General features: G+C 33.3%; 4 protein-coding genes, 1 long non-coding RNA gene and 1 other non-coding gene across 6 annotated transcripts in view; 1 reads left to right on the top strand and 5 right to left on the bottom strand.

The window, feature by feature from the left end:
- Nucleotides 1-362, bottom strand: part of LOC112028073 (calcium-dependent protein kinase 1) — a 9955-nt gene extending 9593 nt beyond the window's left edge. Inside the window, exon 1 of the mRNA XM_024060733.2 lies at nucleotides 1-362. This exon is cut by the window's left edge and continues 443 nt beyond it. Within this exon, the coding sequence (XP_023916501.1) occupies nucleotides 1-242 (242 nt within the window). The 5' untranslated portion in view covers nucleotides 243-362.
- Nucleotides 363-22673: 22311 nt separating this feature from the next.
- LOC112028074 (uncharacterized) lies at nucleotides 22674-24540 on the bottom strand. Its single transcript, XR_002884587.2, has 2 exons — nucleotides 24065-24540; nucleotides 22674-23041 (listed from the first exon to the last, which is right to left on the bottom strand). It is a non-coding gene; the product is annotated as an uncharacterized LOC112028074 (long non-coding RNA).
- Nucleotides 24541-29237: 4697 nt separating this feature from the next.
- TRNAG-UCC (transfer RNA glycine (anticodon UCC)) lies at nucleotides 29238-29309 on the bottom strand. The gene has a single exon. It is a non-coding gene; the product is annotated as a tRNA-Gly (tRNA).
- Nucleotides 29310-33181: 3872 nt separating this feature from the next.
- Nucleotides 33182-39909, top strand: LOC112028089 (aluminum-activated malate transporter 9). The gene is made up of 6 exons (XM_024060746.2): nucleotides 33182-33695; nucleotides 34088-34228; nucleotides 34310-34579; nucleotides 35157-35296; nucleotides 35408-35554; nucleotides 39180-39909. The coding sequence occupies exons 1-6, from the start codon at nucleotides 33410-33412 to the stop codon at nucleotides 39816-39818; spliced, it is 1623 nt and encodes a 540-aa protein (XP_023916514.2). The 5' UTR covers nucleotides 33182-33409; the 3' UTR covers nucleotides 39819-39909.
- A 2247-nt stretch (nucleotides 39910-42156) lies between these two features.
- On the bottom strand, nucleotides 42157-46417 carry LOC112028086 (uncharacterized). Its single transcript, XM_024060742.2, is given in 3 exon segments — nucleotides 42157-42701; nucleotides 42703-44920; nucleotides 46244-46417. Coding segments are annotated over 2 exon segments (1983 nt in total). The 5' UTR covers nucleotides 44625-44920; nucleotides 46244-46417; the 3' UTR covers nucleotides 42157-42640.
- Nucleotides 46418-65179: 18762 nt separating this feature from the next.
- Nucleotides 65180-71876, bottom strand: LOC112028085 (GDT1-like protein 1, chloroplastic). The gene is made up of 12 exons (XM_024060741.2): nucleotides 71574-71876; nucleotides 71304-71373; nucleotides 70197-70499; nucleotides 69881-69934; nucleotides 69378-69439; nucleotides 68585-68653; nucleotides 67924-67975; nucleotides 67669-67743; nucleotides 67434-67563; nucleotides 66585-66655; nucleotides 66131-66178; nucleotides 65180-65473 (listed from the first exon to the last, which is right to left on the bottom strand). The coding sequence occupies exons 1-12, from the start codon at nucleotides 71738-71740 to the stop codon at nucleotides 65402-65404; spliced, it is 1173 nt and encodes a 390-aa protein (XP_023916509.2). The 5' UTR covers nucleotides 71741-71876; the 3' UTR covers nucleotides 65180-65401.
- Between the last annotated feature and the right edge of the window lie 213 nt (nucleotides 71877-72089).

Raw genomic sequence — 72089 nt, forward strand, 5'->3', positions numbered from 1 at the left:
CCGAGCTCGCGGCCGAATGTGTATGAAGACCGTACATCCTCCATGGGCCGGCCCAAGACCCGGCCCAGTGTTGGGGGAGTTTGGGAGGTGGTGGTGGGGGTGGGCGGGATGATGTTGATGTTGATGTTGCTGTTGGCGGCGGTGTTTTGGGCCCGGTGGTGGGTTGGGCCGTCGTGGTCGGTGGTGGTGGTGTCAGTGGGAAGTTGGGATTGGGCGGAGGGGTAGCCACTGCAGTTACCCATATTTTGTGTGTTTTGGTCAATGGGAGGGAGACTAGTGAGTTGAAGTGAAGGAGCTGTGTCTGTGAGAGTTTTGTGTTGACATTCGTGTTATGGATGTGCAGGCTGTAGACGTGGGGCCTGTCTAAATGGTTGCTTTAAATGACTTAAGGAGAAAGTTTCTTTGCAACCTGGGTTGAATAATTTCTCTTCAACTTGTGACGTGTCCCTCTCTAATAATGACCCCTCACCACTCACTAAGACCTAAATTCAACAGTTGAGGTAAATATAGTGCAGTCCATTAATGGAGAGTGGCTAACATGAGTTAATGGTTAAATTTGGGCCTTAGTGGGTGGAAGAGGTGTCATTATTAGAGAAGGACACGTCACATGTTAGAGAGAAATTTTTCAACTTAGATTGAAGAGAAACTTTTTCCATGACTTAAATGGGCATTGTATTTGTTAATGCGTTTAATAAAGCTGTTTTGCCTTTACCAAATGGGCAACCAATTATTAAATTTTTCTACGATTTTGTCAAAGAAATGTTTATTAAGCAATCGGATTTTGAGATTTTCACAACAAATTGGATTGTTACTAGTGGACAACAAATAATTTTAATGTTACGTTTAAATTAAAACTAGTTAATTCGTAAACATTAGTTGATACACATATTATATTATATTATTTATATATATATATATATACAATATATATATATATATATATATATATAATATATTAGGGTAGAGAAATTTGAACCATGGATGGCTATATTGGAAACATCCAAAGGTGTAAATCAAACTACATGTCACATTTTAAAAATAAAAAAGTTAGGTTAGGGCTGTCCATGGGTTATGTTTGTGCCCAACTCACAACCGACTCAATCAAATCGAGTGGGGAGTTTTCAAACCCACAGCCTACCTGTAAGACTATCGAGTTGGCAATTCAAGTGAATATCAAGTAGCAGTTGGTTTTGGGTAAAGCTGAAAAGCGCAAAAAATCGGCGAAATCTCTTCAAATCTAGGAAGATCTTGCAACATCCGTCCAAGATCTGAAGAGACCTAACCAGATCTAGCAGAGATCTTATTGGATCTGGAGAGATTTCTGCCAAATCATGCAAAGAACTCGTTGAATCTGGCGAATCTCCGCAAGATCTAGTTGGAAAAGTTGCCAAATCTAGCTGGAAAAGTCACTGGAAAGCTTAAAAATCGCTGAACTTGATGTTTTTTTGGTGGAGTTGTGTTTCATGAGTTTTGGAGAATGAGACACACAACTGACCTACCAACGTCGGGTTTTTTAAGGTCAGGACCCGCGTCCAATCGTCGGAGCAGTCGGGTCGGGTACAATCGAGTTGAGTGGGTGGGTTGGACACCCCTAGATTAGGTCATGCCATAATTACCATTGAACATTAATATTTTAGTGCATATGTGCATGATTGTCATGCTTTTTTTCTTTTTGGTTTGAGGTTCTTCTATCCTACCAAATAACGATGGCCATAAACATTTGTAGGTGTTTCCCATAAAATTAGAATAAATGCAAGTGATCAACCTTATTACAATGTATAAAAGTATAATACTTCCTCCATTCACTACAAAAAATACGGGTTTTCCCCATAGTTTCTACATTCGTTGCTGTAGATCATTTATTGCAGCGCTATTCCAAATTGTTAGATATATATTTTATTTTTAAAAATGTTCTAAAGTCCCACTTGAATTGGAAAATTGCAAAAGCTAATAAAATAAGATATTGCTAGTGCCTAAGTGCACTAGCATTGAGTTGCTATTTTACCATCAACACCCTTAAAATCATTCCACATCTGGGTATGTAAACTCAAATTTTTTTGCATCCTAGCTACAGTAAGGTTGCATATATGCAACCTTATTGTTCATGAGGATGGAAAGAAAATATATATATTTTTTAATCTCAAACACTCTTTCTCTTCCTCACCTCAGACTCCTCTCTCTTTTTCATTTCTTTTTTTCTTTTTTTCTTTTTTCTCATCTCTTTCTCTCACGCTCTCTCTCTCTCTCTCTCTCTCTCTCTCAAGACTGCATTGGGTGGGTGAACTTTAATTTGACGTTGGGTAGTGGTGATGTGGTTGGTCCTGGGTTCGTGGGGCCATGGGTAGCAACTTGCCATGGGTCTTGGGTTTGATGGGTAAAGGTTTCATGGCAGTGTTAGGTTTGTTGTGGTGATGCAACGGCAGTATTGGTTTCACTGTGGTGTTGGATTCATTTGATTTGGGTCAGAGGTATGGGTTTCACAGTGGTTTGTGTTTGGATTTAAGTTTTTGGCTAGGTTTAGATTTGGCTGTTGGCAGTGTTAGGTTTGTTGTGGTGGTGCGGCGGTGGCGTCGAGGTGGGTTTGATGGTTTTGGGTTCATCTAATTGGGTATTTTTTTGTTGTTTTGGGGTGATTTTAGTATGTGTCTATGTTTATTTTGGATTTGGATGCTTTGTTAAGGTTGGGTATGGATGGATTTAGTTTCTGGGCTTGTTGATTTTGGTATGGATGGGTTTGTTGCTAGGAGCACGGAGAGGAGAACAAGACTGAAAGCAAGACTTGGCAGGCAGTAGCATAATGGAAAAAGAAAAAAATAGAGATAAAGGAAGAGTGAGAAAGAATAAAAAATAGATAAAAGAGAAATGAGAATTAATTTGTTTATATTATTTGTTGGTATAGTTTATATTATTTTAATGAGTTGTATGTAAAAATAGAAATTGGGATGTTGGGTGAGTTGTAAAATGAGATGGTAAAATAGATAAAGTAGGTTTTTAGGGTGTAAAATAGAACTTTTTTGGCATCCCGAATACTAGTGTTCTAAGAGCATTCTCATTAAGAGTGTCAAATGCCAAATATTTGGCATTTGACACACCAAACTCTAAAAAACAACCTTTATCAAGAGTTTTAAATGCTATAATTTTTACAATTGATGAACAATGCAGTATCAAATTTGAGACCGCACTATTCACCAATTGTAAAACTTAAATTATTTTTTTTTAATTTAGGTGGGGCCATTTTCTTTTCTTCTTATTATTTGTCTTTCTCTTTCCTATCACTTCTCTCTTCCCTCTTCTCTCTTCTCTGTACAATGGTTCGGTGTGGTCCAATGGTCAGGGTCGTGGTTTGATGGGTTTAAGTTTGATTGGATGGTTCGATGGTCGTGGGTGGTGGTAGTGATGATTCGTGGGTCTGACGGTCCAATGGTCATGGTGGAGGTTTGGTGATGGAGGTTAAAAAAAAAAAAAAAAAAAAAAAAAAAAAAAAAAGTGGTTTATGGTCGTGGTTTTGGTTCGGCGTGGGTCGTGGGTCATCAATCTTGGGTTTATGTCTGTGTGATGGGTTTTGGTTCACCGATCTGATTTTGGTTCTTGTGGGTTTCGGTTTGGCGTGATGGTCTGCTAATGGGTTTGCTGGTTGTTTTTGTGGTAGTTGGGTGGTGGTTGGTTGTGATTTTGGTGGATGGCTGTGGTTATACTTTGGGTGGTGGGAATCCCAATTTACAGAGGTTGTGGGTGTCACCGATGATGGTGGCTATGGCTGTGCTATGGTGGGTTTATGGGTGATGGGTTTGTGGTGGTTGTTGGCTGCTGGGTGAGGTGGCTATTGGCTGTTGGGTGTGGTAGCTGTTAGGTTTTGTTATACCAGTGGTGGTGGTGGTGAGTGGATGTGGTAGTGTGTCGCCGGTGGTGCTGTGAGAAAGAGAGAGACAGAAGAGAGAGACAGAGGAGAGAGGAAAAATAAAAAATTATTGAAAAATAATAAAGAAACAATATTTAAATGAAATGGTAAAAAAAATAGAAGTTTTGATATAGGATGTATTGTAAAGTGGTGTGTTATATGTTATAAAATTGAGATTTGAGATGGTAGATGCTAAATTTTTTAGAATCCTTGATAAGGATGCTCTAAGGGCAATTGTTTTAAGGTGGAATTCTTAATGCTTTCAGTTAAGGTGGAATTCTTAATGCTTTCAGTTAAAAGGGTCCATTTTTTTAACTTTTTATTATTTTTGTTACTTCGAAATGTAGATGAGACTCATTTTATTCTCTTTAAGTGCTGTCCTTAAAGCCCTTAAGCATATTCCATAAAACAAATAATGACTTTAAATCAAAAGCAGATCAACTTTTTATAAAAACTCAGTAGAAAGTATTATAAAATTTATTTATTTTATAAGCATTATAAAATTTATTTTAATAGAGGAGGCACCTTTTAACATGACCATAACCAAATCATTTTAATTTGAAAGTTCACAATTCCATTCATCACTTAAACCAACAATTTCTCATCAAGGAAGGTTGAAGTAAGAGTAGTTCTAAGATTAAATTATTTCACAACTATTTTGACACAATTCTGATGTGACAGACTACGAGTAATTAATTATCACTTACATATAAACTCACTATTTTTTCTTCACCAATCATACTCCACCACGTAATAGTTATAAAAAATTTTGTGGTCTTGAGCTTTTTGTTGAAGTGATTCTAGAGTTGCCAACTTGCTATAAATAACCATGTGAAGACAACTTAATAGTTATAAACACAATTCACTATTCATTTTTTTGAGTTTTTTTTTTTTTTGGGTAGTTTGACTAATGTAAAAGGTTACAATTATTATGGGTCCTTGACTTCTATCAGATGTAAAATGTCATAGAAATCAATGATCTTTTTTTTGATGAACTAGAAATCAAATCAATGATCTTTTAAAAAGAGTTCAACTTAAAATAATGAATGACTAATTAAAATAATGAAACTCATGAAGGCACATGGTAATGAGTCTGATGACGTTATAGAAGTTAGTGCGCTGCAGTTTCCTGTTGTCTTCAGTTACATGGAGAGAGAGAGGTGGTAATATTTGAGAAAGTATCCTATGTGACACTCTCTCCATGTCAGCAACTTTTTTGGTGAGACTATCCACTAAAAATTGGACATGTGTAGCAAAATAAAAATACCATAATACCCTTAACATTTTCAATAACCTACCATTTTTTCCACTTTTTTGTCATTGAAACACCAAATGCATTTTTTGTTTTTTCAATATTCAGAAACACAACTCTCCCAAAAATAAGAAGTACACTCTCTATCACCTCTAGCCACTGACGGAAAATAACATCTTCCGTTGCCGGCAATCTTGCTCCACCTAGAAAAGTTCCACAACTGCTCCAGCCTAACGGCAACATCGTGAAACACCAAAGTAGAGGTTTTTGCGATTTAATGGCGGTGGACCGACTGTTTCAACCACCCACCTTACCTCTATTTCAATCCATCAAAAAAAAAAATGTGATTAGATATGGTGAGGATATTTTGAAGTCACATTTTTGGTTTTTTTTTGTTATTGTGTTGTATCATTTCTTTGCCAAAGTTCATCCACTTCTTTTATTTGTAGCTTTATTTATTTAAATTTTTTTTTTTCAGTTCGTCAAACGACCTCCTAAAAGGAACCCAGTTCCTTCATTTGTAATTAGGGCCTTATTGAACCATTAGTAAGTTTGTTAAGTGGCTATTCCATTTTTTATTCATTTTGAAAAATTTCATTAGTTGTTTTTTAATTTCTATATTGTTGCTATGCAGGACCTTTGTTTTTAATTGGAGGATTTGATTCTTGATCAATAGGTATGAATTACTAATTTTTAACAATTCATTCTCATTTGTAATATAAGTTTTGATGAAATATTACATTAAAAAAAAAGTATTTGAGGAAATACAGTAAATACTCTGTTAGTATTTGGGTTGGGTGGATTTTATAATATTTTAATTATAGGTATGATGCCTAGTTGAGTGTGTTGTGTGTTTATGGTTGAGATACAGGAGCATTGCCCCCTTCCTTTGTCTGGGCATCATAGTATTTACTGTGTGTTGTGTGTTTACTATCTATGATTTCAACAGAGTATATAAGCATTAGTATATGTGTGTTTACTATCTCTTTGTGTTTATGGCTAAGATACAAGAGCATTAGGTATATGTTTTTTTTTTTTCTTTTAATTTTTTAAAAGCTCCCCTCTGTCTTTTCTAATTGTTTATATGCAATGCTTATATTTTTTTTCTTGTTTGCGTTAGACTAATTCAATGGAGTTTCAAAGAAATGTTATTGATGTGGCTAAGAACAATGATGGAGAAAAAAAATGAGAATGTCATTGATGTGAATGGAGGCAATGATGAAGGAGAAAATATTGAGAATGTAACTTTTGTTGAAAGTGGTGAAATCAAAATAGGAATGCAAGTGAGTTTCGAAGAAGAAGCATATAACATGTATAATGAATACACTTTAAAGAAAGGGTCTAGCATTTGAAAAGCAGCTAGACGAACTGTAAATGGTGTTGTTAGGCATAGAGAATTTGTGTGTTCTAAACTAGGTTTTAAAGAATTTGAAGATGTTTTTGATGCAAAAAAAATACAATCATTTAGAGACAAGGACAAGTTGTTGTGCTAGGATTCAGTTTGATGTGAAGAATGATATTTGGACTGTGTCACATTTCAATGATATACATACTTATGAATTTGCAAGTCCTGAAGAAAGGTGTAATTTGCTATTAGGTAGAAAGGTCCATGGTAGACATGGGAATATGCTTAGCAATATGGTTTGTGTGGGTATAAAAGTGTTGATACCCATTTTTGTGACACATTTTCTACAAGCCCGATTCAACCAAGCCTAACTTCCTTGTGAGCTCAATTCATGTATTATATTTTATTTTTATTTTTTTAAGCATGGCCCAAGCCCATGTGACTTATTAGGGGAAATTGAGGAAGTGTGGTTTAGAAAATATGGGTTGGTTCCTTTCGAACCTTTTGCATGAGCCCAACACATATGTGCTACCAGGTGGGCAAGGGACACTGATAGCACCTTAGGCTCATGGAGGAGATCTTCTACCCAAAATTTCCACCCCAAAATAACTTTTAAGCTCTAGGTGACTGTGGCCCAACTTTTCTGCTATACCATTTTTTGCCTAAAACACAAAGACTGACCCTAAGTGGCTAGCCTGGTCTACTGCAATAACCAAATGCAATCTCCAAGGACCTGTCATGTCTAGGAAACATTAGCTCATGAATTTAGGCTATTTTATTTCCCAAATTATGCAAAAAGCAAGGCATCCCTTTTACCCAATTAAATCAAATCTGGCCATAACTTCTTTGATTCATACCTTAGGGTTCAAAGTCTCTTCTATTGACCAAAAATAGTCACTTAGAGCACCCAAAGTTCAATACAAAAGGCCCCAGTCAGATTCAAAATCAACTAACCACGTTCTACCTACATACCTGAAACTTTAGAGCAAAAGCTCATTCAGCCAATCAACAATCTCACAATTTCAAAGGTTGGGGGTGTAAATATGGGTACAGGAGAACCCTCCCTCTCTTCCTCACAACCTCTCTCAATTTTCTCTTCTCGTTGACTGTGGGTCAAAGTTTCAAACCTAATGAGTCGCATTTTCCCCATAGAGCTGAAACTTGAGAGCAAAAACCCACTGAAGCAGGAACATTCTCACAATTCTAAACCTTAAGGGTGGAAATATGGGTACAGGGGATCCTTTCTTCTCCTCCTCACAACCTCCCTCAATTTTCTCTTCTCGGTAATTGTGGGTTGAAGTTTCAAACCTGTTATGTTTTTATACTTTTTCTGCACTTTTATTATTAGCATTTTGATTTTCTTTTGTCAAAGCACCATTAGCCTTTTGTTCATTATACTTTTGGAATTTTGGGCTTGATTCTCCACAATAAACACTTCTAAAAAACCAATAGGGAGATTTAGGCCGTTCTCACATATTCAGCCCTTGTCGCAAAAACGTCCCCGACATTTTGGCGACTCTGCTAGTGAGTCAAGTAGCTGAAACAAAAAAAATCATGTATCCAAAGACGTGAAACTAGTAAAAAGATGGTGTTTCTCACACCAACTTGTTGTTCCTAGAGAAACCATATGATGCTTTGTCGTGCAAGAGGAGCATTGTGAAGTTGAGCTTAAAAAAGTTCTATCCTTAGCTCATTGAGCTACTGGAGATGATCCAAATCGTGCGATGAAATTGCTCCAACCTCCAGAAGCCATCCAAAAAGTGAAGGATGGAGGGAGAATCAACCTTTTTATTCAAGGGAAATAATTTTTTTTTTCATTCATCTATATTATTTTTTAGCTATCATTCTCATCGATGAATTATCCTACATCCCTTGTTTTATATAATATTTGTGAACATTTTTTTTTGTAGCTTGAAAATGCAAAAATGGTAAGACACAAGTCCAACTGCAAAGGGAATGACGGCTCCAACCAAGAACCCCAATGACAATAGCTAAAAGCTCATCCTCAACATCTTCTCAACACATGTGTCCTTTATTGTTGAGTTGGATTGTTGCTGAGTTACCGCCAAGCATATGGGGGGCTACCGCAAGTGATTAACTCATTTGGCACTACAATAATTGCCGTTGTTTGCAACCCTTCGTAGCTGAATATTTTTGGCATCACCGCTAAATGAAGTCTTCACCAAATAGCTAAAGGTCATAACTAAGCCCATTGCAAGGTGCTAGATATTCCGTACACCAAGCCTTGAGGTAGTAACATACCATACATCAAATTGTATTGTTGCTGAGTTAGCGCAAAGCATATGGGGGCTGCTGCGGGTGATTAACTCATTTTGACACAACACTAATTACCGTTGTTTGCAATCCTTTGTAGCTGAATATTCTTGGCATCACCGCTAAATGAACTCTTCACTAAATAGCTAAATGGCCCACCGCAAGATGCTAGATATTCCATACACCAAGCCTTAAGGTAGCAGCATACCATACATCAAGTTGTATTGTTGTTGAGTTAGCGCGAGCATATGGGAGCTGCTGTGGGTGATTAACTCATTTTGGCACAACAATAATTACTACCGTGTGCGACCTTTCACAGCTAAATATTTTTCGTCACCTCTAAATGAAGTCTTCACCAAATAACTAAAGGTCATAGCTAAGCCCACCGTAAGTCGCTAGATATTTGACACACCAAATCTTGAAGTCATACAAGTGATATGCTATTGTCAAAGCACACTCAAGCTAAGACTTTCAAGCTTTTTCTTTATTAATTCATCTTTTTTAATATATCACTTAAACCATTTCAATCTTTCAAGTTTTATATCAAATTTTTTTTTACACTTTGTTTATGCTATTGCTTAGCCATGACTATCGTTTACTAATATAAATCATAACTACACTAAAGGTCAAAGCGAAAACCTTCTCGAAGCATCCAACAAAGAAGGAAAGCCAGACTCGATTTCCTCTCATCGAAGCAGTGACACGTTTATGCACTCTAAGCCATGACAAGCTCATGCATCCAAAATCATGGTCGATCTACGCACGTTAAGCCATGACATGTTCATATATCTCAAGTCACAATAAGCGCATGTATTCCAAGCCATTCCAATGCCTTAATCATTCTTGAATTCAAGATTACGCTTGAAGAAGGAAGCGCCAATGTTGCCATCCTCAAGAAAATCATTATTGTCACTCAACTCTTGCAAATGAAATCCGCAACTAAGCCAACTAATAAGAAGGGTTTGCGCGTGCGCCTTTGAAGAATTCTTGGCTAGACCTTGGTCTAGATATTGAAGTCAAAACGCTCAAAAATCACATGCTAGTCGCTGGAAATCCATTCCAAAGATCTTCGAGTGGAATCTTAGTATAATGTGGAAGTTTGGAATAAACGACATAAAGGCAAACAAGTGAAATTGTTGTGCTAGGGACGCAATAACCCTACACCGACATCTTTAATGCTTAGCCCACCATTATCCTAAAGTTAGAAGTCAAGCAAGCCAAATATAAAGCCGCTAACTACGGTACTATTTGAATTCAACAAAGAGGTTAACTAAAGTGCAAGAGAGAAGCTGATGTGCTAGGATGAAACAACCCTATACCGACATCTCTGATGCTTAGCCTATCATTGTCCCAAAATTAGAAGTCAAGTCAGTGAAGTATGGAGCTGCTGTTTGCGGCACAACAAATCTTTGATAAAGAAGAATCACATTCTGCCCTCTATATAGAATATAGGAGAACCTCCATTTTTAGAAATTATCTTTGAGTCATATGGAGAATACTAAGGGAGAAAGAAATCCCACCAAAAAATCTTGGCATATCCTATAAATTTTCAAGACATGAATGTCCTAAAGCATTCCACACTTGGGGGCTTATCTCGCTGGACTTATCTGTCCACCCATGAATGGATGCATTCAAGTTTTTGCCACACTAAGTAATTCACTAAGTGGGTGAAAGCAATTCCACTCAATAAAAGCAATGGCAATGGTTGTAGCCAACTCCATCAAGGAGCATATCCGTTGTCACTTCAACATCTTGCACAAGATCATAAGTGACAACAATATATCTCGCTCATACCAATTTTCGGAGGAAAGCCCTATAAAATATTAGGAAGCCGACGAACTATCATATTATCCAAGCATGGTGAGACCCCTACATGCGTAGGTGCAATGCCTTTAATAAAGTAGGAAAAACCAATGCTTTCTCCTAATGCAAAGCCTTGTGAAGTGGCAAGAAAGCCAACAAATTAACCTTACGACAAAACCTCTAAATGCTAGGGTAAAAAAAAATAATAATAATAATACTCTCAATGAGGTGGGAAAAGCCAAAGCCAACGAGATTATGGCGATACCCTTACTTGTGAAGGCACAACTGGCTCTCAACAAGGTAGGAAAGCCAATACATCCTCAAAGGTAAATCCTATCGAATTATTAGGAAGTCGACAAGATGTCATATTATTCATATGTGGTAAGACCCTTTCTTGTGAGGATGCAACGCCCTTAACAAGGTAGGTAACACTAACATTTTCTTAATGGCAAGCCTCACAAAGCAGTAGGGAAGCCAACATAATATCTTAAAATTCAAGCATGGTGATTCGTTACACGCGAGGACATAGCCAGCCTTCAAAAGGTTGAGAAAGTCGATGCGTAAAAAATCGTAAAGCGGTAAGGAAGCCAATGAACCATTACCTCTTTGCCATATGGTAATTCACTTTATGCAAGGATAAAACTCCTCAAGAATATAGCAAAATTGCCATTCTATAAGTCGCTGTATGTAAGATATGTAAGCATGTGATATCCTCAAAAGATGAAAGCAATACAAGCTTTATCCAAGCCATTATTTGTGAGAACGCAATCAACCTCAATGAAATGGTGACAAGCAAATGCACCATGAGCTATAATTCATGAAAACACAGTCCATATGTGGGGGCTTCTTGAAATTAACGAAGTAGCGACCTAATATATGTCAAGTATAAGTCAACTACCAAGCGGTGAGCCAAGTTTCATTATACATGAGCCGCTATTTATAAACTGCTCATCAATAAAGCACTGAAAAATAGTGCACAGCTAGTGAGATATGTGCTTAGCCAAAGCTTGTCCACAAAGGCATGACAACCAAGCAACATGCCTACTGACTTGCCCTTGCAAAGGCAAAATCAAATTCACAATATATCCAATCAAGCACAAGTCATTCTCAAGAGATAAATGAGCCGCTATTTATAAATTGCTCATCAATAAAGCACTGAAAAATAGTGCACAGCTAGTGAGATGTGTGCTTAGCCAAAGCTTGTCCACAAAGGCATGACAACCAAGCAACATGCCTACTGACTTGCCCTTGCAAAGGCAAAATCAAATTCACAACATATCCAATCAAGCACAAGTCATTCTCAAGAGACTAAGTGCATACAATCTATCAAAGCTATGCTGCTCAACTACAAGGTATGCAAGGTCTTTTCAAGCAAGTTTTCCTTAACATATCTGATAGGCCAAAAACGTATTGACCCCTTGTGATTCAAATTTATTGATTAATTAGCCAAGTTATTAATTAATCAAATAAACATGCAAACGTGTAGTAACACAAACAAATTACCAATAAACTAATAATGCAACGAAAAATGAATGACACGGTGATTTGTTTACGAATGGGAAAAAACCTGACGGCAAAAATCCCACCGGGTGATTTTCAGGTCACCACTCCCGAAACTCTACTATTATCACAACAAGTGGTTACAAGTAAAAGAATCACAAGTATCTTACTAACCTACAGTTAAACCCTTACCCCAATACCCAATTGGACTTGTTCAGTGACAGTTTCCCCCTTTTGATGCACGGCTCCCAAGTACGTGACTAACCAATGTGCGGATCCCAGTACGAAACTTCAATCACCAACTAGAAAAAGTTGTTGGCTACAAAGTTCTTCAGTTCATCCACGATGAAGATCAAGAAGATGCTTGGTCACAAAACCCAAAGATGCACATACACAGTAACTTCTTCAGAAGAGATGAACTAGAGCAAAACTTTGTCTCCGGTTACAATTTGCTTAAACAGAGTTTGCTCAATGCTTGTGCAACTTGTGAACACTTTGATGGCCCTTAAAACAATCCTTTTATATGCCTAAGGTTAGAAGAAAAGAAGGCTAAAAGACATATCCATAGATCCCAAGAAATCATATCAGAATTTCTGATTTTAGTAAACCTCGACAAATAGAAGCTGTCAAGCAGCTATCGAGCAGGTGTTGAGCTTTAATGATTCAACACTTCTTCAACTTGTTTCTTGGACAGACTTGATGACTTCAACACTTGATCTTGAAACCTTGTTTCTTGAAGTACTAAAAACATTTAGAACTACCAAATTACAAGTTGAGTGTATTTTGTCAAAGGACTAGCCAATTACATAAAAGAATGACATATGTTCTTTAACAAGTGGACCACATATGTCCTAACAATATCAAAGCATTCATAACTGCATAAGGGCAATTTCACAACCTATCAAAGAAAAGTACAAAGTCATATGCATCCTTGAGGTACAAATCATATTTCATTCCAAATTACAAAATTTACATCCAAATGTCATATATGTTTACTTTGTACAAAATGCAAATTGTGTCTATTAACCATGACAATACAAACTCAAAGTGGCACCAATGCAACTAGATAGCTGCTCTACGCATAAGTGGGTTGTCCACAAGGGTGAAATACAAGAGAAATTACCTCCAAGGTAGCAGCCCATATTACAAAATTCAACTAGTTCAAAATTTCAAAGCTTGGGGCTCAATACAAGACAATCAAATAAAAAAACAAAAAAGAAAAAAAAAAAAAAAAGGAAAGCAAGAAAGGAGGCATAAGAAAAAGTTGAAGCAAAGTTGTAGTGTCCATCTAACATCGCCATCTTTGGGACCTTGGCTTGCAGTCACTCTCTTCTTTACTTCGAAGCTGCAAGTGAGAGATGGACCAAAATGGTTCAAAGTTACTAAAGACTGCCATGGTACCATCTATTGTAACTCTACGTTGCTGTCTGTAGTGGCTTCCATCTCAGAAAATGATACATTGGCAATAGGATTAGCCTCAGGAATGAAAGTGCCGACAATGGCATCATGATTGTCTATGACAAAGTCATTTTACAAGAAATTATGCTACAACACACTCAACAATCCCTATTGTCATGGAAAGGGGTTGGTAGTGAATTTTGACTTGCCACAACAAATTTTAACTTGCCAAAGAAATCGCAGCTTCATTCTCAAACAAACGGAATTGCTGTCTGTACATCGACAATTGCATAAAAGGAATAGTGGTTGTAACATTGCTACAAACATAAGCATCTCCATACTAGAAGGACAATGTCGTGATTAAACGATAGACACTCTATGAAATCACCAATCTCGACACCAACACTCTCTAGTAACAAAGCTATGGAATAGATTCTTTACTCAATGGTCTCAACATCTGATACTTTACAATTATCAAGCGGCCAAACAAGCAATCATAATACTCTAAACATAAATTTCTTGTATATGAGTAAGCCTATGATTTTTCAATACTCGACTACCTTCTTCACCTTTAAAAATGTCACGTCTTAATACGTAATGCTTGGAGCAAAGAGAGGGAATGCCACTAAGTGCGCCCCTCCAACCCTTTTATAGTCACCAATAACCTTGTCTTTTACATTGCATAATCAGTAACACCTTTGGTGTCTTAATGTTAATGCCCATCCCAATGGTGTCTCTACCAACATTTCCTCGTCATTACAACAAGCATGAAGCAACAACTTGTTGCCCTATCTTTTGCTTGCATTTGTCACAAGGACGCGATATAGTGGGCTACTAGTGCCAGCACATACAATAGCTATTTCACACCCCTATACTACATTGCCAAGTGATACCTTCACTCATTTCCATTTCAAATGAGTTGTCCCAAGGAGGCCAGCAGTATCACTCATGGCTACAACTTCATCGAAACCAATCTTGAACACAATCTTGCCAACTTGTGGCCCTATCTTCTGCTTGCATTTGTCACAAGGAAGCGATACAGTGGGCTACTAATGCCAGCACATACAACAACTATTTCACACCCTTATACTACATTGCCAAGTGATACCTTCACTTATTTCCATCTCAAATGAGTTGTCCCAAGGAGGCCACAGTATCACTCATGGCTACAACTTCATCGAAACTAATCTTGGCAAACACAATCTTGCCAAATTGACCAACAATCAAGCAACTCAAATATTGAAGCATCCCCAATGTGATCCAATTTGTATAGGGGCTCAAGATAGCCTCTCATTCATCATCATTTTCTTTTATAGACCCAAGTTAAAATTATAGTCAATTATCTACTCATTCTGCTTCTAACACGATGACCAACTCAAAGTCAAGTATAGCCGCATTGCAAACTAATTTCTATGCCTTACGTTTATCAGGATCAATGGGAATTGTCCTTGACATGAGCTTCGGCTTCAATGAGAGCCATGGCTCAACCTCATAAGTTTATACTTCTCAATGGGTCTATGATTTTCCAAAGAATATCCATCTTACACAATCAGTGACACATCCAAATACATCTGAGAGATTGGCAAAATATATACATATATATATATATATATATTAACTCACCAAGGTGAGTGTCACATTCTACTTTATCGGGTTTGCCGGGTTCGCACAAAGAACAGCTTCAACATCTCGTCACCGCATTTTGCATCAATCTCTTACAACAAAAACCTTGCTCCTTAGTGACGAAGGTTCATTCCTCTTTGCCAACAACATTGCTTAGCCAAAATCGGAACAAATAGGTCCTACAACCATGGGCGGTGAGCTACTACAAGCCCATTTAAACATTGTCGACCAAACAACCTTGCTACTCGTTGATGGGTTATCTCTCTCTTCTTCGACAACAACGCGTTATCCCATCTAGATCCTACAACAAGCATTTTTATACTTTTTTGAATATGGTGGTGGAACACCATCGCTCTTATCTCCTTCATTTTGCAACCAACATCTCACCTTCCTCCTTGGAGTTTGGCCTCATAGGTGCAAGATTGAAGGTGGATACAACAAGGCTTTGGAAAAATCTGATGAGCCTGAGTGATTTTAAAATATAAAAGATTTACAAGAGCCTGATTCTAAGAGTTTTGCGAAAAGGAATTCTGAAGCTCTTGGAGAAGTGATCTATGCCAAGAACCTGAAAAGTCAAAGAAAGAAGCAAAATTATAGTGATTATATCACAAAGTGAAGAAGACATGGAGGTGATATGAATGTCTTTGACATAAAGGCTATAGGAAGTGAAACCCCTTAGGCAACTCGTGCAATATTGTTACAAGAGAAGGAGGTGCGTTGGCTAAAGCAAAATTAATAAAAGAATGGAATGGTATGTTAGCTTTTATCTAAGTAGAAAGTGAAGCTTTTGGCCTAAAAGCTAAAAGCAAGTGGGTGGAGGAAATCTAATGCTACCTACAGGTGACTAAAGGAATGCAACTTGAAAAGAAAAGTCAAAGGCCATAATGTGGTAAAGCAAAAGTGGTGTGGGGCCTTTGCAAATATGAGGAATTCTCTACAATTTGATATTAAGGAGTTTTGTTTTTAAAAGTTGGCTACAGGAGGTGAAATTAGAGTAGTTGGCGTGGCATACTATCACAAGACAAAGCAGCTAGAAATTAAAAAAAAAACCAATTTTTATTGAAAGACAAGTTATAGGAATGCTAAGGGAATAAGCTTGAAGATTCCAAGGCCAAGTATGCATGTATGTTACAAAACAAGTGGTGTAAAGGCTTAAACCACCTAGTCATCCAAGGAAGAAATGTTGAAATTCCTCATGGTCGTATGAAGGCCACTTAGGCCATCCTATGAAGAGAAATTAAGTTACATGTGGGACATGAAAAGTAAGGACCATTTCGGGTTGGACCTATCACTTGGTGACTACTCGATTTTCTTGGACTTGTGACCATTAGGCCTGTCCACGGGTCGGTCCGGGTCGGGTTTGTGCCCAACCCGGAACCGACCCGACCAGATCGGGTCTTCCAAATTTTAACCCGCCGCCGACCGGAGGGTTGATCGGATCGGATGGGTCGGAGCTTCCACAGAGTTCGGGCGGATCGGTCGGGGTTGATTATTTGGAAAACGGCGAGAATCCGGCGAAAAAAAGATGAAAAACGGCAGAACTCCGGCGAATTTTTTTTGAAAAACTGTAGAAATCCGGCCGATCTCTCCATATCTAGCGAGATCTTGGTCATTTTCAGCAAGATCTTGGCTAGATCTAGCGAAATCTCGCCGGATCTAGCTTAAATCTTCCCAAAAAAATCTCAAATCTCGCCGGAAAAATGATAGGCGGTCGGATCGGGTTTCTCGGATTTGAGAGAAGGAGATCCGACCTCCGACCCGTTGATCTCGGATTTCGGAGAATCAAATCCGTCCCCGACCGCCGGAGCAGTCGGTTCGGTCGGCGGCGGGTCGGGTTCCGGTCGGCGGCACCGGATTGGTCGGTCCGGCGGGTCCTTGGACAGCCCTAGTGACCATAACATTTCAACAAATGGGTTTATTTAACCTGCGATTTTTCTTACAAGTGGGTGTCATGACACATGACATTTCTACAAGCGAGTTTCATCGACTCGTATCTTTTCAACAAAAAATAGAGTGTTTGGGTATGCTAATTCCCAAACCCGCAACATCTACAAGCAATGGGAAAAATCAACTACTACTCACACGCATGCTGTAAGCACCATGAGTGCTTGGGGGGCTAATGTTGATACCCATTTTTGCGACTCATTTTCTACAAGCTCGATTCAACCAAGCCCAACTTCATTGTGGGCTCAATTCATGTATTATATTTTATTTTTATTCTTTTAAGCATGGCCCAAGCCCATGTGACTTATTAGAAGAAATTGAGGAAGTGTGGTTTGAAGGAGATGGGCCGGTTCCTTTCGAACTTTTTGCATAAGCCCAACATATACGTGCTATTAAGTGGGCAAAGGATATTGGTAGCACCTTAGGCTCATAAAGGAAGTCTTGTACCCAAAATTTCCACCCCAAAATAGCTTTTATGCTCTAGGTGACTGTGTCCCAACTTTTCTACTATACCATTTTTTGCCTAAAACACATAGCTGACCCTAAATAGCTGGCCTGGTTTGCTAAAACAACTAAATGCAATCTCCAAGGAACTACCATGTCTAGGAAACATCAGCCCATGAATTTAGGCTACTTTATTTCCCAAATTAGGCAAAAAGCAAGGCATCCCTCTTATCCAATTAAATCAAATCTGACCATAGCTTCTTTGATTCATACCTTAGGGTTCAAAGCCTCTTCTATTAACCAAAAACAGTCACTTAAAGCACCCCAAGTTCAATACAAAAAGCCTCAATCAGATTCAAAATCAACTAACCACGTTCTACCCACATACCTAAAACTTCATATCAAAAGCCCATTCAGCCAGTCAACAATCTCACAATTCTGAAGTTTGGGGGTGGAAATGTGGGTATAGAGAAACTTTCCCTCTCTTCCTCACAACCTCTCTCAATTCCCTTTTCTCGCTGACTGTAGGTTGAAATTTCAGACTTGTTAAACCGCATTTTTCCCATAGAACTGAAACTTAAGAGCAAAAACCTACTAAACTAGGAAACATTCTCACAATTTTGAACCTTAGGGGAGGAAATATGGGTATAGGGGAACCTTTATTCTCTTCCTCACAACCTCTCTTAATTTCCTCTTCTTAGTGGCTGTGGGTTAAAGTTTCAAACCTGTTATGTTTTTATACTTTTTCTGCACTTTTGTTATTAGCATTTTGATTCTCTCTTATTAAAACACCATTAGCCTTTTGTTCATTATACATTTAGAATTTTGGGCTTAATTCTCCACAATAAACACTTCTAAAAGAACCCAAGGGGAGATTTAGACTGTTCTTGCATTTTCGGCCCTTGTCGCAAAACGTCCCCAACAAAAAGCAACGAAGTCACACTCCTTTTTAGCAAAGGAAGTTGGTGGTGCAAATAATCTTGGGTTCTTAAGGCAAGATTGTTACAACTTCTTGCAGGCAGTAAAAAAAGAAATAATTTAAGTTAGAGATGGACAAAGTATCATTAATCATTTCAAAAAAAGGCAAAGTGAAGATCTAATGTTCTTCTATTCAGTGCAAGTAGATCAAGATAATAGAATGTCAAATTTCTTTTGGAGAGATGGTAGGTCAAAATTAAATTATGACTCTTTTGGAGATGTTATTTTTTATACTACTTATCGAATCAATAAGTACAAATTAATATGTGCACCATTTGTAAGGATTAACCATCATTGGAACAATATTTTATTTGGTTGTGCATTTCTTGTAAATGAGATTATTGAGTCATTTATTTTGTTGTTTAGGACTTTTTACCGTGATGGGAGGTAAACAACCAATATCCATTTTTACAGATCAAGACCAAGCAATGGCAAATGCAATTAAGGAGGTTTTCCCTAACTCCCGACATCAACTTTGTTTATGGCATATTAGTCAAAATGACCAAAAAAAAAAACCCTTGATGGACTTTATAGTAATCATGATTTCCATGAAAGTTTCAATAAATGCTTATATGGAAATATGAATGTAATGGAGTTTAGGGCAACTTGGAGTGCGATGATTGAGAAGCATAAGCAACAAAATAATGATTGGCTTAATAGGTTATACCATGTTTGAGAAAAGTGGTGTCCAAGTTTTAATGTAGACATCTTTTTAGCAAAGATGAAGTTTACACAACGAAGTGAGAGCACAAATAGTTAAAATCATGAAAACTTCCTTGCCACTTATTCAAGTTATTGAATTTTATGAGGAAAAAGTGGCACAAATACGTCAAGAAGAAACAAATGAAGATTTTCATTGCAAGAATGGTGTACCTACAAAAGTTAACAGGTATGGAGGTATGTTGAAGCATGCTGCTAATGTTTATACTCTTGTTTTGTTTAAAATGTTTGAAGATGTGTTCTCTTTAGGTACAGGATTGAGTTGTGTTGAAACTAACCATCATGATGATGAATTTACTTTTTCACTAGTTGGTGGTGATAGTAACAGGGTGCCTATTGTGCATTTTAATCGATCTAATTTGACTATTTGTTGTGATTGCAAGTTATTTGAGACTTTGGAATTGTTATGTTGCCATGCTTTAAGGGTGTTTCTTGTGAATAATGTGAACATGATACCAAACAAATATATATCAAGTAGGATTATGCAAAAGGAAACTAGAACCAACCTTCCCGACTGGTGCCAACCTTCCTGCACCGCCTCTGCAACCGACTGATGTGGTTGACACCGGCGATCGGAACGTGAAGGGACATCCGTCACCGGTGTGGTGCAGTCATCGGAGCTACAATCCCTCACTAAAAAGGCACCGAATCGAACCGATATATGTGAAATCGTATATTAGTTTTTCAACTTTTGGATACAACATCATTTTATTGAGTATGGATTTTAATTCTTTCCTCCAAAATGATGTCGTATTGGGTATTATTATAAATTAAAACACACACACGCACACACATACACAACGGCACCGTTTGGTTCTAGGTTTTCAAATTTCCCTCACTATAAATACACTATTTCTCTCTCATAAGACTTAACTCTCTCTCTTTCTCGTTCTCGCCTCTCGCCGGACTGCTGCCTCGTTGCCTCTTGTTTGAGCTTGCACCCACTCATTGCGAGCAAGTGCCTATAGTCACCGGTAAGCCATCTTTGTGTCTTGGCCTCTTGGGTATCTTATTATTTTTTTGGTTGTTTGTAGTACAAACTGTACATGCTGCTGGGTTTGTGTTTCTTTGTGAATGTTTGCCTTACATCTACATGGGTTTGTCACTTTTGTGTTTCTATTTTCTTGTTATCTTTGTGTCCTGGCCCAGACTTTAGAGAACCAAGAATATAATGCAAAGGCAAAAGATTTGTTGGGTTTTGATTAGTTATTGGTCCACAGTGTTGTTGAGTGTTGACTCGTTTATCTTTTAATGACTTTGTGTTTCTGCCTTTCTAGTTATGCCATCTCATTGAAGTGGTGTGTTTACAATTTCATTTGTGTTGAAAATAAGAAAGAAGCACAGCTGTGCAAAACAGCATCACTTGAGTTGCAACTAAATGAAGCTTAACATACGACAACATTTTGTGTAAATGATAAACTATTGAACTTAATGTATACAGCGCCGTTTTGCTACTCCTTCCACAATGACTTGAATCACTTGATGCAAACGATGTCGTTTCACATAGTAGAATCTTTCCCTATTTTAGTTAATAATGGACATGTGTAAAGTGTTTATCCATTGACCAAACTAAATAGATGTCTCAGAACAATTTGTTAGTGGACACATGTTAGATAACTATTGTTCCAAGTCAGATAGCTGTTAGGAAGTTTATTATGTCAGTTTCATTATTTCTTGACAAGCTCTATTGCTGTATATACTAAACAAAGTACAAATTTTTTTTATGTGAACAGATATTTTTTATGTGAACAGATTTGTTGAATAGATTTTTTTAGGTGAACAGATTTGTTGTTAATGTTTCAAATCAAACCGACCAAACCGATTAAACTAAACGGATCAAACCGCACTGTTATAGGTCAAAATACCGACCCTAATCGGTATGCATCGGTTTTAATTATTACAAAACTGATCTCTACCAGTTCGGTAACAAATTTGAAAAAAAAAACCAAGCCGACCAAACCGCGCACACCCCTAAAATCAAGTAGATGGAGAAGAGATGCAAAGAAGAGTTTGACTTGTGCTAATTCATGTCAATTAAATGAGAAATCTTCTCATGCACTGTGAATGAGTGAGTTAAGTCATATGGGGTATAATCTTTTTGATAAAGTTGCTTCCTATAATGAGGTGCCCAAATTTGTCAAAAAGAAGTTGAGGGAAGTGACATGGGAGGCTAAATAGATGATTGTGGCTATGAATAAGTTTAAAAATGTTGGTAAAGAAAGTCATGAAGAAGATCTTACAAATGATGATGATTTACAAATTAGCTTAGTTGGTGATCCACCACATGTGAGAACGAAGGGAGTAACCAACAAAAGAATAAAAGGTTTGTTGGAAAAGGGAAAGAAAAAAAAAGGTTAAAGGTGCAACCACTTCTCAAGTTCCACAAGCTAGTTCTATAATGCATGGTAATTTTAGTTCTATTAATTCAAATATTGTTTTCCTTAGTTTTATCAATTAATTTTAACTTTGTTTCTATTCCTCTTTGTCTAGGAGAATCTACAACCTTGCTTTTTTCACCTGAGATGTGTTGTGATTGCCCTATGGTTAGCTCTACAAGAATGTTTTAAGAAAGTTTCTTTTTGCCACAATTGAATCAAGTACTTTCTATAACTAAAGTTCATCATATTCTTTTATTTACTATTATTTTTAATTATGATATTTTTTTATGTAGATCTCTAACACATCAAAGGATGACACAAGACTTTGAAGAATCTTGGATAGTTTTTATGACAACTTTTTGGACAATTTTTTGTGAAGCATGTTGGATAGTTTTTTTTTTTTCAAGAAAAACAACTTTTTGGATGACTTTATGCACAGTTTGTAGCCGCTTTTTGGATAGCTTTATGCACAGCTTCTAGCCGCTTTATTTAGATAGCATTATGCACAATTTGTAATAACTTTTTGGACAATATTTGTAGCTGGCTTATGAAACTATTCCAACTAATAGTTGCTAACTATACACTTATCATATATGTGAGAATGAATATTTCTTTCACTATAGTCTTTATGGTTTTATGGTTTTATTTGCCACTTTCTTTTCCTTCATGTGTAATTTGATTATAGCAGTTTTTCAAATAGTATTTGAGTATTTTTAATGGACTTGTGAACTATTCAAACAACTTAAAGGTTTAGCAATCAAAGTTCACAAGTTATGTTTATAACAAATCATTCTCAAAAATTTATTTAGCATTCCCTTGAATACTGATACTTATTGGCTGCCAAAACAGGATATATGAACAAAAGAATTTTAGTTATAACTACATTCTAGCTTTAAGATCATTTTTCAATTCATGTTTTTATCTTCACTGTCATTTTCAACGTTTTAATATGGTCAAATTTACATCCTTACACAAATATATTAGTATCAATTGTATTCATGTGGCTCTTTAAAATATAAAGAGGTGAAAATTGCTAAAGACGAAGGCCACAATTCGTTGGACATTATAGAAATCCAGTATAAGAAGTTAGAACATATAAAGTATAGACATCTCAAGTGATATTGCCCAAAAGCTGTCAAATTTATTCTTTACAAAATCCATTGGGCAGGGTGTATTACATATGAGAACCCATTTCACAAGTCTATACATGAATAACCATTATATGCTATAATAACAAATCATTTACTAACTCAAAAAAAAAAAAATTACAAAAGATTTGCCCTAACAAATCTAAAAGGGAAAAATTTTCCGAACAATTTCCTTCTTAATGTCTTCAAGCTATGTTAAACAAATAGACTTTAAACAATGATAGCTTCTAAGCAACTAGAGCTTTAGCCTTAGTCCATAAAATTGTAGTTTTGACAATAGTGCTGTCACAACATATAAGTCCATGTTTAAAGCTAGATGCCGATCTTGCAAGTATCCTAACAATAGTAGACAACATCAAAAGTTTAGCAACCAAAACAGAGAAATTTTCAAAATCCAAAAGTTCAAAACTATAAATGTTGGGAAAAGAAAAACTTTAGTGAGGCCAGTTTAGAGCAAAAATAAATCATGCTAAACTTCAACCACGATTTCAAGATTAAGTTCTTTCTATTAAGTTTAAGAGAGTACACACCGGTTCAACCCAAAATTGAAGGAAGAAATTAAATGTGATATTTATGTCTATAGTTTAGGATAAAAGGGTGATATATATGTATATAACCAATCAATTTGAAGGTGGCAATTCAGAGGAACCAAAGGCAAGCAATGGAAAACCAAATCCAAATCCTCCATGTCCAAATCCAAAAGCCCCTCTAAGATCTACTACCCCAAGTCAAAGACCAACCATTTCATCAATTCAATCAACAAAAACCACCAAAGTAACACCAATTGTAAACCAAAAACTAGCCACCAATATTAGTAGTAATAAGCAAACAAATGCAACTACCACTCCATCAAAATTCACAAACCAAAGGGAAATTCATAATAATAATCCAATTCAACAAAATTTAGAACCCAGACCAAAACCAAGGAAGCAATCATGTTCACCAAGTGTGACGAGGGGTCCAAAAGCAGAATTCAAGCAAGAGAATACAGAATCAAATTTTATACCTTATTCCATTTTCTCTTTATTATGAGTATGAAATTTGAATGAATTTGTAAGTAAACAACTTTGTGTTTCCCTTAAATTTTATGACATAGCAAAAGCTAGAAATAATATTGTAACCCAAATAACATCAAACGCCCACTAGTCACCGCCTCCGGCATTCACCAACCCAACTCACAAAATCCAGAAAAAAGAAGAAGAAAGAGTTGCCTCCAGCAACCTGCCTATCCTTGGTCATTGACACATGCACACCCAACTTGGGTTTCATACCCATTATCAAAAATCTTAAAATTTTCAACAATACTTTAATCAAAATCACGAAATGAAGCGAATTGAAAAAGAGATGGGATCAAATTACCTTTAGGTGAGCAAATCTGAGAAAAAACTTGTCGAAATCATCAGAGACCATGGTATTTGTAAAATAGCAGAGTAAAAGTGGAGAAGATGTAGGTTCTTTTTGCGGTTGTTGGATCGTCGCCACCTGGTGGATTACCATCGACTGGAACTGGAAGAGACAGATAATGAAATTTGAATTTTGAAAAACTCAGGATAAATAAAATTTAAAGAAGCTGGCCGGGCTATTGAAATTTGTGAGGGTATTTTATGACTTTAAGGTGTTACACGTTTCCTATTTTAATTGGAAAGGCTCACCAAATAAGGAGCTGACATGGAGAGAGTGATACTTTCTCTGTAATGTTTAGGTGAATACCGACTGAGGGGAGATTCCACACAAGATCGGTGCACTATTTCTATTTGCCTCTATATTCACAATTGAGTTTTGTTTTTATTTGCTTTTCTTAATGTCGTTGTTTAGATCCTAGTGACTTTCGAATCTGGGATAGTTTGAATATGTCCGGCTATAAAGTACTTAAATAAAAATATTTTTTTGTTTAGAACTTTGTAACTGACAAAGCTATCTAACATTCAAATCTCCCTTCTCCAATTATCATAAAAATATTTATGAGCTTCTTTTTCTCTTCTTTTTTCATAATTTTCTAACACTGATTTTTCAAGCCTTTTATCCCTAAAAAAAGGAAAAGAAAAAACACTAGATAATTCCATTAGATTGTAACAAGGACACAAGCCAATGTGATATATTTTTCTTATTCTACTGAATTTAAATTCAATTGTTCGATCAATAAAGTGATGTTCAATCATGGCTTTCTTATTTTTCTAGTCTTAATAAAATAAGTAGCAACTTCGTACAAAACTCTCTATCTAGAAGGTTAAGTATCATTAGATAATTAACAGGACCCATAGGCACATATTCACCCGAGGTCGCGATTTTTCACACCAGCTATTATGGGAGGTTATCATGGTAGGCCTACACGATATCATTTTATTTAGGTAAGGCTTGATGTGTAGAGCCACAGAGCTAGTGGTGACGACATCGGTTGCTGGGTGAAAACATAGCCAGAAATTAAGTAATGGTATTATTATTATTATTATTTGATTCAATAAAATTTTCAATGAATTGAGTAGTTTTGAACAGCTCTGATGGACTAGCTTGGTGTTTGATAATTGAAACAACCAACGTTGTAATTGCAATACGTCTTTTTTTTTTTTTTTTGGTTGGAATGAGGACATGGGGCAATCGAGAAGGTGGATGGAGCTTCAAGAGCAAATCTAATAGGAGGAATTGGTTGTTGAAATTTCTTTGTGTATATATCCTGTATCCATACCAAGAAATTGGTAAATAATGAAAATGTAAATCCCATATTTAAAAAAAAAAAATTATTGTGAAATTATCAATACATCACCCCCAAAAACAAGGTAAGATATTATAAAATAGCCAAAGTTTAGCTACAAAATTGGTTGTAACTTAAAGCTACAAACCCACTCAATAAAATAAATACTACAACATATTTTGAAAATCTAACCATTGAATTATATGTTCTTTACGTCCTTAATACACATGTTAAATTTTTTGTCAATCGGATATCATTTATTATATAATCTATAAGCTTATATTTTGTGCATAATTTTAAATTACAAAAACTTGCAATTTAAAAATTTTATTTATAACATAGCTATTGATATTTAATTTTCTTGAAATTTTGCAAATATGAAGGATATAAGAAGAAGATGTAATCCAATAGTGGATTTGTCAAAATTTATATCCAATAAAAAGATATTAAATAAGTTTGTAACCTAAAGCTACAACTAATTTTGTAGTTAAACTTTGTTCTTATAAGATTCCTATAATTTGGTAGAAACTTCAAAGAATTTATTTCCAAGAAAACAGAAAGAGAGAAACATGGAATGTATTGATTACAATGTCGTTGCATTATCTACAAGCAAATATCAAACCATGCTTAGGTTATTAAATCCAAATGAATTTGGCTGGTTTAGTGGATTTCAGTTTTTTTTTTTTTTTGGGTAGAAAATCAGGATCTTATTAACTTAATAGCACTTGAAGTTAGCTCTTTCAAAAGCCTTGTAAGTTGTAACTCAATTGACACTTACATTTAGAGTTCACATCTCCCCATTCACAATTATTGATGCATCAAAAAAAAAAAAAAAAATTATTATTATTATTATTTGATTCAATAAAATTTTCAATGAATTGAGTAGTTTTGAACAGCTCTGATGGACTAGCTTGGTGTTTGATAATTGAAACAACCAACGTTGTAATTGCAATACGTTTTTTTTTTTTTTTTTTGGTTGGAATGAGGACATGGGGCAATCGAGAAGGTGGATGGAGCTTCAAGAGCAAATCTAATAGGAGGAATTGGTTGTTGAAATTTCTTTGTGTATATATCCTGTATCCATACCAAGAAATTGGTAAATAATGAAAATGTAAATCCCATATTTAAAAAAAAAAAATTATTGTGAAATTATCAATACATCACCCCCAAAAACAAGGTAAGATATTATAAAATAGCCAAAGTTTAGCTACAAAATTGGTTGTAACTTAAAGCTACAAACCCACTCAATAAAATAAATACTACAACATATTTTGAAAATCTAACCATTGAATTGTATGTTCTTTACGTCCTTAATACACATGTTAAATTTTTTGTCAATCGGATATCATTTATTATATAATCTATAAGCTTATATTTTGTGCATAATTTTAAATTACAAAAACTTGCAATTTAAAAATTTTATTTATAACATAGCTATTGATATTTAATTTTCTTGAAATTTTGCAAATATGAAGGATATAAGAAGAAGATGTAATCCAATAGTGGATTTGTCAAAATTTATATCCAATAAAAAGATATTAAATAAGTTTGTAACCTAAAGCTACAACTAATTTTGTAGTTAAACTTTGTTCTTATAAGATTCCTATAATTTGGTAGAAACTTCAAAGAATTTATTTCCAAGAAAACAGAAAGAGAGAAACATGGAATGTATTGATTACAATGTCGTTGCATTATCTACAAGCAAATATCAAACCATGCTTAGGTTATTAAATCCAAATGAATTTGGCTGGTTTAGTGGATTTCAGTTTTTTTTTTTTTTTGGGTAGAAAATCAGGATCTTATTAACTTAATAGCACTTGAAGTTAGCTCTTTCAAAAGCCTTGTAAGTTGTAACTCAATTGACACTTACATTTAGAGTTCACATCTCCCCATTCACAATTATTGATGCATCAAAAAAAAAAAAAAAAAATAGCACTTGTGGGTTGTGGCTCTCCATATATAAAAGGCCTAGAGTTCAAAACTTCACATCCTCGTGGCAAGCTCCTCTTAACTTTTTGTAACAAAAAAGAATTCCAGTAGTAGATTTCTTCGATTATTATATATAATTGTAGGTTATAATATATATGAGTGATCTTACTTTGGAAGTAAAAGAATGAAAAGAGAATAAAATTAGGAAAAAGAATTTTAGTGATTATCTTGAGCGAAGCCACAATGCACACAGAAGTGCCATTTGGGAAACCCAATGCCCAGAACGGTAGAGAGTATGGTGATATCAAATGCTGATGGTCGCTCAAATGCTGCTTGAACGAGAACATGAAGCTTAATCAAGCGAGCCAGTTACATAATCTACTATTTTTGCTAAGTTCTGCAAAAAAAGAAGAAGGGGATATAAGGCATTTTTAGTCTCTAATGGCTAGAAATAACCAAATCATGTTTTTGAGAGCTTGTATCAACCAAAATGACTTTTCATTAGTGTCATTCCAAAAGTAACTCTTCATTTTTGTTTTTTGTTTTTTGTTTTTGTTTTTTTTTTTTTTTGGGGGGGAGTGGGGTGGTTTGCTCCTAATTTATAAACTATGAAGCAAAATACTCATATTTTGAAAGTAGTTAGCAAAATGCCCTTATTTTTTAGACTCGATTTTAACAAAATCGAGTTCTATGTAAAACTCAATTTTAAGTCCCTAAAATCGAGTTTTATGCATATCTTTAAGTAAAACTTGACATTAGCAATGTCGAGTTCCACTTAAATTTTCAAAAAAAAAATTTAAGTGACAAAATATGCATAGAACTCGACATTGCTAATGTCGAGATCTACCTATAACTCGATTTTATTAAAATTAAGTTTAAAAAACATTGGCATTTTGCTAAATAGTTTTAAAATTTGCTACATAGCTTGTACATTAGGGGCAAATGCCCATTTTGCCCCTTCTTGTGTGTAAATAAGGCTTTCATATTCTCCTTCTTTTTCTTTTTCTTTTTTCGTATTTGTTTCTTGAAGAATTCCTGTTTAATTGTATCTTGAACACAGATTTGCCTACAACCAATTAGCAAGGTCTTAATTGGGGGAAAATATTGTTTCAAAGACAACGATTCATTAGTGCCTCTAAACCTTTCAATTCTTGTGTTCTTTCTACTGTTTATCTCATATTCGCCAACACTGTTTACTGAACTGACATGTCAAAGTTAAGCATCAAAAACATTAACTTAATTGAGTATTTGAATAAGAGGTAGATTACTTTACTAAATACATTTCATCCGTTTTTTTTTTTTTTCTCCTAATTAATTACTTAAAAACACCCTATAAAAGTTCCTTTAGAATTAAGTATCTACACTTCATTAGTACAAAAATAAGGATCGTACAATAGGATTCTTCTTTCTAGTAACCATTGACCCATATTATTGAAAAAGGGGCAATACATTTGACCTGTGGAGTTGAGAGTCTATGACATACAGCGTCTCTCATCCTTCCTTCTCTCAAAGTAAAGGCTTTACTTAGTACTGAATTTCAAGCCTTTTTTTTTTTTTCCAGCATATAATAAGGCAACAAAATTTCATAATGCTCTTTCTCACATCTCACTTAATCTATGTCTAAAATGAAAGTAAGGAAGGGATGACCCATCACCCACAAACCTGTCAAGCCAGCAATGTGTCTAGGTATTCTGAAACAACAATTTGAATACAACTTGTTAAATTGTTGCTTACTAGTTTGAAGGTTAGTTTGTTTCTCAAGAAAAAAAAAGGGTTAGAAAGTCATTTTCGTTTGTCATTGTTCTTTCAGTTCAGTGAGTTCACCACCCATTCATTTAGGAAAACACATATGCATGAATGATGAATTGCAGTCTCACAGCCCTTGTAGGGCCAAAAGTATAAAACTGTAAAAATTGCGTTTGCCGGGAGTCGAACCCGGGTCTATTGCTTGGAAGGCAATTATCCTAACCGTTGGACTACAAACGCTGGGTGATGCTTGAGAGTTTCAAGCGTTTAATTATTATCGCTTCACATCCTAACTGTCTTTCCAATTCTTTTTATTTTTTATTTTTTATTTTTTATCTTTTAAATATTTTTCCGACCTGTTTCTTTTAGCAAGGAAGTCATGGAGTACCTGAGAGGCAGCATGGAACTACGCCCTTTTGATTTATTGATAATTTTCTAGCTTGCTATAGTTCAATAAGGATTTCATTTAATTCCTTCAATGTATTCTCAAAAAACAAAAATCCTTCAATGGACCATCAAGAAATGGTTGAGACCGTGAGGGGAAGCAACCAATAAGTTTTTCTTGTCATCTTTTATCACCCAGTTGATTTACATTATTGTTCTATATTTAGGAAAATTTTACTCAATTACCAAACAAATTCTATATGTTATAAGATATAAAACATGTGACATCTGCTGCTGCAAGTGTTAGAAAGAATTGTAAAAGTCACTACTTATAATATTTTCCATGTACCTAAATTGATGATGGTGAAGGTGGGAGGTGGACCATTTGCATCTCAACAAGTCTTGCAGTTTTTGGAGTTCAGAATCGTTGAGATTCAACTTTAGTCACTTGGGCATCCAATCGCACAGTTTGTTGATTATGGTTTTATAGCTTGTGATATTTCAAGCGCAAAAAAGTTTTATCCTAAAAGTTTGGAATTATTGGAGCCATTTTGGAATTATTAACTCGAGAAAATGTTACCTTAAGTACCCCTCACACATATTTGTTAAGGCGAAAATGAAACTTATTAAGTCGGAGTCAATTGCCTTAAAGAGTTGAAAATTCTGTTTTTCTTCCCTTTTTTTTACAATAAAAAACTAAGGACTTCATCCATTAGAAATTCTATCGAGTGAACTGAAGCATTGACTTGATTTGCGTTCTACAACAAGAGAATCATGATCCATATCTCACATTTTGCTTTTTCAGTAGCCAAAAGAAAATTACTATTACATATGTTATCCTTTCTAGTAGTACAGTGACCAACCATAACTCAACTTTTTTCTTTTTCTTTCTTTCTTTCTTTTTGAACATAAGAATGTGATTTCTTTATTTAATGGATTTGGTGTCTCGAGTGGATGGGGAAACCTAATACATAGAATCATCTTCATTTCAAGTGAACTGGACTTCATTTTCTGCCATAATTTGACGCAACTTCAAAAGCAAGAATAATTTTATTTTCACACATAAACATATATAGTAAAAAACAAATTGTAGTTTTCCACTAAAGGAATCATGCAATGAATGAAATATAGAGGTATTATGAAGAGTTTAAGATATATTGGTAAGGTAAGATGTATCCAAAAAGTTGTAAGAACATATTCTTTGGCAGACAGATTAATTTCTCTCTAGGGAAAGCTAGCCTCAGGTGGCAGAATCCGCTTCTTATTTCGTCCATATATAAAGTGATTTCCTACGGTTTCCTTTTTACTCTTTTAAATGATAGTATAATTGAAATGCATGTGTATTCATTTCAATGACTCAATTTTTTTTTTAAAAGTGCAATAATACAGAACCGTAGGAAAAAAAAGCTTTTTTTTTTTTTAAGCTTTTTTTTTTGTTGCTTAAAAAAAAAAAAAAACTCATGAGTACGGTCTCAAATTCATTTAAACCCTACTCATAAATAACGTGGAATCCACCTAATTAATCGCAGGATTTATCATAACTTGAAATCACAACACTAGACTTGCAAGAGATGATGATTACGAAGAATTCCTACCACTAGACTACGTACGTGCCTGGTCCATACAAAAAATAAAAGGGTTAGATGGAATCCTGACAAAAAAATGTTCAATTGAGCTCCACCACGAAATAACATTTTTAGCATCACCACTGATTTTGAAATTATTGAGACATGGTTTCCACTGGAAGCCATAAGCTAAGCACCACATAAGCATCACACTTGGTCAAAAGTTTTGTCCCTTATGTAATCACCACTTCTATTATAACTCATTCTCTTTTGGAAAAACACTCAATTTATCATCTCTTTTTCCCTCGAATATATTCCTCACCCAGTCACCCTGATCTCATGTTACTGTATAACAATCCTTCAAAAAAAAATATGTATATATATATATATATATATATTTTTTTTTAAATTCTTTCGGTCATACTAATGCTTATGAAAATGTAAAACAGAAAAAAAGAAAAAAAGAAAAAAAAAAAGAGAGAATATAAATGTGCAATCTATCAATCATTTATAAATGGGAAAATTGAAAATTCCGGGCATAAATGTGCATTCTATCAATCATTAATAAATGGGAAAATTCCGGGCATTTGTTCCTCTTCATATAAAGACCAAGCTAATCAAAATTAATACTTGCAATAATATAGTAAGAATAAGAATGTAACTACATGAGAATAATGTGATTATTTGAACATCTTTTAGGAATAGTAGTGTGTTTGGAAAAAGCATTTTTGTTTTATGTCTCGGTTCTCTTTTGTTAATAATCTAACTTTTAGTTTTTTTTTTTTTTTTTTGAAAATAAGCTAATTTTTAGCTTTTTGTCACACATTTAACATAAAAATTACAAAAAAATATATTTTTGTAAATAAACTACTACGAATAAGTTGTTCCTGAATGCACTCCTAGATGAGATCATAAAAGCATATAAATCATTATGTATAACATGTAACTTCCGTTTAGATATAGCTAAAAACTGAAAACTGAAAAATACTATAGCAAAATAATTTTTAAATATATAAATAGTACCGTGAGACCCATTTTTAATGAAAAAATTGTCGAAAAGTGAAATTTGTGGATCAGTAAACAGTGTACACTGTGTACCGTTTACGAAAAAAGTCATATATTTTGACTCAAAAAGTTAAAAAAAAAAAAAAGAAATGCGCTGAAACGCAAAACATGCGTTTGGGAAGCACAAACGCGCTTCCCAAATGCACACATAGATACCTTGGAATTTTGTATTAGAGAAAAGAGAGACCATGCATGATATGCTAAAATCATAGATGTGATATGGATAGATATTGGAGAACAGCCAAAAGAGAATTCTGATGATGACAAATTAAGAGAGAAGAATTCTTTAATGTGATTATTTAAACAACTTGTTCATCTCTTATAGACAACCAACGATGGAGGCAGAGAGCAGTCTTAGTCAAAATGAAATATTCCTAATTTTGAGGCTTTCCCTATCTAAGAAGTTCCATGCTTTACGTCCCAAAAATTCTTCTCTCTTTACCCATTGCCTTGTCTGGTTAATTTTAAGGTACTCTCTAACTAAAAATGAGAAATAATGCTGTAGCCAAATGGCTTGGATATGCTGATTAGTATAATAAATAAATCAAGTCTGAATGTCAATGGCATCAAATCATCAACTTGGAACCTCAATTCTAAAACAAGTAAGATAACTTTTGGGCTAATTTTAGTATTTTGTTTAAATAGTTCAACAATTACAAACATATTTGGCTTGACATAATTCTTGGCCACCCATCCGTATATTTTTCAGTCTTTCTTGTATGCTTCTTAGCAATAACCACGTAGATTTCTCATTTCTCCATAGTTTCATTAATTATTATCACTATCACAAAGCTTTCACTATTATTGCTGTTATTACCATGCACCATCAACATGCATGGTGAAAATATTTTGGAAGAGCAAACGTGACGATTGAAAATTGCATGATCAAAGCAGATTTAGCTAGATTCTAATTCTCTATCCCAGCTGCATTATTGAGGTTAAGCATCTTCTTATCCTGAGGGTTTAGCTTCATTTTCTCTTCTATTATTGTCGTATTATTCTATTTCTCTACATATCATATCCTGACTAGACATACTTTTCTTCCCCTAGTTGCACCAACAACTTAGTTCCAACCTCACCTTTAAATCATTCCCTCAATCTTGGAACATTCACACCCCAAATCAGCTACCATACACTTCACTTTACCACAACCCTCTAGCTCCAATCACCCTCATCTGATTTAACTCTCACTTGCTTTAATATGTTTACTTATTTTGTGGAGTAAGTACTATTGGTCTTTCAGTGCTATTTAAGAACCTTGACAATACGGAGAATTTGAAGCAAGGGGCTTTAGTAGAGTTGGAAAAGGTATTATCTCACTGGAGAATGAATGGGAAAAGGGGGAATTGCTGCATTGAGATCAATATCTCTTCATCGGTTACCAAAGCTGGCAAGAAGTCCGGTGGGAATGGCTTCTCATGTAAGGCCTGGATTTGGAGTGTATGGGAGTTTTGCAAAGAAGACAGCAACAGGGTGCTATTCTCATTCAAAGTTGGCCTAGCTGTTCTTCTTGTATCTTTGCTTATACTATTCGAAGCACCTTATGAAGTATTTGGCACCAACATCATCTGGTCTATCCTAACGGTTGCCATCATGTTCGAATATACAGTCGGTATGTATATGCATGGATACACATCTATGTTTTTTTTTTCCATTAACAAACTGCTTAGTTTTTGAAAAGCCTAAGTTACATGCACCCATGCATGCATCAATATATGTATTTGAAAACTGGGTAAACACATTGGTTATGAAAGTATGAAGAAAATTTCTGTATTTCTATTTCAAATATTATTGGTAATAGAAAAAGGAATAAAACAAATATGATTGGATTGATGATAAAAGAGAATTCTGGGTCTCGGACAGTGATACGATTGATAATAAAAAGAGAGAGAATTCTACCTTAACAACAGAAAAAGGGATTGATCAAAAATGGTCATTCTAGGCACAAAGTAATTTAACAAATTAATCTTTCATTGCTTATTGTATGGTTGTGAATTTGTTAAGGTGCAACATTTAATCGAGGATTCAACCGGGCACTTGGAAGCTTGCTTGCTGGAATTTTGGCTATTATTGTTGCTCAGTTTGCCATACGTGCTGGCCGGATTGCTGAGCCTTTTATAATTGGCGCCAGCATTTTTCTGATCGGTATATATTCTCTCCAAATTCTTCAAACCTGATGAAATTAAATGCTTTGTTAATAAATATTTTAACTAAACTTTCGCGCAGGGACTCTTACATCATTCATAAAACAATGGCCATCATTTGTACCATATGAGTACGGATTCAGGGTCATACTTTTCACCTTCTGCTTGATCATCGTGTCTGGTTACCGTGTGGGAAACCCAATTAAGACTTCCATGGATCGCCTCTACTCAATAGCCATTGGAGGGTTTGTAGCTGTGTTTGTGAATGTGCTTGTTTTTCCTATGTGGGCAGGAGAGCAGTTACACCAGGAGCTAGTCAATGGTTTCAATGCAGTGGCTGACTCACTTGAAGGTAATACCGTAATAGTACTGCATAAATATTCTCTAATAATCGTTTTCTCCACTATTTTACATTAATATCCACGGTAGATGAGGGAGTGCCCACATTTAAAAATATGAAAAGAAGCATAAATAAACAATTGTAGAAATACGAGTGTAAATGTATAAACACCCTAATATGAGAATCCTTATAAAAACAAAATCTAGGAAATATGGACACCAACAAGATGACATGGGATACATGGAAATGACAATTCTTTTAAAAAATTAGGTCATTCATATTTATACTTTTTAAAATAATTTTTTAATAAAAATTTACTCTTTTTTCCTCTATTTACACAAAAGACGAGTTTAGGAGTGTCACCGACCACATGCATGTGTCCAACATGGTTACTCTTAGAATTTTGAATTGTAGTGCAAAACAAATTAATTAAAACGCTAATCAATAAATACATGGAAGTTTAACGCTTGCAATTTCAAATATCAACCCAAATGGGTTTGGACTTGGCTTCCTTCAGGTCCAACATGATTATCAAACGTGTGTGTAATTTATATTCATAAAAATGATATAAAATTGTCATCTATCTCAGAATGTGTGAAGAAATATTTAGAAGACGAGGAATCAGAGCATCCAGAATTCACAAAAAATGTCATGGATGACTTTCCAGATGAACCTGCTTACAAGAAATGCCGAACCACCTTGAACTCCGCAGCAAAACTAGAGTCCTTGGTACTAATTATTTTCAAATTAATACATGATTTTCTTATCCTTCTTTCAAATAGTTTCAATCAAATTCAAGTATTAACAATAATTATGATTATTGCATGTTGCAATTACAAGGCTAATGCAGCAAAATGGGAGCCACCACATGGGAGGTTCAGACACTTCTTCTATCCATGGTCAGAGTACGTAAAAGTTGGAGCAGTTTTACGATACTGTGCTTATGAGGTTATGGCTCTTCATGGTGTTCTACACTCTGAAATTCAGGTATTCCTGCCTCTCCCTGTGCATGCAAGCAAACTTGTGCAGAATCGAATGTGCATATTTATATATATATGCAAAGTTAATTATGTGCAAATATTCCTGCTTATTTGCATGCAAATGCTCTCTTTTTTAAAAGAGTTTATTTTCAGATTATTTGGCAATATTTTAAAGTTTGATTTTTATTTAAATACAATTGTATTTTACTTCACTTATTTTTTTAAGTACATCGAGTTCTTGGGTTCACTAGTAAAGACTTTTTTAATCTATTATTAGGAATAAATTCTAGATTCCACCATATAATATATAAAAATAAATAAAAAATAAAACCCAAATTAATTTCATTTAATTAAGAATTGTTATTTTGGTTTTACAATTACATACTTATTTATAGGCTTTATTAATTTCTAAGTATTAGAAAAGATTTTAAAAAATGATAAAATTATGACAGATTTTGCTGTAAAAAACTTATAAATTGACAAGAAAATAAATGTGATTAACGTCATTTTAACAACATAATAAATAAGTATTATTTATTTACTTTTTTGTGATTTGTAACAAATTAATCTGTAAGGTTTATATAATAAAATTTAAACTATTCATAGCATTACTCAATTGACTATAATCACTCTCATACAGTTTTAAAAGCAGCAGCTCTAATACTATAATAAAGTATACGTATGGAAAAGTTGTTTACACTGCAAGCACTTGAACCTAACATAATTAAGTTTGGGCCCCTCCAAGATTAGGTTTTGACGATAAAATCCTAAAACAACTAAAAATAAAGAAATAAAATGCAAAATTCTATCATTTTTTTTTTTTGGAAAATTACATAAAAATGAAAAAGCAAAAGGCAGAAATTGACCTATATTCTTTATTACAACAATAATCATACGAATATCCACATACCACTCAACAGAATCAAAACCTTTTCAACAACTTTGTATATATAAATTCTAGAAAATAAGGAATCTATGAAAATCAAAGATATTGATATAGAATTTTCAGAGCAAGCGAATAGTTCTAAGGGATATGGAGAAGGCAACTTCAGGGAATCAAACAGTTTGGAATTATACGATGTGCTTGTTCTCTAAGAATTGGTGTTCATTTTAGGGGAAGAGAATACACGAATAATGGGTCGTTGGGTAAGTGCCAAAAGAGATTAATCTATTCGTTTATTCATTCTAGGAAAACCTTTTTTTTTTTTTTTTAAGATTATAGTAGGCATTTATTCTTTGTTCTCAAATTTCAAATCTCAATACCAATTGCAGTATTGCCACATAACATGCATACCTATGAAGATTCCTATGACCTGGTTCATAGCAAGTTCCTTTAACAAAAGAATAAAAAATTAATTATATGTATCTATTTATCTCTGTATTCATATCCATATAAAATATAGAAGAATAAATATACAAATTAAATACAGAAACCGAAATAGAGATAGTTTAATAGCTCATATTAGGCCACATGACTATGCTAGCTTTGCAGAACTATTTTGGAGATTTTTTTTTATCCCGAATTATGAAGTAATAGTTTTAACAATCTCACTAATTATATCAAATTCATCTCAAACTTGGTATAAGCAAAGAGTTCCAATTAATTTTATTTAACCCAAAAGCTTCATACATCCTTTTGAATAAATGTTGTAATAATTTTTAGTATCTCTCTCTCTCTCTCTCTCTCTCTCTCTATTATGTTTTCCTTTTTTTCAATCTATTATTGAAAATATTATTTAATTTTATCTTTGAAATTTTTATCATGGTTCATTACAAAATAAAATATGACTATGGTATAAAAAATTACCAAGGTTTTTTTGTTAATACTGTAACCTTGGTATCTTTATACTATAATACTAAACAGAAATTTAATCATTCTTTTTGCTTAGTAATAGATAAGTAAGTAATGCAGCGTTTGATTTAGAGAATCTAATATGCATTTGAAACCTCGATTCCTAGAAATGTATGCATGGGAACATAGATACCAAGAATATATGCCTCCAACTAGTTTGTTTAGGGATTTGATAAGATTTCGAGATTGTAAAAATTATTCATGAGTCTTCTAAGAATTATTTATTCTTTCCAAAATATCTTCTACATTTGAAAAATAATTAATTTTAAATTTTTATGGTTTATCATAATATATATATATATATATAGTTTATCAGGACATCCCATCAATCAAAAATATTATTTTCTTAAAAAAAAAAGTAAAACATTTTTAAATGTTAGATATTATTCAAAGGAAAAAAATAATCCTTAAAGGTAAATATAACCATAATATTCTATCCACACACGCAAAAAAAAGGTTGAATACATAAAAATAAGCTCTTTATTAGAAAAAAAAATGGGGTTATATTTTAGTTCGTATGGCATTAAACACAGGTATAGTTATCACTTTAAAAGAAATAGCTTTCTTAAGTGATGGAAATATTGATACCCACCTTGATAGAATTCACTAACCTCCAAAATAGGAATCCAATAGCCTATGACTATTTGGATTCATCTGAATTCCCTTGACTTATTTGCAATGAAACATGATCAGAATGTTTAGGAATCCTCTCCAGATTCATAATTTTAGAAGACAACCTCAAACCAAACTATTATTAAGATTAACACATTTTTATCATATTCTTCGTAGGCGGCTATGCTAACTTATAGGATAGTTACATATGAGGAATTCTCTTATAACTTCATAAATAGTGTGCACATAATGTATTTTAGCCTAAATTATGGGGAAAAAAAAAATGAGGGCTATGAAGTGTGTGTGTGTGTGTGTGTGTGTATAATAAAAAAGAAGAAGAAACCCATGCAATGTAAGGACTTCTCGTACTAGGAGTAGGAATATAACAAAATTAGCATGATTATATTTGCAGAACTCCCGTATAATCTCAGAAATGTCTAGACCTAGCCACATAGGTGGTTGTAAAAGACACAGTAGCTATATATATGCATTGCTTGGACAAAGAATTAATTCTAACAGAACAGAGTCCAGAACAAAATTTTCAGCCCAAAATGGTAGTCGATTGGGTCGATCTAGGAAACATGAGAGATTGTTAGAGCCAACATATTGTCTAGGGCGCATCTGTATGTATGTATGTTTTATATATATAATGCAGGGGCCATTAAAAAGAAAGAAATGTAAAGCTTCATAGTTGTAAGGCCATGCTGTGCTATATCTCATAATTATATACTATTCAATTAAGGGAAAAATTTGCTGAAAAGTGAAAAGTTCACCACCTTTTGACTATGCATTCTAGTATAGCCAATCTTAGCAAAGTTGAGTAAATGGCCAGGCCTATAGCAGAATTTAGGAGGAAACTGTTCATTATAATCCCAATTAAAACATCCTAATGTGTATACTCATGAAATTATTTAATTGTCTACAAATTGAAGAGAACAAATTGGATGATAAAAAAAATAGATATGACGAACTCTAATTAGTTTGTTGAAGATTCATAATCAATCTTAAAATTTTGGAATTAAAGCTTGATTGTCGTTGTTATACATTGAAATCAATAAACCAGAAGGACTGTAGTTAGTAGTCACTAATAAAGCTCAAAACTGTACTAACATTTGTGTCAATTATGTCTTGTTTAATAAAATTAAGACACCTTCTTCATGGGTTTCAGGCACCATACAATCTCCGAAGCACATTCCGGTCTGAAATCCTAGAGGCAGCAAACCAGGCTGCAAAACTGGTAAAGAGCTTAGGCGAAGACATACGAGTCATGAAACGAAGCCAAAAAAACCCTTTAATAAAAAAAGTTCACAGCTCAACAGAGAAACTCCAACGAGCCATAGATACTCACTCTTACCTCCTCACATCCATTAGTGAGACACCAGATACTTTTTCCAAACCATCATTACCTAGTAAGCTCTCTTTGAGCTTGTCATCCACACCTTGTGACTTCTCAAGCCAGTTGGCCAATCTTGACAGCAACAACGAAGAAAAAGATTCAAATCCCACAATCCAAAACATTCCCCTAGGGAATCTCCCACTGCCAAGGACTGAGTCTTATCATGAAACAATGAGGAAGCAGTCAAGAAGGCTGCATTCATGGCCATCTAGAGAGGTTGATGCTTTTGAAGAAGAGGGAGGTTCTAATACAGACCTATTGCCCAGGATGGCTGCATTGGAGAGCACTGCAGCATTGTCACTAGCCACCTTTACTTCCTTGCTTATTGAGTTTGTGGCTAGGGTTGATCACTTGGTTGAGGTTGTTGATAAGCTTTCTAAGATGGCCAAGTTCAAGCATGAAGTGTTGTAGATTAATGGAGAGGGGTCTACATATACAGATTTTGATATGGATGGGAATAATGTGACAAACTAATGATTAAAAAAAAAAAAAAAAGATTAAATCCCCTTACAGAATAAGAGAGTTTGGACTCCAAAAAAAAAAAAAAGGTGTTTTGATTGTCTTGGGCCGTGTTCTAAATTTATTCTATGTTCTTTAGGTATCAGATATTCATATGCAACATTTAGCTAAAGTGATGAAAGTATGATTCAATATCCTAATTTTTTTAATGGAGAACGTATGATTCAAATCTCATTGTAATTATCGAACTTATCAACAACGGAAATATATATATATATATATATATATAGACACACACTTAAAAGCACCATAAGAGCGAGTGGAAAAAAAAGGGCCCTTCAGACTTGAGCTGGGAACCTTTAACCAACTCAATATTCCCAAGCCCAAATATAAGTATGTCACTGGGCTTTATTTCAAATTTTCAAACAAAAGCCCAGAAATTATAAAGAACCTGTAACTCCATTTTAACATGTTTTGTGACAGCATATTGTAATTTGAAGCTCGTATGAAAAAAGTTGAAATTTTGTGTCCAACTATTACTCTTTTTTATAATTATTTGGAAAGACCTAGACTTGGGTAATGTAATAGAGCTATTTTGTCTCTAACTATAATACTCATTTTATAATTCTTTGCCACAAAAAAAAAAAAAAAAAAAAAAAAAAAAAAAAAAAAAAACCTAGACTTGGGTAATGTAATAGGCATAGGGCTGTAGCTCGAATATATGATCTGTTGGTGTGTGCACTGCCGCCCACCTAGCACAAAAGACAATTATGGCAAACACAACATTATGGGGCAAAGGCGAAGCCGTACACAATACAAACGTGTGAGGTCAAGATAGTAATCAATAATTTGAGCAAAAGCCGAAATCTTTAGAAACAATTTGAACCTTTGAATGTTGAGTTTTAACTTATGTTAAAGTCTTCCAACTATTGAGTACTTATGGAAGGCTACATCTAAATGGGAAAATTCTTAAGTATTTGGTGGACCTTATCATAAATTTAATAAATAGACTTTATTATGAATTTTTATCTGTACTTCGATAGTACTTGAAAATTATTTGTCTAAATTATACTTTTAGTGCCCATTGGGCATACCCAAGGGTCACCTTCCTGGTTCATCAAAAAAAAAAAAAAAGGGGTCACCTTCCTCATACGACTGCAGTTTTGACGCAAAAGGGGACAGTGAAAGAAAAAAAAAATCCCGTGATTTGATGCAAAAAGCAATATAAAAATCAACTCACAAATCTGACCGACATGTAACGTTCATTCTTTTCTACATATTCTACAGCAAGAAATGTCCTCAGTAACATGTTAAAAGTTCACAAAAATGGTGGGGAAAAGTTAACAAGTTTGAGTTGAGCTATGTTTCTTTAATATATATGTAATTAAATTTTGTAAAGACAAAGAAAGATCCTCATATATACAGGATATACACTGATGTCAGCGTGCGTTTCGCGTCAACTTATTTAACTTTTTAATTAGGTCTATTAGAATACTGCTTATTATTGAAAATTAAAAACACTGTAACAAAATAATTTTTTAAATGTGTGAATAGGACCGTGAGACCCAATTTTAAAGAAAATTTTGTTGAAATTCGTATTTGCTGGTTCAGTGAACAGTGCATGAGACCCACACAAAAAAATTCAAACACACACGTCTGCTGTTTTCAATACAATCCAAACATACACTCAAAAAGTATTGCTAAAATTATTTAGTTTTTTACTTGTGCTAAAGTACACTTGTAAGTTTATTACTAGTGCCAAAGTATACTAGTAATTGTGAGAAAATGTGAGGTTTTAAAAAACTATTCCCCCAATTCTAATCATTACTTATGATTTGGTTCTTACCCTTTTCTCACAACATAAGAAGCCTTTGTTGTTGCAATTTTGATTCTGGCTTTACCAACACTAGGTTATCATATTATTTAAGGTCATGCTAACGAGTGCCTTAAAGGCACTCGTTAATAATTCATTTTAAGAAAGTTTTCATACCACTTTTATAGAAAATGAAAAAAAACTGTCAAAATATTAGTTACTTTTTTTTTTTTTTTTTCATTTTCCATAAAAACTTTCCTTAAATAGATTATTAATTAGTACCCTAAAGATTATTAATCAGTACCCTAAGAACACTCGTTAGCATTTTTTTATTATTTATTTACCTAAATCCTCACAATTCAGCTTAAAGCCTCAATGAATTCTTCCTGCTAGACAAGGATTGCACTTGAATGCAAAAGTTATTGGCAATACAGAAACAAATTTTATTTTTTATTTAAATGCACAGATCAAAAGGACTTCATTGAAATAGACCAACAATAACATTAAGGGGCACCAACACTAATTTTCAGATGTCTACAAATTCTTGCTGGATCAATGCAGCATACGACCGCTAATTAATTCAATTGGACTAAACCACCAAGAAGCGCTGCAAGAGGAAATATGATCCCAGTAAAAGCTTTTATTACAACCACATCTGACAAACTGACCAAACTTACAGGTAGTAACCTGTATTCACAAAACCTGCTGGACAGATGAAAATATAAATATTTACAGGAAAGAACACCAAAGACCTGACTCGAAATGCCAACTATCTCCCAACTTGATATCCCCAACTGTTACAGAAGGATGTCAAAGCATTTTACGGGTTCTCTCCATTTGAACCAATGAATGAGAACTACTTCTAATTATCAAACCACTGAACAAACTAAAAGCAAAGGACACATACTGGAGCCACTTTGACCAATGACAAAGACCATATTGAGGACGGAGAGAAATGGCCTTACATCCATCCATGAGGCATCATGTAAGTTTTCGTTGGCTCAGATGAAGCACCGACTACTGCTGCTTGAGCCAATCCCAGAACTGCTTGTCAGCATTGCCATCAGGCTTCCCCCATGCACCCTACCTTCTGGAAGAAATACTCGCGCTGGTATATTCAAATCAGTTCTCCCTGCCGAAGTCACAACACTGCTCCCCATCTTCACAACATCGACATTCATATCCTCAGTGATGACCTCTTTCATCTTCTCTGGTTGGCTAAGCTTAGGATCCTGAACCATTAGTCCCAGGTTAATACCTCCATGAACCCTCTTATCCTGCACCAGGCCACTATGAAGAGCACAGAGACCTGTCTTCCCCCTGGCAAATGAGTTACAAGGACCACCAGGTTGGTTCTCATATTCTGTTCCAGGATGGCCCCAAGAACACCTCTTTCCACCCCCATGTGCCTTGCAAAAATCGGTGCTGCCTTGTGCACTTTTGCCACACCCTTCAAACCTGCATCTCTTTCCACCACCATGACGAACACAATAATCTGTCCTTCCCCTCGCACTCTTCGTGCACTCAGGCACAGCACACCTCTTACCACCCCCATGTGCCACACAGAAGTTGGTCCCTCCATGCACACTCTTTGTACAAACTCCACCACCTTGGAATGCACACCTTTTCCCTCCACCATGGCCCTTACAGAAAGACGTGCTCCCCTCAGCACCCTTGGTGCACCCTGGAAATGTACACCGTTTCCCTCCACCATGTGCCTTGCAAAACATTGTGCTCCCTTGAGCCCCTTTTGTGCATCCTGTAGCTTGGCATCGGCGGCCACCTCCATGTGAGATGCAAAGACCTGAGAGGCCTTCAGCACTTTTTGTGCAATTTTCTTTTTGACATCTCTTGCCACCACCATGCCGGATGCACAATCCTGATTTCCCCCTGGCAGCTCGAGTGCACCCATCTCGACTGCATCTCCGACCACCACCATGGGCAATACAGAAATCTGTGCGCCCTTCAGCACTCTTTGTGCACCCAAGGTGTTCACATCGTCGACCACCCCCATGAGCCTTGCAGTAAACGGTCCGACCCTCAGCCCCCTTGGGGCAGCCAGCTCGCTGGCACCTCCTACCACCACCATGAGATATACAACGCCCAGAAGCACCTCGGGCTCCCTTTCCACATCCCTCAACTTGACATGTCTTAGAACTACTACCACGATGTTGTGGCTGTTGCTGCTGTGTTATCCCAGAAGTACAGGTGACTGAGCTTTTTGGTGTTGTTAATACACTAGATGAGAAGTCTTGAAGAATAGGAGTCAGATCAATTTTTTGGGGACTCTGGTTGATAGAGAAGCTAACCCCTGTGTTCATTGAAGTCTGCAATGGTGGCAAGATGGGCCCATGTTTCCAACGACATGATGTTGATCCTTCATCCGCATTTTGGGCCAAATCAACAATTGGTGGCATCTCAATGCCCCTTTGAAATGGAGTTGAACCTGGAGAGACAGTAGTTATGTCGGATTCAGATAGCCCAGTGGAGAGACTTAACTCTAAGTCAACCTTGAGTGGCAATTCCAGAGCTTTTGAAGTTGAAGTGGAATGTTTTTTTGGACTGGGCACCTTCTCGCTACCAAGATGGAGCGAGAAGTCCAATTCAATATCCATTGAGGACTCCTCATCTGTTTCTTTTGCTGAAGACATTGTGGTGCAAGCAGTTGCTGAACTCCCCTTACTGTCTGAGGAACTTGTTGCATGGCCAAGACCAAGAGACAATGAAGAGCCAACTTGCTGGCCAATGGATCCATCCATCAAACCCCACTTCCTTTTGACTCCTTTTGCTGCGGACATGTCAGAAATAGAAGAACCAGGGAAATCAAGCCGTAAAACGGTATCCGTACCATATTCAGCTCCAGCTCCCCCAACTTGCAGTGGGTTTCCCAAAATCTTGAATGCATTCGAAGTATAATTGAACCCTAAGTTCTGGAACCTGTCCATGAAATAATATATGGATATTTACAATGAGTCAATGCTACTAAACCTAATCTTAGTTGCAACAGAACAGTCTGCCTGACTTCTGGGATGAAGAAAATTAGCTACAAAACTACGATAAACTAGGGTTAGATGTCTCGAAATGAGTCCATCCCACCCCCGCTAACAAATCCTGATGTGTCGCGCCGATCCATTTCCTGAAGTAGAAATATAACCCGAAATTAACTGATCAGCTGGAACAAGTGAAGTTGAATTCAATTATATTTGACTTCTTCACAATAACATTTTGGTAGTCAAGCATCCTGAAAAATAGATCAAACTGTTAGCTCAAGAAATTGTAACTGATTGTCACTATCATAAACATCAGTTACTTCAGAAAACAATCTGGCCTTCCCCATGCTCAGATAGTCAAATTCTGAACATTCTACAATTCCATATAATTAAAAGAAAAAATCAGAGAACTTCAAGGGGAAACAAAATCAGAGAACTTCAGATTCCTTAAAACGACCAACAAAATCTAAGTAAATTATCATAACACGTACTGAATAAATTGCATTTAACTTGAATCTCCACAAATCCAAGGAGAACCCCAAAAACAAACATCTCAACAGAAACTAATATGTTCAAACTCTTTCTGGTTGATAAAAAAATATAACCCAAAAAGAAAAAAAAAATCCTAAATTTTCAAATCATATAAGCATCATTACCTAAATCCCAGAATAAATACAGGCATTAGACACAGTAGGCTGAGTTGCTCATTACTCATAATCTATTTTCCCTAGCACAGGATTCTCAGTGGCCAAACAAAAAGGGAAAATTTACATTAAATCACTACAGAGATCAACATAATCATAATTATAAATAAAATAAAACAATTGAAATCTATAGAGAACATTGTTATCATATTTAGGGAAATCATACACGGACCCACATATCCAAAAACAGAATACAATCTACAAAATTTAATAAATGCTTCCAAAGTCTAAAGAAATATAATAATTCATATAAGAAATTAACAGATTTATAATAAAAACATGCAAAACCTCAATTCAACTGAACTGTTCAGAATCTACGAAACTGTTTATAGCTAAAATTTAAAGCAAAAAGATTATTAAAAAAAAAATGAAAAGATAAAATTTTGACTGCAGATTCATCAAATGTAATGAAAACGATTAAATAATTTGGGGGAAAAGGAATTTAAGAAAAACAAAAACTAAAGCAAAGAGTGAAAATCACCAGCTTAAAAGCGCTAATTAAGCTCTGATTGGTTGTTGAGAATCCCCAAGAACACAAAGGAAACCCAGAATTTGATGGAGATTTTGTATACTTCAAAGAAATTCAGCTCAAACAAAGTTCAAAAAAACAAAAACAGAAACAAAGGATTTGTTATTCTATTATTTACCTAGCGATTCTCACAGCTTGAAGGAGAAACGAATCAAAGAATACTCCGAAAACAGAGAGTTAGAGAAGGACAGAGACAGATTCCTTAAAACAACGTAGTTTTCGGACACAGAGAGAGAGAGAGAGAGAGAGAGAGAGAATTCTAAAGCTAAAAAAGCATACAAAGGACTACTAAAAACTTAAAAGCAAAAACATAAACATAAACATAAAAATTGAGAGTTTACCTTAAAACAAACAAAGAAGTTGTTTTTGTTTTAGGATTTCGGATTGGTTTTTGATGAGGCGATTTATGCGAGGGCTAGGGCAACAACAAAGAGAGGCGCCGGCACAAACATAAGAAACGAGGCGAAGAGAGAGAGAGAGAGAGAGAGAAATGAAAAGAAAAAAAAACGAATTGATAGGTCGGAGACTACGCGTGTTTTAGAAAATAAAAGAGAGCACGTTTAAGAAAAAACAAAAACCAAAAAAAACAAAAAAAAAATTTAAAAAAAAAAAACCTAAAAACTAAAAAAGAAAAGTAAATAGTATCAGTATTATTGTACCTTTAAACTCTCTCACTGTGGGTCTCTCTGTCCGTGAAGTAAAAATCATAAACCACGGTTTACAATTTATACAACTATTGACCTCTGATTTTTGGTTGGTACACTTGCTGCTGCGTCTCCATGTCTAGGCATTTGTTTTTATGGTGAGGGAAACACGCTGTAACTACCATATACGTTACAAAGTGCTAGATACTATTTTTTCTTATTATTTATTTATTTATTTATTTATTTTTGTGTGTATTTGGGTGGGTAAAAGAAGGTAAGTGTGAGTGTGTAATAACAGGTTGGAACCCAAAGATTTCTTTATTTAGAGAGAGGGTGAAATGAATTTTGGTTTTGGTCTCTCAAAACGCAACATTATCAAATTAGGATTCAGCTTAACCTCCCATGCCCAGGAGTTGACACGATAGGGGTGTGTGTTCGTTTTTCACCACGTGTCTGAATCTTGTCAGCTCCAGTGCTAGCTCTACTTGTTGAATTACTTATTGACATCAATATTGGATTTCATTTTTTACTTTTGTTAAATGCCATGTGTGATCGTTTAAGGAATCTTTAAAGGAATCATATCTATATTGGGAAATAGTAAGCATTAAAAAAAATCAATTTTACATTAAAAATGATACGACTCCTTATAAAGTGAAAATAAAACCAGTATAGGATTCTACCTTAATTGGCGCATTTCAACACCTATTAACAGAACCCTTTCACTTTATTTGAGATCAAATTCATGCTAAGTGAGTCTATACGACTTTTTCAAAATAATTACTATTATATTATAATTTTTATTGTAAACATAAATTTTTTTTAAAATTAAATTCTATAAGGACGTGGTGTAAAACTCATATTTTATCTCTCCAATCTCAACATCCCACATCATCTTATCACATATTTAAGAATAAACACAATCACACTTAATCAATTCTAATACACATATATAAATCCAACCAAATTGGGAATCTATCGAGATATTATTAGGTGTGGTAAGATTTATTGAATTTTAAGTAAAATGCTGATGTGACAATTACTTATTGGATGATGTAAAACATGAGTTTTACATCCTATTCTTATAGAATTTAATCTCATTTTTTTGTATGTACCTATTTATTTAATCTTAATTTTTTTTTTAGAGAATTAATCTTAATTGTTAATATAATATAGAATACAAGTTTTTTAGGTGAGATATCTTAGATTTTTTTTAATTGAATTCATTTACATGCATGGTTGGATTGATTAATAGATATTTGGATTTAATTGAGAAATCTAAGGTACACCACTTTAAAGAACTATACTTAATTTCTACCTGATAGAATATTGCTTTATAAATTTTTTTTTTTTTTGGACAGATTTATAGAAATATACTTTATAATAATAGATACACGGTTAAAATTAAACAGATATGGATCATAAGGGCAAAAAAAGTGGTGCAGCCTACTGCCTAGCATAAAAAGATCCTTATCGTATATATATGGTATACAAATATATTTCTTTGCTTCTCAAAAAAAAAAAAACAAATATATTTCTTTTCTTTTTTTTTTGTTAAATTTTTTTTTCTTACTATCATGTTTAGTGTCTGCTAGGCAAAGATTATTTTTGCCAATTTATTTTACTATTCAGTTTATGTTTGCTACTATTCATGGGTCTCACTGTACTTTTTGGTACTATTCATAAGTCTTACTGTACTATTTCAGTTAACTTTTCCATTTATCTACAGTATTTTCAGCAAAATAAGCAGATTCCAAACGGACCATTATTATAATGAGGTTTGTTCAAAACACATAGATTATGGAGGTAATGAAAATAATAGGTTGTAGTATAAAAGTCAAAAATAGAGATAAGTTAGCATATTTGTATTCATGGAAACTCTTATCGCTAAAAAAAAAAAAAAAATTGTCCATGAAAAGTGGGGAAACTTTTATTTTTATTTTTATTTTTATATAAGAAAGAAATTTTATTCTAATATAATCTTTGTGTATATGCGTGTAAAACTCCTTCTTGGAGACTTGAACCTTAAACCTCTATCCTGCAAAAACTTTGTAGGTGTAAAGAGATGATCGCGCCAAAAGTATGCAATGGTAAAAGTTGGAAACCTAAAACGAATAAAATAAAATAAAAGTATACATGGGTTTTACTTTTTTATTATTAGTTGCTTTTTAACTGCTTTAAATGGTTGGATGGTTTAATAAATTTATATTATCGTTTGTAATATGTGCTTGTTAAATGCTTTAAATGGTTGGATGGGCTAATAAAACTATATTATCTGGAAAGAGAGCTTATAAAGTATGTGTTACGTAAATTGTAATTTTATGGTAAGATAGAATGGACATAAGACTGTCATTTCCTCTTATGAATCGTCTTATTAATTAGTTGTTTTAAACATTATTGTTTTATTTGGGGTTCAAAAATTTTAATTATTTTAGAGGAAAATAACCACATTTGATTTTGCCAACAATACTTGTACTGGCCCTCCAATGTTTCATATTGAGTTTCATCGTCATTTGTCCACTACGTAATTGCAATCCACTTGAAGGACACGGGGTTGAGAGGAATTCTAGAATTCCGCCGATTATAAATTCCACCAAAGCGTGTTTTGCGTTCCAAAAGGAATGCATTATGTTTGCATTTACATTACTCTATCTCATTTTTCTCAACCAAAAAAAAAAAAATTACTCTATCTCATCTAGCTCACATCGCTCCATTTGTTTCCATAAAAAATTTTGTGAAATATATATATATATATATTAAAGGAAAACTATCTTTTTACTTCCTTTATATAGCTTGACATGAAATAGAGATATTTCTCTATTATGTCAAGCTAAATAGGAGAAGACAAAAATATAATTTCCAACTCGTTTTAAGATTACTACTAAATATAGGAAAATAAGATATTTTTCTAAAAATTGATTTTTAGAAAATGATTCAAAAAAATGTTAATGTCGAAACAAACGGTGCATAAAGTGATTTGTCAACTTTTCAACTCAAAATAAGTTGAAGTTAGTTTAACCGATAAAATTTCTTGTTAGGAATTCGGTTCAAATCTCATCTACGTGAAAGTAGATTTCATTTTATTATATAGTTATATGACATTAGTTATATTTATAGTAAGGTCAATTTATAAGATATTCTCATAATAAAATTGATAATGTTTTTAATATTTTCCTCATAATAATTGTATACATTTCAAATGGCTCAGATAAAAAAAAAAAAAAAAAAAAGAGCAAAGCGTTTAAAATGGTTTGGTGAATTGTTAGATTTGTGTCAATTCATTTTTCTTAAATCTTGTGCTATATTGGTTAAGATGTACAAATTAATGTCATTCCATTCAAATCCCCTGGCGTCGCAAATAAAATCGATAATGTCGATGCGAAAGTAGTAGATCTACTGTCTTTAAAGTTTAATTATCAAAAGTTTTCTTTTGCTAAATATGGAGGTAGGGTAGCTATCAGTTTTTGCTTAATGTACAGCTCTGTGTGTGTATGTAGGTAAAATTGTACATGATTTTGCTATCATAAATTGTCATGGTTGCCATAAGACTAAGCAGATTGGTGAATCCTCTAGAGGCATATTCTTTTTTTTTTTTTTTTTTTGAGAAGAACACTAGAGGCATATTCTGTATGCCAAATGGATCAAACATTTATATAACATATAATATATGCAACGCTTATAAATTTTAATTTGACTGAGTCAGTCACTAAAATTTCTTGAAATTGATTTTTCTTATACCAATTATGGCAAAGATGGAATAGACATGAAGCTATCATTTTCCTAAAAGGGTGTCAATTTTTCCCAACTTTTATTAATGTTTCTTGATCTAAAAAAAAATTACATAATTTCTTACATTGAGTAGGATATGATTTTTTTCTTTAAAAAAAAAAAGGATATGATTTCATTGTTGTATTTAGCCACATGAGATTTTATATGATTCATCATCGATAGTATTGGAAGGACCCAATTTGTTTGGGATGTGGTGAAAATTACAAGGGCTGCTATTTTACGTGCCAAGTGGAGAGTAACCCTGGCATCTGGGGCTTTTCTTACTACTGTAAAATTTTATTATTTACCATGTTGAAATGGATGGAGGGTTTGGTAAAGATTGTGTCAATTTACGTATCTAAAATTACAAATGTGTCTAAGATATTGGAACAAAACGAGTCCACAAGTCAAATTTCAAGTTCCCCCATGTGTGTGAATCAGTAAGTCAAATTTTGATAGTGTGTGAGAAAGAGAGAGCTTGGCTAGAAGTTTGCGAATTTAATGGTTTAATTAAAATAAAATAAATAATTGTGAAAAGGCTTACTACCCTAAAAGTGGTAGTCTTTAAATTTTTATTATTTGTGAAATGGAATTTAATTAAAATAATAAAATATAAAATATGAACTTGTGATATAACATGGAATATGGGGTTTAAGTGACTGTTCAACAGTAATGATGTGTATATATATATATATATATTAGTTTCTTATATCTATGGATCCAACTCCACCTCCCCTACTCTATACATATCTCCTTAAAAAAAAAAAAAGAAAAAAAAAAGTAAAAAAGATATAGCATAGGAAACAAACCTCAGAAAAATAAAAATAAAAATTGATGTTTGAGATATATATATTTTACAATATAAACTTTACAAACTGATGTGTTAATCAAAAAAAAAAAAAATCAAATATTCATTTATTATTTTGTTTAAGAGGTGGCATTCATATTTTTGTTTGTTTATTTGTTATGATTTTCTAATTAACAATTGTATAGTTAGGGAGTTTAAGCTTTATTTTTTAAAGGAAAATGTTAACAGATGTTCCTAAAGCAATTGTTAACAAACCATTTTAAGAAAGTTTTTATAGGAAAAAAAAATTAATATTTTGATAATTTTTTCTATTTCTCATAAAAGTGATGTCAAAATTTTCTTAAAATGAATTATTAACTATTATCTTAAGGGCACTTGTTAACATGACATTTAAAAAATAAAAAATAAAAAATTCTAGTACTATACATTTTTACATAGATTTTATTACAATTATCTCTGAGGTACTATGATTAATTTTTTTGTCACTAAAAAACGGATTCACCATTTTTTTTTTTTTTTTTGATGGGAGGATTCACCTTTTTTTATTGGTTTCGGTTAAGAATATATATTAATTATTCATTTAAAAAAAATTATAAAAAGTTGTCAAAAACTTAGACACTTTTTTATATAAAAAACTTCCTAAAATAATTTATTAATAATATGGGTATATATTAGTAAATCCATTTTTTATTGAGAAATACTACATCCACAACATTTTAACAATATTTTCACAATAAATCATAGATGGTTGGTTGTTATTGGTTCAAATTTAAACTTACTACTAAAATTACTTTTTTATCTTAACAATAACAACTAATAACAATGTACAATTTATAATTTATTATAAATATATCGTAAATATAATATTTCTCTTTTATATATATAGACTACACTCAGTTTTGGACAGGACAGTTGTGAGATAGTAAAATTATACGGGTTAAAAATGGAAGTAAATGAATGTGACCTATTTTTGAGCCTAAATACAGGCTCAGTTGAGTCAGTGATTGACTGACTTCAAGGAAACCAAAAAAGAAAAAAGAAAAAAAGAAAAGAAAAAACCACTCCTAATAAAAGAGAGAGACGTAACGTACCGCATCTTTCCAAGACAGCATCGAAAAGCTGTAAAATGTAACTGTAACGGAAGGTCAAGTGTCTGGTCGCGTGGCGATACGAAATCGAAGGTTTGGTAGCTGGGACCTCGCTACATTTTAGTGACACGTCAGACTAGACCGTGATATGTATTCTTCTTCTCTCTCACTTCACTTCTGAGTCTGTGTATGGCAGCGGCTCGTCACCGTTCTTTTTCTTCTTCTCGTGGGCCCCTACAAACATAAAAACCGGACCAGACTTTTTTAAAAAAAAAAAAAAAAAACTTTCACACAAAAGTCGAGACAAACAAACAACGATCCATGTGGTCCCCGATCCATGTTTTTAGAGTTATTTTATTATTTTTATTATCTTCGCTGGTTGTTATCTTCCAGGTGGGTTTTTACGGTTAACTTATATATATCGATGAACCATACATCTGTTCCACGCCCCCTCTTTTCGTCGCGTGCGTTTTCCAAAGGTTACGTCTGTTCCACGATTCATGCGTAAAGGGTAGAATTATTGTATACCCTTTTAGTATTATAAATGTGTATTTTTTTAATATAAATAATTAATTTTATTAATTAAATTTATAGTATAACCTACTATTCATATGAGATAAGAGATTACGCATTTATAATACTTTGAGTAGGGACGAAATAAAAATTCAAAGTTGGGGGGGCCAAAGTATAAATCCAAAAAAATTTATAAAAATCAAAACTAACATCTATTCAAGCCTTATTGTATACTCTCGTAGTATTATAAATGTGTATTTTTTTTAATATAAATGGTTAATTTTACTAATTAAATTTATAGTAGGACCCACTATTCATATGAGATAAGAGATTACGCATTTATAACACTCTTAGCAGGGACGATATCAAAATTCGAAGTTGGAGGGCCAAAGTATAAATCCAAAAAAGTTTATAAAAATCAAAACTAACATCTACTCAAGCTTTGTTGAATTTCATCACATTTATTAACATTATATTCTCATATTTTCACAATTTGGACTGAATACTAATTTAATTGGTGGTAATTTTTTGGAATTTTGTTTGAAAATTTTCACGAATTGGGACATCAACACTGGAGGCAATGATGCATTATCAGCTTCAAATTATGTGTAATTTTTTCTCTTTAAAAAAATCAAATATTATAGATAATTTTCCCATCATCAACAATTCGAGTAAGAGTTTCATTATTTCCATACTATATAGCCCTATCGTTTCAAAATTTAGTCCAAAAAATAAACCAAACAAACATACCCCACAAACTACAACAACATTAATGTTAATAAAATATTTTCTAAAAATAGTTCATTATTCATAAAAATAAACCTACAAACAACATTACTATCCACTACACGCATTTGATCATAGTTCCCATGGGCTTCATATTTTTGGATCAATATGCAATGGGCAAAAGGATGTTGAAGTTTTCTTTTTAGTTTTCATGGGTTAAAATGTAAAGATTTTGAAGGAAGGGGGCCAAAAATATATTTTTTAGGGAGATTTTTGTATATAGTGCTATTTTTTTTTTCTTTTTTTTGGGGGAGAGGGGGGGGGGGGCATGGCCCCTCTGCCCTAACGTGGGTCTTTCTGGCGCATGGCATGACATAAGAGTGAATAAATTTTTTTTTTTAAATGATGCACTAGTCATTTATATAAATGCAATAAAATTTCTTAAAATTTATGGGGACCATTAGTTAAATTTAGTATATAATTTTTTTATAAGGATTTTCGAAAGAGGGAGCATAATGCATATCTAGCAATTTCAATGTGTGTGCAATATATATTTATATTATTTCATTCCAAGCCATAAAACCTCATTTTGTTTACACATTTTATATTAATGACATCAAGCATTGTTTATCTATAATACTTGGGTAATCGTTAATAGACACATGGCATAAAAGGGAGCATAATTCATATCTAGCAATTTGAAAGATTAAAATGATGCAAGGATCATGAGTTAGAAATTTTTATTTGGGGTTAGGTATTAATTGATGTATTAGTCGAGACAAAACTCCCCAACAAACCACCTATGAGCCTCTCTCTCTCTCTCTCTCTCTCTCTCTCTCTCTCTCTCTCTCTCTCTCTCTCTCTCTCTCTCTCTCTCTCTCTCTCTCTCTCTCTCTCTCTCTCTCCTCCTCTCTCAGAAATATATGGGAGTATGCATGCACCACGCACACACCTAGAGTATGTCATAATTCATAAATATATTACATACAAAATTACTAACTTTGATGTATCAAAGTCGAAAAGAACCTATCATCTTTTGTACTTGATTTAGTATCAAATTGCCAAATTTGAGTCATTAATATCAAAAGAGGAATATAGTATCTCCTGTATATCAAAGTTAAGCTCAATTAAGATATTTCATAGAATAAATTTAATCTATTTTCATTTTTGCAATAAAAGTTTTAAAAAAATCAATTTTGAATATAAATTACCAAATTTTACACCAAAGTGAAGAAAAAAAATATAATAAAATCTTCACAACCACAAATGATCTTAAACTTTAGCAAATACAAGAGCAACTTAAATTGATGAAAAGAATATATTGTCGTTATAATCCTTGCACCAATTGGTTTTTTTTTTTTTTTTTTACCAATTCAAATTGGGGGGGGGGGATTTATAATTTTTAGGGGCTAAAATTTTGAAATTTTTAATACTTTTATATACTAAAATAATTTTAAAATTTTCCCAAAATGCAGCTTCATGCATGATGATGCACATTAAACATGTGCATACTACATGGTAGTCATATATTGATTGATGGAATAATTACAAGAAAATATGTTAAACCTAATTGGGCAACAACCTTATAAATCAAGGAAAGAAAATCAAGAATTTAAAATGAACAGATTTCAAACCCAATTGGCCAACTACCCCATGAAATCAAGGACGGAAATTGAGAATTTAAATGAACAGAGTTAAGGACCAACTAGGTAACTACCCCAAAAATTAATGGAGGGAAATCGAGAATTTAAGTGGGGACTAGGGATGGCAATTTTGTCCTACTCTGCTTGACCCGTCCCTCCCTGCTTCGCCCCACGCGAGTTTTCCCGCCCCAAAAACCCATTAATTTCCTACTTTTTATTCAATTTTTCTCCTTTTGCGTTACCCTACTTCTTTCCATATTGATAGCCGCTAACCCATTCCTTATTTTCTTTGACTATCACTCTCTCTCTTTCTATCTCAAGTTCTTTAAGGTAATCCCCATCCCAAATTTTGATTTAGACCTCACCGATCCCAAATCAACTTTGCAAGGATTAACCTCAATTTCAAACACTTTACTAAATTGAACCCACATGTTTACAAGTTGAATTTGCTAGATTGAGTGTTCCAATTGTTTTGAGGATTTTAGTGACAAATGAACATGAGTTTCGTTTTTGCTTAAGTGATTGTATGTGGGTAAGTGAGACTTTCCACATCTCTTGATTATTCTTAACTCATCAAGAGCATTTTTACATATTTTATTATGGATGTTGGTGACCTTTTTAATCCCATATTAATTTCATATAACTCTTGAACCATATTTCATTTGCGAAACTAGATTGATCACGTTTGCATGCACCCTTAATTGAATTCTTTACCATGAAATAATTTCAGTGACCCTTCTGCTTATACAGGGGCCGTTATCTAGATTATGTAATTTAGCAAGGTGGAGATTGGGTTTGTTGGTAAGGTAGATGTGACGACTATTATTGGTGATTAATTATTTTTCAGTGGACTTTCCCATGAAGACAGTACGTAGGTCTGACCCTTCTCGTGAGGGAAATACACATAACATGACATATCATCTGATGATAGCTCTTTATTATCAGACCAAGACATCAATCAGTTTTTGGTGAAAGTGGGGATTGAATCTCAGATCTGTTATACAATCATAGAGATTTTACCAATTGAGTTAATTGGAACCACAAAAAAAAAAAAAAAAACTAAATTAATTCGCTTATAACTATACTTTTTATAGGGTGAAACCATAATCATTTTGTGTCTGCTTATTTAATACGAAATCTTCACTTCTAGGTGGCTTTCTTGAAGATGTTATCAAATGCAAATGTGTAATAACATAATATAGATTCAAAGGCTCGTGATAAGTACTGATTATGAAATTAAGCGATTTGAAACTAAGTTAATTCATATATATAATTTAATTGTTACAGCATGTGGGAAAGGGGGAATTCAAATATAGTTTTCCTCATAAAGGATACCAAATAATACTACTAAGCTACTTCAAGGTTAATTAGAAACTCAAAGGAAATAAATTCGAAACTATGATAATTAATTGCATCAAAAGTAAGCATTAAGGAAGATTACTTGCAAAAAAAATAATAATTAAACAATTACAATGGAGGCTAATTTAAATTAAAATGAGTAATTATAAAGATAAACAAACATAATATGAGTGTTGGTTGTCTTTTTTTTTTTTTTTTTTTTTTCTCTGGCAATATCAAATCCTAATAATACTTTAGACAGGACATCTATTATAATGCCCTAACGATTCAAATTCAAAAAGTCCATATATATATATATATATATATCCTTCATTATGAAAAGTTGAAAACCCCAAAGCAAACTTAGTCTTAAAATCAACCATTGTCCATAGTAATCAGTCTAACCTCCAAAATAATCAAATGACTTAAATTGCACAAGGTTCGAACTTAAACAATAATCTCAAATAACTCCTCACAGAAGTAAACGTTTTAAATAATTAAAATAAATAAAAATTCTAACACATAACGAAATTCTTCTAGAACAACTATGTGCTCAAAATCTCAATAGTAGTCCATCTTCAGCAAAATGATTATGTCCTAACAACCTCTTATGACTATGAATTCGAGCAAATAATCCAGAAAAATATAGGAACAACGAGTAATGAGCTCAAAAGAGACACTAGGTTCTTATGGAACAAGAGAAAATAGAAAATTATTAAGGGTGGGTAAAATAAGGCAAAAATTCAATAGATCTCAAACTACAAATTTTAGTACAATAATGAGAACATTATAGTGTGTATATAGAAACAATTGCTCAATTTATATTAATAGAAATGAATATGCACAATGTCACAAACATGATATGTCATGTTATGTGTATTTCCNCATGGCCCTCCTCTGCCCTAACGTGGGTCCATCTCTGACTCTGAGTTTAAAATTTGAGGAATAAGCATTTATAGCACGTATTTAATAATTTTCCACCTGCAAAGGATAAGATTAGTTACATTGTATCTTTTAATGTTTTTTTTTATTTTTTATTTTATTAGGATATGGTTTTAAAGACTAAATAATTTCACAACACTCTCACATTAGCATGCTACATTATTAAAAAAAAAGTTGTGGTAGGTTCATGTGAGAGTTGATATGCTAATTTAGAATGTTGAATTTTTTTGTTATATTCATAGTATTACTCAAATTTAAAATTACAATACTCGCAAGATAGGTTTTAAAATTAATTTAAAATTAATTTAGGTGTCTTATTTTAAATTAATTTTAAAATTAGGTGTCTTTCTATCAAAAAAATAAATAAATAAAATTAGGTGTCTTATAGCATTACTTACTTTCCAAGTTTGAACCAAAATTATAATCCACCTCCTCCAGTCCACCATTGTAAGTAGCGTAATTAGTTCAATTACTAAAATCTTTCGTTGTTGGATAAGATATTGATGTTTTGACCTAATAATAAAAAATAATTATCATGGTTATAAGTTGAAATTGTATTGTATTTATAAAATAAAAATAAAAACTATCAAATTATATATATAAAATTAACTAATTTTTTTAGAGAGTTTCAACCTATGGTGTTCGCTCCTATGATAGCTCTTTATTATCAGACCAAGACATCAATCAGTTTTTAGTGAAAGTGGGGATTGAATCTCAGATCTGTTATACAATCATTAGAGATTTTACCAATTGAGTTAATTGGAACCCCAAAAAAAAAACTAAATTATTCGCTTATAACTATACTTTTTATAGGGTAAACCATAATCATTTTGTGTACCATGAAATTTCTTTTGTGCTTGTTTGCCCCCCCCCCCCCCCCCAACATGAAAAAAATATAGCACTACATACAAAAATTTCCCCTGAAAAATATATTTTTGGCCCCCTTCCTTCAAAATCTTTACATTTTAACCCATGAAAACTGAAAAGAAAACTTCAACATCCTTTTGCCCATTGCATATTGATCCAAAAATATGAAGCCTGTGGGAACTATGATCAAATGTGTGTAGTGGATAGTAATGTTGTTTGTAGGTTTATTTTTATGAATAATGAACTATTTTTAGAAAATATTTTATTAACATTAATGCTGTTGTAGCTTGTGGGGTATGTTTGTTTGGTTTATTTTTTAGACTAAATTTTGAAACGATAGAGCTATATAGTATGGAAATAATGAAACTTTTACTTGAATTGTTGATGATGGGAAAATTATCTATAATATTTGATTTTTTTAAAGAGAAAAAATTACACATAATTTGAAGGTGATAATGCATCATTGCCTCTAGTGTTGATGTCCAAATTTGTGAAAATTTTCAAACAAAATTCCAAAAAATTACCACCAATTAAATTAGTATTCAGTCCAAATTGTGAAAATATGAGATTATAATGTTAATGAATGTGATGAAATTCAACAAAGCTTGAGTAGATGCTAGTTTTGATTTTTATAAACTTTTTTGGGTTTATACTTTGCCCCCCACAACTTCAAATTCTAGTTTCATCCCTGTTATGCACAGTAAACTAAATTGAAGTGTATTCAAAGTATATGTTCCTCAGGAAAAAAAAAAAACAGTAAATCTTTTTAATAGAAGTCTTCTTTGTTTTTATTTTGCATTTTAAGAATTAGAGGCAGGAACATTTTTGTGGTTAGGAGTTAGAGATTTTTATTACATTTATCATATATCTATGAAAAAAAAAAAATTATATATTAAAATAAAAATTAAATCTACCTTGTTATCTCATGGAATCGAACTTATTGTCAAAATTCAAAAGGAGTGATAGGCCCCATAAAGAAAAAAAGAATGGCGCACATAGGAGATCAAGCGCACCTGGATTTGCCAATATTTGAAAAGTGAAGACTTTTGGCGACGGAAGAAGGTCAAAGAATTGATTCCCTTATCTTTTTTATCTCCCAACAATAAGACTTTAACACGTAAAAATGTCTAAAATGATTGTGAACCGTCTGATTGTCACTCTTCTCTTTGAAATGGTCCCCTAGCGAGGGCTGAAAAAGATCCATCACCGACCTTTTTACCAAAAGAAAAAAAAATCAGGAAGGGATGGTTGGTCTTAAAAAATTCACAAAGGATAGTTGGTCTAACACTTACTTTAAGAAGAGTTTAAGAAGAGCTTTTTATTATTATTATTATTTATTTTTTTCATCATTATTAAAAAAAAAGAAAAAGCTTTTTCTTCAATATCATACTTATTGAATATATATAGGCTAAAGCCAGCTACCAGTGATCCACCATATCCATGCACGTGATTACACAGCTTTGTGTATATACCATATTTATATAAAAAAAATATATTTGAAGTCATTGATACATGTGCCATACTTAGCTAGTTAGCTATTAGATTCAGAAAACAAAAAGAAAAGGAAAAAGAAAAAAGAAGTATGTATAGCTATTAGAATCATGCCAAACATCAAATTGGAGGCAGGTCAGTTTTCAATACAATCAATTCTAGCGGTTGAGTCATGGTTGAACCATCAGGTTTTTAATATAACAAGTGTTATTAAATAACTTTTTGTAATTAAAGTATACAAATGATTACCAATAAAAAAAAACAAAGAAGATATCTTATGCATATCTTACCATATAGAGCTTTTACAATTTTAATGATTATTTCTTTTGTTGTTTAAAATTGTAGTTCTAAGAGCATTCCCACTTGTTCATCTATCACCCATTAAAATAAAAAATATTGCAAAATCTCCCCTACATCTATTATTATTTTCTCTTTTATTATTTGACCTATTTCTCTCCTTAAAATCACATTCTTTCACTGCCTTCTCTCTCATCTCTCTTTCTCCCTCCTAAAATCCTATCTTTGACCAAATCCTCCACTGCCAGAGAACCCTTTGATGCAGCTAGAAGGTGGAGAACGAATTTGGGGAAAAGGCAGTGTCACAAGTGTTCAATCTTGGCATAGCAGCATATTTCCCCATTGTCACAGTGGCGTTGATGCAATGGTTCTCACAAATTTGTTAAAGGTCTTATGATCACATATTTTAGATGGATTGAGATCCGGTGTAATTAATCTCATTTCCTTCACAAAATTTTTTACATTCTTAATTTTTTAATTTTAACTTTTTACTTCATTTTAATATTTTTTTAATTTAATGGTTGAGATTGAAAGTAGCTTTTTCTAACTCTCAATTTCAGTCATTCATTGCAATTGCATCAAGTGCAATACCTAGGACCTAGGTATTGCACTTGATAATTTCAATCCATTTCAGATTACTTGATCCCGTCAAGTAGAGATTTCTTGAACCAAAAACCATAGTATATGATATTATCTTAATTATTTGTTTGTGTTACTTGATTTTGGTTTTTAGCATCGTGGGAAAGGGTAAAAAGAAAATCAAATTTAATTTGGTCTAATCTGGACCTATTTGAGGTTGAACTTGGGGAAGGGAAAAAAAAAAAGAATTTATTAGAATACTTTAATAAAAAATATTGTAAAATTAAGAATGAGATATAAGATGTTTGTAAAAGCATTAAATAAAGTAGAAAAAAAAGTTTTTAAAGAGAAAAAAATAGGTAAACTATAAAAGACCGAATGAATGCTATAAGATTGAATTAACATGAAATTTTATAAAAAATTAAAAGGTAGTAAGTTGCTTTACCCTATCATGTTAAATAAAAATTAATCAGCATTCATTGTTTGGTTGTTCAACTGTTGATTTGGTTCTATTAAAAAAAAAAAAGGTTATTAGATGAGGTTCAATTATTATAATGGTAAGTTTTTTTTTTTTTTTTTTTTAAGTCCAATTTATGTCCTGAATTATTTAAAGCATGATTAATTTTGATTCCCCATGTTTAGTTTGGATAAGAAGGGAGAAAAAGAAAAAGAAAATAAGATACATGGGGATTTTTCATCCGGACACATCATTTCAAGTGAAGTATAGAAAGAATATATAATAGTTGATTTAATTTGACAGATTTTTTTTTTTTTTGAGAATCAAAATTTGACAGAACCTTGTAAAAAAGAATATGGTACAAAATCATAACTTGTACAATATATATATAATGTCTATCATAAATTTAATATCTCCTATCTCCCACCGAAGAAAAAAAAGTTTCCTTTTATTATTAAAAAAAAAAAAATGAGCAAACCAAAAGATCTTGTGGGACCTGTTATCATGTGGTCGAGTTTAGCAATTGTCCTTGAAGTCGACACAGACAACCATGCAAATAGTACCACCAATCATGATGTATAGATTGCGATAGTATTACTGTTTTAGTTTCGTGTTGTTTTTGTTTGGCTCGTGTGCCTCAAACTTTTACACGCGTGCATAAAAGAACCGAATATCAATAGGGGCATATTCTACATTGAAACAAAGGTTTATTTATTTTATTATTATTATTATTATTATTATTCAGCAGCAACAAAAAAAAAAAAAAAAAAATTTATACTCCATTATATATTGTGTTTGAAGAGAGCAACATGGGCTCTCCACTAACATTTCAAAAGGGGTGGATTCTAGTTAACTAAACTGGTAAAATATCTAATGATTGAATAAGATAGCTGAAATTCAATCACTGCCTACACTAAAAACTGATTGGTCTCTTGGTCTGATGATAAAGATTATCATCAGGAGCGACGCCATAAATTAAAACTCTCTCTAAATAATAAAAAATAAAAACATTCCAAAAGGAAAAATATTTTAGTGAAAGAGGAAAAAAAACAAAAAACAAAATTAGTTTTGAATGTCGAAAAAACCACGAGTACATTGTACCAGCTATGAAATTTAAGAGTGTGTTTAGATACCGCTTATTTTGCTAAAACTAAAAAATTATTGATAAAAGTATTGCAAATAAAGATAAAATTAGTTAAAATAGTACAGTAGAGTCCATAAATAATACCAAAAAACAGTAGAGCTCATGAATAGTAGCAAAAATAAACTGAATAGTAAAATAATTTTAATTTTCATTTCAATCCAAATGCACACTTAGTTGTATTATGAGTGGTGTGTCCTAATTCTTAGGTTTAAAGGTGTAAAATCCACAAGGATAGAGTATTTTTTTTTTTCATTTAAAAGGACAACAACTACAGCCTACAGGCTAGTCGTGGACTTCTTCTTTATTTAATACTAATATTGTTATGCAAATTAGTAAGTTTTATTTCTATAAACAAGTGACTAAGAATCATGCTTNTTTTTTTTTTTTTTTTTTTCATAGGACCCTTGCCCAATTTTGATTCCCCATGTTTTAGTTTGGATAAGAAGGGAGAAAAAGAAAAAGAAAATAAGATACATGGGGATTTTTCATCCGGACACATCATTTCAAGTGAAGTATAGAAAGAATATATAATAGTTGATTTAATTTGACAGATTTTTTTTTTTTTTGAGAATCAAAATTTGACAGAACCTTGTAAAAAAGAATATGGTACAAAATCATAACTTGTACAATATATATATAATGTCTATCATAAATTTAATATCCTCCTATCTCCCACCGAAGAAAAAAAAGTTTCCTTTTATTATTAAAAAAAAAAAAATGAGCAAACCAAAAGATCTTGTGGGACCTGTTATCATGTGGTCGAGTTTAGCAATTGTCCTTGAAGTCGACACAGACAACCATGCAAATAGTACCACCAATCATGATGTATAGATTGCGATAGTATTACTGTTTTAGTTTCGTGTTGTTTTTGTTTGGCTCGTGTGCCTCAAACTTTTACACGCGGCATAAAAGAACCGAATATCAATAGGGGCATATTCTACATTGAAACAAAGGTTTATTTATTTTATTATTATATATTATTATTATTATTCAGCAGCAACAAAAAAAAAAAAAAAAAAATTTATACTCCATTATATATTGTGTTTGAAGAGAGCAACATGGCTCTCCACTAACATTTCAAAAGGGGTGGATTCTAGTTAACTAAACTGGTAAAATATCTAATGATTGAATAAGATAGCTGAAATTCAATCACTCCTACACTAAAAACTGATTGGTCTCTTGGTCTGATGATAAAGATTATCATCAGGAGCGACGCCATAAATTAAAACTCTCTCTAAATAATAAAAAATAAAAACATTCCAAAAGGAAAAATATTTTAGTGAAAGAGGAAAAAAAACAAAAAACAAAATTAGTTTTGAATGTCGAAAAAAACCACGAGTACATTGTACCAGCTATGAAATTTAAGAGTGTGTTTAGATACCGCTTATTTTGCTAAAACTAAAAAATTATTGATAAAAGTATTGCAAATAAAGAAATTAAAAATGTAGTCCATAAATAATACCAAAAGAAAAAAAAAAAAAAAGACAACGGTTGAATATAGTTCTCTTATGCGTTGGACTCATTAAATTTAAGACATATAACAATTATTTGATATGTGTTCAAATCTCAACAGATTCAATGTATAGGAGCACTAGACCTAAGATAGTCCTATCAAAATCTTCTCCCTTTTTCATAATTTTCTTTCTATATTTTATCACTCCAACTAAATATAGTGTTATTTTATTGGGCGTTTCTTTAGAATCTTGTATTTTTTTTACTCCTAAGTATAGCTGATTTTTTTACAAAATTTCTCTTTTTACATAAAATAAAATAATAAATTAATCCAATCGTAATCAAAATAGATGTTACATAAGAAGATAGAGTAATAGAGTGAATGAACAAACATTCATTGAATGGTTCATTGAAAAAAGAGCTAAAGTTGATATGATGGGTAGTAAACTAAATTGCCTTCGTGGATAACATTTTTCCTCTTTTAGACCAAGCATTATAGAGATGATAATTGATATATGAGTAGAAGCAACCATCAATAAAATAATATAAAGCATAATAAAATAAAGATTTTAGTTAAAAACAAAGAGACAGTAGGTAGACAAGGCAAATGGCAACAAATTTAGGCATTAAGCTGGTAAGCACTTTCATATTCATTTGGCATCTTTGAATACCATTGGTATCATAGTTTAACATCATGATAAAATAATTTGATGCAATCTATTAATTTGAGAGTCTCTAAATAATGACCAATTGTATATTGGGTTGAAATTTGAAAGGAACAAAGTGGAACATTGGACAGGTAAGCAATGAAGGAAGCCGAGTGGGATTTACCTGCTTCCACAATCATCCTTTTTGATTCTTCCTAAAAGGTTTTAGGGATGGGTGAGGGTGTTCCACGTCTGCCTAAATTTGCCACCTCTTTTATCTCCTCCTTCCTTACGTGTAAACATTGTCTGTCTTCTAATTTCGATCCTTTTTCTAGCCCCACTACACAAAAATGGGAGAATCAATTTTTTTTTTAATAGCAAGACCTTGAAAAAGAGAGGGAGACTTTCTATATGAAAAAAGCCAAGGCTAAGGCTGTGTTTGGATAGTTTATTTTTTGCCAACATTTTACTATTCAGCTTATTTTTGCTATTATTTATAGACTCCACTGCACTTTTTGGTACTATTTATAAGTCTCATTGTACTATTTCAGTTAACTTTTACCTTTATCTACAGTACTTTTAGCAAAAAGTTTTCAATTTCAACAAAATAAACGAATCCCAAATGTACCCTAACTCTCAATTTATAAACTCCACTGCACTTTTTTGTACTATTTATAGGTCTCACTATATTATTTCAGCTAACTTTTACTTTTATCTACAGTACTTTTAGCAAAAAGTTTTCAATCTCAACAAAATAAACGAATCCCATATGTACCCTAACTCTCAATGAATTGTCTCATTTGTTGTTGCTACTTTCTAACTTAAAGCCAATGAAAAAACTAGAACTCCATTTTATGAAAGCAGAAGACACAATAATTCCAAAATACAATGAATTTTGCTTCAACAATGCAAAATTCATGAAGATGTTCAACTTGGTTTACAACTAATCCATGAAGATGGTCACTAATAGAATCATTATCTCCAATTAAGTACAATAATGAAAACGCTAAAAATAGTTCTTGCATGAGTGGAAATTAAAGGAATTGCCTTTCTACACAAGTTTATAGAAATGTACAAATTCTATACATATTTTAATTTCTAACTCACTATCTCAATCAATGTTACTGCAGCGAAGATGAGAAAAAGAACACCTCCAATGTAGGCAATGGCCTGCACAAGGAACAAAACTCTGTGATAGTTTCCTTATTGCATACAAAGAAAAGCATTTTCTTAGAGTGCAAGTAATTTCTGAAAGACTTATTATGCTTCCTCCATTAAGCAGTGGGATCAGAAGGGTAGAAGATGGGTAATGCATGTTAGTAGTTGAAGCTGAGAAATTCTCTTGGAAGAGAACTTCTCTCACTGTGTGCATGAACATGTTGGGTCCACCATATGGACCTGTTTAAGGAACGCATACGCTATGATGCTGCTGACTCATCTGTAACTGCTATAAATTAGATAGTTACATTGTTGGACTACATATCTGTCTACAAAAGAAGAAATCCACTGGCTGGATTCCTCATACTAGTAGTTGGTCATATACAAGAATTCATTTGACTGGTCTTCTAATAAAGAAGTGATCAACGGCCAAAATTCTGTACGATGGCGTTTATATGTTCCAACAGAATAAATTCTGCATACAATAATGCGTATTTATTCGAGACTTATTAGGATTTCTTAATGATGCCCTTACTCATGCATATTAATAGTTCCAAGCTCCAAGGGGCAAAGTCTCATGGAATAATATTTGATGGCTATGCTTTGCAGAAACAATATCACAGAGGACATGTAAGAGCTAATGAACAAAGGTTGAAAGCTTGAACTTACCTTCTCTGACAACAATGTCCCTAGTATAGAACCTCCCAAAACAGCAAGCTGTGTGCCAAAAGAATTTGTCAAATAAATTAGACCTACAAATTGACATATGAACATGTGAATAAGCAAAAGGGCAAAAAGTTTAAACTTATTTCAGAAAAGGACAGAAATTGGATATAGTTTAAATTGTCTATTAATTCAAGAAAGCTGATATGCAAAATCTTGCATTTGCAGCCCTGCTCAGCGGTTTCTGTCAAAAGATGCTCAGTACTAAGAGAGTTTTCTAATAGAAAAAAAATTGAAATTCCATTGATATTGTAAAGTTAGAGCTAACTACTATTTAAAAGCACCTCTCAAAATCCAAATGGCTTTTAATTTTAAATTAACTTGCAGTACTGTTGAGTTCTAAATCACTATTATACATATTTTTTAAAAGGTTTGTATTCTTTTCATAGCTAAAAGTTACCAAGGTTGCAACACCGTGACCAGCTAGTGCTCCTGCAATGACTCCAAGGGGTGAAGATGCTGCAGCAAGTGCTGCATATGAACAGAAAATTTGTATCAGTAGATACTATGAGATAAAATTATGTCATGACAAAAAGTGTAATACTAATCTCATGTGCCATTGTGGCCCAGCATAAATTAACTAGCTATAAAACGATTTAAAATAATCCAGATCCAAAATTTTATATGATCTAAAATTTGCATTTTCAAGCAATCAGAATGGAATGTTAGACAAACCATAAAAGAATAGAAAAAATGAACACGAAGCTAAACAGAAAGAATACAAATATTATTAAAATTGTACTTTACTACTATATCACATTTCAAAGAGTGTACTTTGCTTTCATAGTATTCTGAACACACCCATCATATATTATAAAAATGATTTACTCTTCAAATTTTAGGGCATGACAACATCTTTTTGTATAAGATTCATTCTTCAAATTTCAGGATATGACAATTAACATTTTCCATCTTTCTTTGGTAACCTGATCTTTATTTAGGGCAGAGTTCATTTTAGTTTTGTAACACTTACAATCTAAATGGTGAAGTTTCTTTTAAATGTATCTAAAATTGGGCACAAAAAAAAATGTGTCATATGGCTGCAAAAAATGCCACCTTTATGGTTTTTATCCAATCAAGATCATCTTTAATTTGCATATCCTAACTCTGGTCATCTATCTGGGCATTGTCTCTGAAATTTGGCATGCACAGTGAGTGAGGTGCTCTCATACAACATAATAATTCCTTCACAAATGTATATTATTTGTGCACAACATGATAACTACAGGTTTTTGGCTTTGGGACTCACCTATTGTGGAGAAAAATGACTTGTCACCCCATTCAGCAACAAAAACTAAGAAGAAAGTGCTAATAACAGTGTTAGCAACAGACAATATCCCAGCACCATTTCCTGAAAATTTTGAAACTGCTAATTCTGCCTGGTTCAAATGCAAAAAAATGACATTTAGTCAGGTTAACTTTTACCATGACATAAATGTCACAAAGCATTGTAAAAACTTGAAAAGAAAATAAAAAAAGCTTACCTCCTTTTGTTCATCTTCTGCTTTTGGACTATCACTCGAGGTGGCATCGAGCAAGGTTGAAACACCAAAATACACCTATATCAATTACAATTAACACATTGGCACTGCTTTCTTCATCTAGGAATAGAGTTTCTAGAGTTGATAGTTGTTTCACTTCACATCTTACAAACAATGCTTGTCTATGAAGTATGAATATATGGTATTACTATTTTTTTCCAGCTAAATATTAAGAGAAGATGAAAAAAGGAAATGTACCAAAAGGAAAACTGCAGCAATGTCATCCACAGGCAAATCAGTTTCACCAAACCTGTGATTTACAGACTACATTAGAGATGCACTTACCAAGTTAAAGATATCCTTTTCAACTAAAAGTCATATTAGAAGATCCAGATTATATTTATTGATTAGGAATTCTAGATCCTCCAAGACCTCAAGAATAGTTTTCCAAAATTAACCAGCACAGAAAGACATACAGGCAGACCACCCCAAAATAAAGAACAACATTGTGCTATGGATCCTATTGGTAAGGCAATCCAGCCACAAATCAAGTTCTATCAAGCATAACCATCATGGATGTCTAAATATTCCCAATTATTAAAAGAGATAACTCTAGTTTATAAAAGTTTTGCAGGATAAATGGTTGAAATAATGTGATTGCTTGTATCTGATATAGTACGTGTCACTTGTGAAGCAAATTAAACAATAGCTGTGACATATTTTCACGTATGCCTCATACAATAGCATGTCATTTGTAGAATATCAAATACCACCTTCCCTATATATAAAAAAAATAATAAATTACTGATTGTCCCAAAAGTTTAAGCTGTTAGGAAATGATGAATCTGATAATTTAACTATAATTTTAACAATTTTATATCCATGTTCTAGAATTGAATGCAAATTTCAAGGAAAATACCTGAATGGTAGGATTTCATCGACATAGTGAAATGTCCGTCCAAGAAAAACAGATATGATGGTCATTGCCCTGCCCAAGATAAACAGACACTTCTACGATTCAAAAGATTTATTTATTTATTTATTTTTTGGGATAAATAACCAAACTTTATTAAAAATGTGAACACCACACTGCACACAAGAAGTATATGCATGGTCAAATCAAAAGAAGTCACAATCATCAACATACTTAAGCAAGTTAGAATTTGAATGGCATGATAAAGCGGTCATCCATTCTAATAAGGAGTGCAGTAAAAGCATCTTAAGATCCGTCATGGATTGTTCAGACCCTTCAACAGCTCTATGGTTCTGCATAATTACTAGTCTTTGATAATGAAACCATTTTTGTTGAAGTGTTGATATTTTGAAGATACAAACTTTTAGCTCCATCGGTCACATAAAGAAAGAATACTTTTGGATAAAAGTATTACTACTTAACTTGTATCTGCTAATTTGATGAGCTAGGACTGCTATGCATAGGTACAAGTTAGAAAAGAATCACTTAGCCTTGTTGAAAACTACATTCATACATATATTACAAGTTGACTGTTTGCAAATCTGCATTCTATTTGCAAAGGTAGAAGATGTTGCTGAACCATATTTACTAACATGGATTGTCCAGTTGTCTTAACATTCTAGGAAACTTAAGAAGTAATAAAGCGTGGATAATGCATACTTACGAAAAATTTCACTAAAATGAAGAATTAACAATGCAAAGGACATCTAAATCACCATGAATAAACAGAATAACATACGCAAGTGCCCCAAAAGTCCCGATAAAAACGACAGCAGCAGAGTTCCTAGCTGCTAAAAGTGCCTGCACAGAACATTAGATGTTCAAATTAGGAGGGGCCAGGACATTCTGTATTATCACACTAGAGAATATGCACATTAATGACAAAGGAAAGTATAAATTCTTGAACATTTATGCAACTTTTGTAAACCTTTATTATCTCTTGGTTACTTCCAAGTAAATTGAGATAAAAAACAAGTACAGCAAAATATGACATATAATGAACAGCTAATCAATTGGTCAACTAAAAAAAGAAAAGAAAAATTATAGTAAGTCAGTATCTCAGTTGATCAACTGTTCCTAATACTCTTTGAAGAAGTAAAATAGAAGCGCATGGGAAAGCAAACTACAAACAATGTACATGGAATGCTTAATATTCATACGTTAATCCTGGCCATATTAGCATTTCAAAGAGCTTGATGGTTGGGTTTAAAAACTGTCGAACTAAAATTAATTCACTCTTACCGCAATAAAGAAGGTCTTGTCCCCTAGTTCTGAGAAAAAGATGAGCAAGAATGCCTGCAAAGTGCACCATTCCCATATGATTAATTTAATTTTGTTTCTATTGAATATTCAGGAAATTTCATCATAACAATTACAAAAAGACCTAAACATTTTAGGTGCAGCAAGCCAGCAACACAGACATGAGTTCTAAATGTTTAATATAGATTCTTCAAGTTCCATCATGATCTCCAAATTAAGAAAATGCATGAATTACAATTTATCCTTCATTACAATAAGAAAAACCAGTTTGCATAAGTTACAGGGAGATTTTCCTAACTGAAGCAAAACCTGTGCTAATATCACCAAGGTCCCCCAAAAAAGGGATTGACTGCAACCCACTAGCAATATCTGAAGCAGCAACTGCTGGTTGTGAGCCTTGAAGTGTAAGAAACCCAAACATCAGCAAAAACTTCATAATACCACCAAATGAATGATCAGAAGCAGGGATATCAGTAGCCATGAAACATTCCCTTCTTGAATTATTCTTTACAAGTGATTTGTATGAAGCGCAGCAATCATACATCACAGGCATTGATTCTGTATTCACTTTGCAGGTCTTGTAGTCAAGACACCTTAAATCCTGTATCAAATTTTTAAATTCCCAATTAACATACATAACAAGAAACCAATGCGGACAATTATCATCAAATTGTGAAAATTAGAAAAAAAAAGGCTACAAAATGCAACAGTGATGTTTATCGGTGTATGGTAGTAAACATTTAAAACAAAGGGTCAAACCTCCAATTTTAGAATGTCAAGATAACAAAATTTTAACACCATAGTGAGAGTTTAACACTTTAAATACAATTTTTCTAGGGAAATAAATAAGAGAAACATCACAAAGTTAAGAATGTGCAGTTCAGCATTAGAAAAATGAACATGAGAATACAAAATTGGGTTGAATTCTAGACTTGAATTTCCCATAAACAGTCCCACATATTGGTAAGTTCAATTCCCAGTTTGTGCTTGGTGAAAATTTTCTAGATTGAGAAAGCCTGTTCAAGCAATTTAGGAAAAACAACCTTGGCATTTATCAATTTAATGATGATTTTTTGGTTACATTGACTTGTTCCAAGACCAGGAATTGGTCTATCCAAAAACCGAGGATGCACAAACACGGACAACACGAGCAATTTTTGAAAAATTCGACACGAATACGGCACCCCAAATGAAGGGTCCGTGCATCCTAGCCAAAAACAATTAGCCTTAAGGCTGTCTACCAATCTCCTCTCCTAGACCCGCAAAAGCTAGAGCTTTGTGCAGTACAACTTTTATTGTATTGTTCCAAGAACAAAATAAAAAAAGAAATCTCTCAAAACTTTCTGTAAGGCAACCTATAGTGAATTAGAAAAGAAAAAGGCAAATGGGAATAAAGAAATATTACCAGGCCATCTGAACTTCTGGTGGTTCTTTGTAAAAAGTATCCGCGTTTCGCAGAACATTGGGTTGCATACCTGAAAGAGAAAGTATTTCTTTCATCAGCTAAAATGATTTAATTCCCATTTTTGTTTTTGAATATTATGTCCTTCAGTGTCTTGAAGAATGTATATTCATTGCTAATTGCTTAAAACGTTCACAGTATAATGTTTTAAAGGTTCTTGCTTGAACTAAACGAGGCAAGACATTAACATGAAACTTCACAAATCATGGTTACCTGGAGACAATGAGACTTGGGTTTGGACTAGAAAGCTCGGAATTCTGCTTCTTGGAGCATGAACTGAAAGAAAACAAGTAACAACAGGTGAATGGTTTGCGAGGTCTAGCACATGAAGGCAGTGAATTTGCCCCCAAAACACTCTCTGAGAGTGTTATGCCTCTCATTCTCTTTTCTGTGCGTGTACCAAGTCTGAACCTTTGAAATGATAGTGTTGGAAGATAAGCTATATCTACTCTAGGAATAGCGCCAACATAAAATTCTCACCGTGTCTGGTAAATCTACTTGGGTTGAGGAAGATTTCGTTTAGCTTCACTTTTTGTAAAAGAATCACATGAGTCTTAATTTCCATTGGCCATCTTGGGCTGCGATGTTATGTTATGTAGGCTTTTTGGGCTCAATAAGGCCTTGACCTTTGTACTATATGGGCTTCAATTTTTATATTATTGGGCTAAACTTTTTTTGATAGCATAAAAATATATGATGTATTTAAAGAAACTGCTCCAAAATAAGGGT

The sequence above is a fragment of the Quercus suber genome, unplaced genomic scaffold (assembly GCF_002906115.3).
Source record: "Quercus suber isolate HL8 unplaced genomic scaffold, Cork oak 2.0 scaffold_118, whole genome shotgun sequence".
Classification (NCBI taxonomy): domain Eukaryota; kingdom Viridiplantae; phylum Streptophyta; class Magnoliopsida; order Fagales; family Fagaceae; genus Quercus; species Quercus suber.

Coding starts and splice junctions, on each gene's coding strand:
- LOC112028089 (XM_024060746.2), top strand. CDS start 33,410: ATGAATGGGAAAAGGGGGAATTGCTGCATTGAGATCAATATCTCTTCA. Junction 33,696..34,087: donor CATGTTCGAATATACAGTCG/GTATGTATATGC, acceptor GAATTTGTTAAG/GTGCAACATTTAATCGAGGA. Junction 35,297..35,407: donor CAGCAAAACTAGAGTCCTTG/GTACTAATTATT, acceptor TGCAATTACAAG/GCTAATGCAGCAAAATGGGA.
- LOC112028085 (XM_024060741.2), bottom strand. CDS start 71,740: ATGAGAGGCATAACACTCTCAGAGAGTGTTTTGGGGGCAAATTCACTG. Junction 71,374..71,573: donor CCAAGTCTCATTGTCTCCAG/GTAACCATGATT, acceptor TTTCTCTTTCAG/GTATGCAACCCAATGTTCTG. Junction 67,976..68,584: donor GATGAAATCCTACCATTCAG/GTATTTTCCTTG, acceptor TGTAAATCACAG/GTTTGGTGAAACTGATTTGC.